Source organism: Folsomia candida, unplaced genomic scaffold (genome assembly GCF_002217175.1).
Source record: "Folsomia candida strain VU population unplaced genomic scaffold, ASM221717v1 Fcan01_Sc029, whole genome shotgun sequence".
Classification (NCBI taxonomy): domain Eukaryota; kingdom Metazoa; phylum Arthropoda; class Collembola; order Entomobryomorpha; family Isotomidae; genus Folsomia; species Folsomia candida.
The window spans coordinates 1576210-1647922 of record NW_019091221.1 but is presented as its reverse complement, the minus strand read 5'-3'; the positions used below and the strand labels follow the sequence as shown (position 1 = coordinate 1647922).

The following is a 71713-nucleotide window of genomic DNA, read 5'->3' as shown; positions in this document are numbered from 1 at the left end:
CATATCTATTTAAATACATGTCTGGTCAGGATTTAGCCTCCGTATCCATGCTGCAATTCGGTTATAAATTATAACCAAAGCGGTAGATTTGAAAAGTATATTCGTCGGTAATAATTAATAATAATATTCTACACGTTCGGATTTTAAATTTTAGCCAACCGACCCACCCCAATTTCAAGACCTACAGCCAACCCCCGCCATCCCCTGGATCCATTAACCTCTCCTGAAATACGGCTGGCCTCCCAGCTAATTCGATCCTACTTCTCCACCGTTCCAATTCTCGTCTTTTGCACCGTGACGCTAAAAGAACCCCCTAAATCTGACCTTCTCCCCTACTTCTTGTCCGACACGACACCCCCACTCACATCCAGGGTAGCGTTTGCCAGCGTGATTAACCCCTTGACACAAACAGGGTATGAAATCTTGGTGGACTTACTGCACAAAAAGGTGACAAGTGTGGTCGAATTGGAGCCCGGGACACCACTGATGTTCGCCATGGATGAAGGTGTGGATATTCGAGAGGTCGTTTTGGCAGATCCTAACGTCCAGGCGAGGATGGAAGCGATGGGGTTGACAAATATGTCGCTGGTATTTCCCCTACCTGGGTTAGTCGGATTTAACAATTTAATAGAATTATTAACCTCTTGTATGTCACGAATTTTATGTAAATTTTCCTACGTCTAAATTTATGAAACCTTGAATATCCAGAAAAAATTGTCTACTTTTCACAACAGGTTAACAGTGATTACCAATTTATTAGGTAACTAAAAATATGATTGTTTTTAAATTAGCGATTTCGGCTATGCCGGCGATCGTCCGGAATACTTGGGGAAAAGGATTTCCCAAGTCTTCATAACTTTTCAGATCGTCCCACACGACAATTACTATGGTATTTGGGCATATTAAATAATTTACGCTTATTACTCGGAAATTTAGAAAATTTTTAATTTTGAAACATCCAAATATTCCAAGTACAGCTCACCAAGTCGGATTTGTCGCCATTGTTGACATCCTCGCCAAGAAGATGCTTGCTATCGAAGAACTTCCAACCCATCTCGGTTTCGCCGTTAGTCAAGCCCCCCTCGGTGATACTACTGCCCCACTCACCATGCACAACTACGACCCCACCCTCCTTCCCCCCGACTTTTTCCGGAAAGACGTCCGCCCAATCCAATTCACTCAATTAGGTGGACCATCTTACAAAGTGTCCGGGAATAAAGTCGACTGGCAAAAATTCAGTTTTAGAGTTGGGTAAGTAAATAAAATTGCCAATTTTTTTCCAACTTCGCACCAAAATTTGGCAACTTTTGCAGATTTAACGCTCGCGAAGGCCTAGTTCTGCATCATGTCAATTACAACGACAACGGTGCAGTTAGACCGCTACTGTATCGTGCCGCACTTTCAGAACTTTTCGTCCCGTATGGTGACCCAAGACCGCCGTACCATAGAAAAATGGTAGTTATATAATTGCACAAATTTATAGTGGTCAAAATAGCACTAATTTTTTCCAGATTTATGACGCTGGTAAATACGGCATTGGCCAGACTGCCGTCTCACTTCGACCCAACGTCGACTGTAAGGCGGGATCCGTGTATTTTTTCGATGCCGTCGTTTCCAACAAGGCCGGCCTCCCGGTCACAATTCCTTCCGCGATTTGTATGTATGAAGACGATGTCGGCGTTTTGATGAAGAAATACAACGCTAAGGATAGAAGAGCTTACACTGTTAGAAAACAGCGCCTTGTTCTAACTTTTACTTCTTCCGTGGGAAATTATGACTACGAGTGGAGATGGATTCTACATCAGGATGCCTCAATTCGAATGGAGGTTAATTTGCAAGGAATTGATGCCCCGGTATTTCTAGCAAGTTTCAATAGTGATGATCCCCTGCCGAAGCATGGTACCGTGCTAACAGGTACTCCCGGAGTGCTGGCACCGAATCATCAGCATTTATTCGTAGTTCGGTTAGACACAGAGATTGATGGGAATGAAAATACTGTTGCGATGACAGATGTCGTGCCGGATGGTGAGTCGAAGATAAGGTCAAGTTATACATATATTTCGCCATAGGGCATAGGTCGAATAAGCCATGACCTAGGAGGTCAAGTGATTAGGGTCGATTAGGAACTACGGGGTTCGTCATTTTATTAACTTTTTATCCCCCAGGTCCAACCGGATCACCCCAAAACCCTTACGGAAATGGAATCACGGCAATTCCCACAATTTTGAAGACACCATCCCTCGCCAGAACAAATGCCAACGCTGTAACCTCCAGATCTTGGCACATTTACGGAAATCTTGATAAGAAACATCCTTACTCCCACACTCCTATGGGTTATCATCTCATCGCAGGTAACCCAATCCATCTTATGATGAATGTCGATAGTCCGCTCCATGCAGAGTGTGCCTTTGTCGATTACACCGTATGGGTCACGTCCTACGAGGAGGATCAACTATACGCGGGAGGTAGGTATCTTAACAATTCAGGATTGCCGGAATGGGTCGCGGCAGCGCCGGATTCAAACTTGGTGGGGACGGATATCGTTTTATGGCATGTTTTCGGAGTAACGCATATCCCCGTGGTGGAAGATTTTCCGGTCATGTCGAGCGAGTAAGTGATGACATGTTAAATATTTAATTATAAATTAAATTATAAATTATAATCATAAAATATGCATTTTCCAGAACTGTAGGCTTCTGGTTGAAACCGGTCAACTTTTTCTTGACCAATCCCGCCCGTGACGTGCCAGGATTTGTGCATGAGATCAGAAATTAATTCATATTATTTGTCATAACTCGGAAAAAATTGTTACTTATTTATTTATTTAAAATTCAATATTTATATTTGATTTTTACAACAATCATGGTAGTTACATTCGTGAATAACATAACTTTGATAAATTAAAAAAATATATCAGTTTTTTATAATAGTTATCTTGTTCATGACGGGGTGACGTGAATACTCCTATCTAAAATAAAGTTTGGAGTAGTGACTAACTTTAAAATAAAATATACTCAGAAATGAATTTATAACTTGTCATGCTTAATTAAAGACCTTCATTCATGTATATAATAAATCACAAAGTATAAAAAACAGATTCATATGACATTACATATGACGCCTTTTTCTATTTCCAATTAAAAAACGTGACGTATGTCTAAACTAAATAAAACACGGTTACTTATTCATTTTACCAAATTATTTTCCATTCAATTTTGCACTTATATGCCTACATTGCGCAAATTACTCCCACTCGCCCTCGTCAAATTCTTACACCACTTCACCTAAGCATTGTTCCTGAATCGTTGTGACGACACATCCTACAAGTGGGACAGACGTGTCACATATTTTTTACTACTTCCAGACCATTGTTCTTCCAAAAAAGACGTGGTTAACTTTTCACACATTTTCATTGTAAAATCCAAGCTTGAGCAAGTAGGTATAAATTTCCGAAAATCTCTATAACAATACAAATTTCCGGACATTTCTTAGGAAATTTCAAATATGAGACCATCTTCCATTTCCGGGGTTGTGATTCTGCTCACTTTTGCAGTAATTTTGTCCCCTTGCTTTGTACAGGGTGTTCCGGTAAATTAAACGAATTTATAGCTAAATTTTTGACATTGTGATTTACATAATTTGTTTATCTAGCAAATTCCGGGAGTTCCCCTTCCGATTCCAGCAGTGCCAGGAATGCCACCAATGCCAACAGATCCAAATGCTGCTATGAAAACGGGCGCGAATCTTGCAAATACTGGGAAGAATATGATTCCTGGAGGAGCGACTATTCCGAACATGTCATCATCAGCCCCAATCCCAATCCCGGGAGTTCCTAAGAACCCCTATCCCAATCCCGGGAGGCCGCTGATAAAGAGAGTAGGATAAAAAAAGCAGAAAGTGGAAGATTTAGTCGTTAGAATTTTATTGGCTTAATTAGACACCCAAATTGAACAATAAATATGACGTGTTTTTCTAAGAAATTTTTGCATCTTTATTTGTCATGAAGACTAAAAGACGATATTTTTCGACTTGGTGCAAGTTAAAAACCAAATTACTATTTTAAACCAAAACCCACCAAAAATTGTTTTGTGAAACAAGCGACCTCGCATGTAATTTTAAATTGAATATGGGATTGTTATATTGTGAAAAATTTGCTAACCCACGGGGAATCGAACCAACGACTTCTGAACACATATCAGACGTTTTTACTCATTAAGCTACCAGGGAACTGCTTTCACATTTCAATTTAATTTTTTTTAACTTGAGAGGAATTGTATCTTTCGCGGGGATTATTTTTATTGATAAATAGCACCACAATATCATATTTTCAATGTGTACTTATACAATTAAAAATTTTGGACATATGTATTAGTAAACCATGACCACAATTGATTTAACTCGATAAAATACTCAAATATTTCCAACATTGTGTTACTCAACATCACTGCATACTTCTTAATTTTAAGTTGACGAAAATATCCCAAATATTGTGAAAAAAATACTTAACAATTGTTCATAATTTTATTTAGTTTGCACGTTTTTGGAAAATTAAATACTGCAAAGAATCCATCATCTACATATGTATTACACTACAATTAATTAATGTACAATTAATTATTCAATGCTCTCTACAAACGTAGTTCAGTCTGTTTTTGGACAGGTAGTAGACAATTGCGTGTTAAGCGAAAATATTCACTTTAGTTTTACAAACTATTAAATTTATTAAAACAATTTGCATAATGTTAGCATATTTACATAAGCGTTTCTAGCAATAAATATTTCATCATGTCTGAAAGCAATACATCTATAAATTAGATCCAAATACATGTCTTTTTTTCCAAATTAGATTCCAAATTTCTAAATTTACCTACATTCCGCCGTATTCTTGCAATATCTTTCATTTAGTCAAAGTATTCTATAGATGTTGACGAACCTTACTTCTAGTTTAGTTAAAAACTTGTTAATCAATGGACACTTAGCGGTTAGAACTTAACAAACCAGTGTCTTAATTTAAGGGTGCCAAGAAAATTATACTATTAGAGATTTTGATAATTTGGAGTCGAATGTATCCTCATTTTCAAATATATTAGGTTTATAAACTATGAATTAGTTACAGTGATTGTGTATTAGAATAAAAACATCAATTTAATTACATGCATTGCTACTACAACTTGCATGTGAAACATTTAAGAAACGCTAATTTCAATAGAATCGTTGATACTCCAGGTTATCTTGCACATGCATTCAAAGTTTTAGAAATATTAATAAAATTCAAAATTAGTTTCCATTGCCACGATTTTGTCATGAATCTCCTTCTCTACTTATTTCATATACCGATCCTATCCTCAGGCGTTGTCACTTCGCAATCAGTAATGACACTGATAGGCGAATGGTTCAAATCCAGTACAGTGAGTCTCGTAACGACGCAAGAGTTTTTAAACTCGCTGGACTTTCACACTTTCAGAAACAACTTTCCTACATCTCCATTTTTACTAGAGGTAAACCTATTTGTTACTTTGAACTATACAGAGCGTCATCCCCTCGTCCAACGGAACAAACGATGGCTTTCCGCAATCGCTATGGACTCGACACAATATTACTTGCTTTATTATTTTTTAAGAACAAATTTAATTTTCTTACGTAATGAAAACCCTGAATATTTTCTTCTCTACTCTTTCCATCAGATAGAGATCAGGTACTTCGACCCCATTGAAATTGTTGGGATGCAAATAACGTTAAAAATTCTAATCGTCCAAAAACATGTCAACCTTAACAACAGTTTGCATTCCTTGTTCGTCGTTCCAAATTGTTGACTCCGAAACGCTTCAAGAGTTTGATGATATGTGGAACACTTACAATGGCAATCTTCAAAATCGGGTGGTTATGGTTAGAGATAAGTATGGTATAGGTATATCGTTTCCGAAAGGTAAAGGGAGGTGTGGTTACAATTCTGAAGAATGGTCTGAATGTGGTGTCTTATTTGTCGCAGAACGACGGAATTTTACAATATCCTCTACTCCTGGCGAGCAATCTTACATATTTTTTATAATTGAATACTACGAATCAGGTATAGATTTCTATTTCTTAAATCCACATTCTGTTAGGGGCGATTATCTTGTTAGCACTAAAATCCCTTTCAATTTTTACGTTATTGTTATTGACCCAGGACCCTGAAAGGGTTTGAATCCTTAACCGAGCCATTATCCCTGCCCACATGGATATCAATTTTGTTAATCTGTTTTATCGTACTAATTCTTATATATGCGGCTGACGCTATCAAAAATTGCCGATATCTAACACAAGGATCATTATTTGAAGGAGCTTGGTTTATTTACATTGTCCTAATGTCCCAAGTTAGTTCAAGAGTTGACCCACTAATGGGTATATGGGGTGTTAATGCAATCTGGATTGTTGGATCCTTCATGCTTGTAATGACCATTTGTGTGTCGTTATACAAAGGTGAACTAACCACGTCGATGACTGCGGTTGTGTTTCCACACGTTCCGCTAACCTTGCAAGAAGTTGCAGAATCTGGAATTCCAGTCATTTGTGCGGGTAAATATGAAAATGGTGGTAACCTAGAATACCATATTAATAACGCTATAGCCTTAGGAATTTACGGAAAGAAGGTTTCTTCTACGTTAGAAAAACTTGAGCGAAATATATTTCTGCCAAGGAACTATGCGTACCGCATTGGACGCAATATATCTCAGCAGGACAAACTGTACGAGTACAATACAACAAGGGAGTTGATCACCAAAGGAAAAATTTTAGCAATAATGGACTCCAAGTTACATACAGATGAAATAATTGACGGTATAAAGTCGTCCAACGCTTTCCTCGTATTTCAAGGGAAGGAAGACTTATCATTTAAGGAACACTTAATGTGGGTCTTGTATCGAAATTTCTTTACCAAATTTTACCAAAGATCATGGGCAGGAGTAGTAGAGGGTGGATTCACTGAACGATTTTTGCAGGTAATGAGACTAAGCCATGCTCGATTGCGTAGTAAACAGCTTGGGGTGTATAGCAGAGAATATTTTCTGCGAGCTTTATTTAAGGATCCCCCAAAAAAGACCAATGATGACTTTGCTAGTGTCAATCAGGAATCGGTGCTATATTGCTACTATATTCTCCTATTACTTCTTTCCATCGCTATTGTAACATTTGGTGCTGAAGTGTGTTTTAAATTTAGAAATCATTTCCATCCACTTGAACTTTTCCGTAAGATAAAATTGATGCTAGACAAGGCCATTCGTCAACGACGCACACAAGTCAGCAATAGAAAATTTAAGTCTACAATTGCTAAGTCAATATGTAAGCGACGACTTAAAACCCAAGCTCAAACAAGGATATGTGGCGTTCTTCAGATACATGTTGTCGCTACTACAACTCTGGATACGCATTTTAACAATTCAAGCAACTCTACCATCGTCGTTAGATACTCTCAAAGTGAGATGCTTGATAATTCAACTAATTAGTTAAGAAAGAAATGGGTGTTATGAGGAAGGTTTTTAAATTATTTTGTTACCAATAAATGCATTTTGTAAAAATGATTAATCCCTGTCTAATATTGCTATTTTTAGTGTCTGGAAACCATCTCTGACAAACTAAATTGTTTATTTAAGCAGAAAATCAGTACGTTGTGCACTTATCATATTCACCCTCACAACAATTGAGAAACGCACGGATCATTATTACATACTTTAAATGTTAACTTGAACTAGAAATGATTCGGTTATCAGGAAATTAGTATAATTGATAAACCCCAATTGCCTATATTCATTACTCATTACTAAAACTCATTACTGCGAACCAAAATAAACTCTGATAAAATTGCTCAATGTTACTAGAAATCAGATTTTTGTGAAATATTTGAATATTCGAAGAATCCTAGGATATCAGCAGCAAATATTTGATATTTATATTGTTTAATTTGACGACAAAGTACCTTGGTAGTCACTGAATATGCAATTTTGGGGCATAACTGTACACAGAAGGAATACTCTACTTGTATACATATTTGTAAGGACAACAATTCTGCATCAACTTAATTTCCCGGTAATAAATTCGAACAAAACTTTCGTAAGTTTGGCATGATTAATATTTATTTATTATTTGTTTTGCAGTCTCATCATAAAACCAGAGTTTAGCATAGTTTCCCTTCAGCGGAAGTGGCGCATGAATTATTTGTTAAGAGTAAACATATCGATTGAATTTGGCAGATAATTTTACCGTCATTTCTGATAATGCAATTTAACCATCATTTTTCACAGTTATAACTTGCGAATCTCATAATTAAAATGATTTCTGTCTCAATAAATTTGTTTATTTTTGATCTACAAATTCTATCCAAGATTGGAATTAAGACAATTTCATATGACAAATTGAAGCACAAATTTCGCATTTCTCCAGATCGTTTCCGACTAACGAAAATTATCATTTTTTCCCTAACAATTTTAGGAATAGCGCTAAATGGAGTCGTATCAATTATCGGGGGTGTGTTAGACCGATTTCTAATTATGTTTGCTGCAGTAATTGTCGGAGTGTTTGTACCATCTTGGGCTGCAGTGTATCCATTCCTCATAGATTCAAAGGCATTCGTAACACTTCTTAACATGCTGATCGAACAGTGGAATACCTATTGTTATGAATCAGGTAAGTATTATTTAATTTCATCCAAATCACTCAAATTTCCTAAAGTTTTCAAAGTGTAATAATCACAGTTAATCATGTGACTTTAGATGATTTTTGAGATTATCAAAATTTGTGATTTTAATGTGGGATTTTGTGATTAATTGTGATATTAATAATCGCCATCTAGCGGCACGTGTGTAAACTATGCAATATCGCTAGATGTGGACTATTAACAGCAAAATAAATCACATAAATAAGTATACTGTGATTTCATTAAACCGTTTCAAGCATTCGTATAAAATTTTAACTTTCAGAAATTTTTTCCATAAAATTACACTTCTGGAAATTACTCATAAAATGTTGCTACTTATTGTCTACCCTTACTGGGATAACTTCTTGGATCTTTATAAACGCCATTCCGTTATTTAATACCGGCATGCAACCTTTTCTTGGTTCCTTACTTCCAACTCGGACTGGGATTTGCGTCGCCGTGGGCCACACTTTCATATTTCTTATCCAAGCTTGGGCCATGCTCATCCTGGGAGTGACGTTTTGCATTCTCTTGTTCAAAATATTCTTGGGGGCTCTGATATGCATAGGGTGTGAGTTATCAGCAATAAAATGGTAATCGACTACAATAATCACAGTAAATGTGATTTTACGTGATTTATATGATTTTAGTAGACGCCATCTAGCGGAGTAGATTTTAGCTATGTAATATCGCTAGATGGTGTCTATTAAAATCACTTTAAATCACAATAAATCACAGTGTTATATGATTTGAGAACACTTGTATTGTGCATTACAACGAGATTAACATCTTTAACAAAGTATATGCATGGCTACCCTTTGCAGCTGTAATAACCAATTAATCGATCCAATCAATTAATTCACAACTTGAATCTTGAAATTCAATGGTTGTAACGTGCAATTTAAATATGTTATCTCGTTTTAGTGCACATGGATCTGTGGTGAAATTTTCTATAATTCTAAAATGGATTAATTAACCAGTATTATTTTCCAGGTGCAGTAAATCGACACATAAAGCCGAAGAAATAATCAATCATTACAGACATCTCTCTGTAATCGTGTCTCAAGTAAACTTCTGTTTCCGAGATGTCATTCTCCCAGCTGTGTTGGTAACGATATCGTTTGGAAATATTTTAGGAACGTATCTAACAGTTTCGCTAAAATCGGATATATTCCAAAGTCTCGGCCACGGTTTATTTCCAACATTCGCGACAGCCTCGTTCAATTCAATCATTGCAATAGGTACAATTTGCGGATATGCGAATCGTTGCTCGAGAAAGTGTGTGTTGGGATTTTCAACCAAATCCATGCCAATGAACAGAATGAGTAGGATAATCTTTAGAAAAATGGTTAGATCTTGTTCCCTAGTAAAGATAAGGTTTGGCAGCAACTTTATGGAAATTTCGACCCCGTTGGTAATGTCGAGTTGGTGTGCGAAGAGCAGTGTTAGGCTGCTTTTATTGTATAAATGTTAGTATTAAAATTAATTTGGGTTTTATTAATCTGTAAATAAAATTAGTGTCTGTATCATTATGGCTGAATAATGTAATGTAATGTAATGGACAAATATTACTGTGACGTAGTGCTCCTTAGATTTAGCACTTTTAGGAGGTAAAATATGTCTGGAAATCGAATAGATTTCAGGAAACTTATTGTGTAAATTTAGTAATTTGATATTAAATAATGTTTTTTATTAATAGAAGGAATTGTGGACCGTCACACTTATTTTCCAATAACCATTAAAAAGGCAGTGTATACATATTTTATTTCTTTTAATTCGAATATAGAACGATTGATAAAATGAAAGACTTTGAACATTGTTGCATTTAATATCATCAGCTTATTCGTATAATGAGGTTAAACATTTAATCAAATTCATCTTATTTTTATGTCTCACCCTACAAATATTGTATTTCATTCTCAGCAGACGCTGTTTATTTGTGTAGCTTCTGTCTCCACAATATTAACAATTGATTTCATGGATTTCGAAATGATAACAACAACGTCAGCGTATTGTCCAGAATTCCAGCATAAAACTTGGTCTTATACCGATTCCCAATATCCATCAATTTATTCCCTGGTAATCCGTACTGCATGGTAAAGATCGGTATCGAATTTACCACCCTCCACTCCAACGAACTTCTGACCTTGCCCCGCCTCAAGTTTGTCAACCCCTCCATCCATTTCGCACTCACTCTTTCAATTGCCCTTAGCAGGAAATACGACAAGAAAAATATGACCTGTAAAATATACGGGACACACAGGTATGCTCCAGTAGGCATTTTCAGAGCCATTTTGATTGCCACGTATACAAATCCTGGCGTAAGAATGGATACAGTAGAAACAAATATAAAAAGCATGCTCAAAACGAAATCCCTCCCAATACCGCCAACTATTTGAAGTTGTCTATAATTCGCGATAATTTTAGCAAATTGTTCATCCACAGCTAATTGGCTGGTCAGATCCGTAATTTTTTCCCATGTAAGTACAATCGTAGGTAAAAATGTTATCATCATTCCTATCATTTGTATAGTTTCGACAGTGGCAATCGTCATAGTGACGTAGCTGAGGAACCAGGCTGTCCAGCGTGTCCATCTATAATTGGCGAGGTATGATCCATACCATTCTTCGAGGAGGTAGCCGTGTGGACAAAGTTTGAAATATACGGAACAGCCAGACATGATGAAGGCGGCGATTACCAAGAAAGGATATTGTAGTTTCAAGATTTGAATCGATTTTCGATTAGTTGGCAAGTTGTACCGAGCGTGTGAGAGTGATTCTAAAATTTCATAATTATTTTCAAAATATCCTCAAATCTCAATATTTTATCTCAGCCTACGTAGACGAATTTTATATACAGTAAATATCTTACCCTTTACCAAGCGCGTTCCAATTTCACCAGATTTTCAATTAATTCCACCACATCAAAGGCGTAGTGTGCAGCAAGCAACAAAAATTCAAACATGCTCCCAATCAAGGTGCCGATTAACGGGAAAAAAATCCCAACCCAGGTGGGGCTATTGCCATTAAGGAATCTTGTTACAATAACCATGGTAAAACTTCCGTTCATTAAGATGAGAACGATGAAAATATTGTACCAGTACAATTTGCACGACCATACCCCGCGAATAGTGAATCGTTCCTGGGAAACATTCCAAGATATGGGATGTCGTTCAAAGAAAGCAGTGTCAAACGTGGCGGAATAAGTTTCTAGTAATTGGGTGGAAAGAAGGGTTGCTTTTGGTATCGGAAATGCCCAAAGGTGTTGAAAATATGGAGGAAATTTTGATAACAGCCAGGACGCCATGGTCAAATCGTTGCTAAAATACTTAGAATGCGAATTGAGTGGAAGACATATAGCCATCGGTTATGTATGTAGCAGTTAAATTTGAAATCGATACAGTTTCGTGATGTTGGTAATGTAATAAATTTTGTGAAACCTTGCATAAATCGAATAAGATATAAATTTAAGCGCTATATATAACTTATTTATGGTTTATTTTAATATTAAAATGGTTTAAAATTGTCAGAATTATTGACTTATCCATTGAAAGAAAGTTATGGAATGGGTAATTGTGTTTAAATTTAGTGAAACGTTCAGCATTGCTAAATTACAAACATTTATATGCAGAAGACCTAAAAGTGAAGCAATATTTAACCGTTGATGCTTAATATTTATGGAATTTAACCCGTTTATATATAAATTTGCTTGTAAAATTCCGTTAATTCTGGACAAGTTAATAAGTTTCCTGTAGCGGAAGTGGAAGCTCATTCGGTATCGGCCCCCACAATTTTATTGAAGATCCTCATTAAAGACACACGACTACTGCTTGATTTAAATAATCAACTCATCCATCACTTGGTTCAAGTGACTTGGATTGACGATGTAGAAATTCGTCAATTATGTAAACAATTACATACATCTTTTAATCACTGTCATAACCGCGTGACAACCAGTTATGTATACAAATATATAATTCATTCCATAAATATCTCACCTTTTTGCAACATCAACCATTTACGTGTGACAGCTAAGTTGAAAGAGTTTAAGTTGAAATAATTCAAAACAAATTGCATAAGTTTAGATTAATTGTCAATTTTACTTAATTCGTACAAAACATTCTTCCAAACATTACGCACGAGCTTGTATAATGCCCAGTTGTACGAATTTATTTATCTCTCCACATGACAAGATTACACTTAATTAATTAATATTAAGTTATCGAGGAATGTTATCATTTTGACATTTCACAGTAACGTAACCATCACCCCATCACCGTGTTGCATAAATGGTGCTCGAAACCAGATTCAACCAGCCCATTCAGAACTACTCCGCGTTTCACTTTAGACGAATCCTTAGTCGCATCCGAGGAGTTTCGATCACTTGTCGGTTCACTGGACACCCAGATTTTGACGAAAATTAGCAATGCATTCGTCCATCTATATTCTCGTCTTGTTCGCCGTAACTTTGAGTATAATAAAGACAAAATATATACCTTAATTAAAACTGCCGTTTTGTCGGACAGTTTCTTAATTGTTCTATTTTATATAAATTAATTTTTCTTTAAATATTTTAGCAACCGCGCAGTCCACAATGTGCCCGGAAACGGTGCTAGATGGAGTTTACTCCTTCGTCATCAACTCGACCTCCCCACTGGGTCCGATTAATTTGATGTACGTCCAACACGACGCCTTCCGCGGGCTTCCCTTCGCCACGACAACGTTGCACAATGAGCTAAACCAGTTGACGACGTATAACCGTTTAGACGACTTCCGGCGGTACGATTGCCCCGATATTTGGGGGTACCAAACCGTTTGTGAGAATACGTACAACATGACGGTTGAACAGAGGGTAGGTACCGCAAACTTAATAATTGACAGTTCGTCTTTCTGCGAGAAACAGGGGGAAATTCACACTGTTTTGGATAATTCCCTTGACAGTGGGCATAATTGAGAAAAATAGAAAAACTGCGAATAACCGTGACAAAACTATTATATTTGTTTCATATTACCCTAAATCGATTTTGACAGTTATTCACAGAAATGTCAAGTGGTAATTAACGGTAAATATTAGGCGGTAATTAACGGTAATTACCATCTAGATCCCTTGTGCGAAATGTAACATATTTTTTTATTTTTAGGAAAAAAGTAACCGTACCGCTTTCGATCGTGGTCATATCACTCCCGCAAACCCGTACCGATTTTCTGTAGATGCACTAAGCAGTACGTTCTATTGCATCAATATTGCGCCACAAGATCCCTGGACGAATCAAAATCCTTGGGTTACGGTGGAAAGTAGGGCTCAAAGACATTTTGGTGAGTAGACAAGTTTTTTTTTTGCAGTAGGGGTATTCAGTAACGTAACTAGGATAAATTTAATGTTCCTGAAATAACATCAAGGTGATATAAACCACATAACTGTGTGATTTAATGTTACTTAATGTGATTTTTTATAATTTTAATAGTCCCCATTTAGCGATATCATATAGGTAAAATGTACCCCGGTAGATGGCGTAGTAAAATACAATAAATCACAAAAATAACAGTGTTTCAATTAAATCACATTAAATTACCAAGCGTGATCATCACACTCTGAACCTTGACTAATTTACATGATTTTAGCAGGATTTGTTTTATTCGAGTTTGATTTGATTGTTATTTTTCACAAGTTTATTATACCACAGTTACCCTGTTTATAATGGTGACGTGAATACCTCCAATAAATAATTCTTTGTATTAATTACGCCATAGCCGCCGACGCTGGCTACGTCATGACCGGAATCTGCGATCGAGACGACGTCTGGAGTCCGACCTATATCGGCTACAAAGTTCCGGCCTGTTACTGGAAATTAATTTGCTACGTGGACCCCAGAGGAGACACCCAAGTCGTCGGGTTCATCGGAAATAATACCCTTCTCAAGTATTGTAGTGGATGTGACGTGGAGGAGAAAGCGCAACGAGTCATCGATACCACAACTGTTCGAGATCAGCGCGAAATCCTGAACGAAATTGACTCGAATCGGGTCTCCTTCGTTTTGGAGGCTTGGGTCGGGGCGGAAAGTTACTTATTGGTTAACAGAAATGAAAACAGGGTGCCAAGAGCGACCGACTGCTGGAGTAGGATGACCGCTCCACAAGAGGTTAAGGATGAGTGGAATACCGTGATGAGAGCAGATGTCTTGGCGCATGAGTACACGGAGGAGATGGATTTGGACTTGATTCAAAAGATGTGGCAGGAGCGGTAAATTATTGTGGGGGATTGTGAGACAAGATTTTATTTAATGGCGGCAAAATTTGAATATTTTAAGATCAAAGTTTGATTTGAGAATAAAATCATGTGAATATTGCATCAATTAATTGTTTTGTGAAGGCATCAAGATACGAATCAAGTATTTGCAATTTCCATGAGCCTACTGCAAATATCTCAAATTGTTACATACATAGTTATGAAACTCATTAAAAATGGCTTAGGCTCTGGATTGACGATTATTTTGAGAATTAATTTCATACCTTGTATATTAAATCGACATTACTAATTGAGAATTTAATTACCCATATGAGAGATTATGTAGCTTATAATAATCACAAGATTTCGAACGTTTTGTGCCATGTGGAAATCTTAATTACTTGGGAAATAAGATTTAATACAGAGACGAAGATGAAGAAGCTCAATAAACGAGAATAGAATCTCAGAAGGGAGAAGCTCATGTAGCAACGAGAGATTAAACTTTAGGTACCTTAGCAAATACATTCTCAATCTCGTTCATGCAAGGGAAAATAATTAAATAATACGATATACATATGGAGATTAATATCATGACGGAATAAATCATACGTTTACAAGCACAAAATATTTCTTAGAAAAACAATTTCAATTAATTTATTGGCACAGATGTGACAACATTATTTTCTTTCGGACTACAGCATTTATTGATATTGTAAGTAGAAGAAGATTAGCTGGATTACATTACCTAGTTTGATGGTATGATGCGCATCTTTAATTCTCATTTACTTGGTAATTATCAAATGTCATCATTATGTGTCTTCCCAACAACAGCATGGACTATTTATCAACCTAGACAGTGCTGTCAATATCGAATGTAAACATGCATGTTTTCCCACTTTAGCATTATGCAGCGAACCTAGACAGAAACCACTTCAGCGCAAAAAGGGTGAATTTTATAATTTGAAAATATAACAAGGATCAATAATTCGCAATATGTGGAGACACTAAGCATCAAAAAACCATATGTATAGCAAAGTTTGAATTGGTAAGAGATTACAAAAAATACAGCAGGGGTATTCACTACACCTTGTCTATGTCAAAATAAGTAGACTGGTTCTGAGTTTCTTCGGTGCCATGCTTACCATCGAGACGTTGAAAACAATGGAACTCATTTCATAGATTGCAGTAACTGCGCTGAATATTTATTTCGTATCGGTTGTCCATGCATACGATAGAGAATTGGGGAGGGCAAAAAAAGAAAGCATTGAACAAGTAACGTCAAACCCGTCCCTCGGTAAGGTAGACGAACACATGGTTTAGTTTAACGTAATAATATCTTTATTATACTTAAATCAAATAATATGCAGTGTTAGAGACATGACTAAATTACTTGTGAGGTATATTATTAATTTAATTATGATTTTAAACAAGGTTAGAGATTGGTTGACGAATAAAAATACGTACTGAATCAGGTAATTGATTTTTGAAGGGATAATTAAAAAATCAGGGGAAAAATCAAATTAATTCAGTATCTGCATTTCCAACATAAAAATTAACGTTACCCCCAACTCTCTGACAGGATAGGATATGTAAACAAACCGTTCTTCCAAAGCAAATAAACACATTTTGTCCCATTTTCCGTCTCACTCGAGTATTCATTTATATTCCTACCGACCACCAAGCTAAAAATCTGTTCGGTAAAATTGCTACTTTTTGAAATTGCAAAATTACAAAAACAGGGATATATTTATAAGTTTATTTTCACCCTGAATAAATAATTCGCAATGTGTGGTGACACGAGGCAAAAGCAAACCAAATGTATCGCACTGTTTCAATCGGTAAGTTAAAAAATACTTCCTGGCAGTAGGGGTATTCACGCCATGGTCATAAACGCTGTAAAACTGACATTAAAAAATAATTTTTGAAATTTCCCGCTGTCATGTACGGCGTCATTGACTGTGATGTTAAATACCCATCATTAATTTAATCACGGATTTAGATAATTGATTCAATTTCTGTGCCCCAGATTTGTGGAACAGCACTGATTTTCTTCTTACTCGTAATACCTTCAGCAAGTGATGAGTGGAACCAATACGACCGAGGAAGTAAATAATTTATTTAAAAGAAATCCGGTTACTTTCGTAATTGTGTTTTTTTTAGTGTCATAAAACTGTTTATTAATTTAGATATCCTCTATTACGTGTTGATCGGGGCCATTCTGATTTCTATTTCGTCAGCAATTTCATTATACCGTGGAGCAAAAAATGTAGGTATACACATTTCTTGTATTTGGATAATTCACTTGTACATATTGCACAGGTTCGCATAATATAAACTTTTTACAAACTTTTTGGCCTACTAATAAGTAACAATCAGCCGTAGAGTTTACAAATAACCGATATCAAGTAATAATTTGCAACGTTTATTTTTTTGCTTACGTTCCCAACATTTAGTGCTTCTAACCACTTTACCCGTTTTCACCTGCAAGAAATGCAAAGGTGCAAGAAAATCTTCCCTCCAATAAGGTGCCAGTCAAATTTTTATACGACTAGTATTTTAATAGCCAAAAAATGGGTGTGGTGTTGGTGGGTGTTACACGTTCACTTAAGGGGTGACTTATATATAGGCCCGTTATTGTAAGCCCACAGCATGCATTTGGGAATTAAGATGGAGTGGGAAAGAGCATAGACTTTAGACTGCGGGGAGTCCAAATCGCAGACAGATTTTTACACTGAACTCATGGATTGTATTATTTCGAAAATGGCAGTTATCTATTGTTAAAGAAATATTATCTATAAATCAAATAAGATAGAATAAAGGAAGTAATTTGTAGAACTATAAAAGTTTAGTGATTGAAGACAAAGTACCCTATTTTCATCACATAGCCGATACTTAACCCCTCCAAATTTTTATACGATTATTAGATTTAGAGTTACATACATAAACATATATAATTCCACAGATATGAAATTTCTATATTTTAGGGAAAACGGACAAATTGCATGGTGTGGATCTGTGTCACAACCATTGGGCTGGTTCTGAGTTTCGTCGGTGTCGTATTTACTCTCATGACGATGAACATGACTACCAGGCAAGTTATTTCACAGGCTGGAGGAATTGTGCTGAATATGTATTTCCTATATGTTGTATATGCATATGTTGAAGAATTGGAGAGGGCCAAGCAAGAAAGAATTGAACGAGCAAACTCGCACCAATCTCCCAGTCAAGTGGTCTAACGTAATAATATGTTTATTATACCTAGGTCAAATAATATACAGTGTTAGAGGCATGCAAAATAATTATTAATTTTATTATAATTTTATTTGAAATCGGGTCAAATTCTGATTTACGAATAAAAAGACGTATTTAATCAAGCAGTTGATAATTAAAAAACCAAGGGACAAATAAAATATTTTCAAAATCCAGCAGCATAATAAAATGTATGTACCTGTATGACATATATTTCATTTTGTATGGATAATAATTTTCTAAAAGTGACGATGGCAAATTACGACGATTTCTCCGTAGTTTGTCACCAATCTTAAAAAAATTTATTTTCAGGACATATTTTATTATCGATAATGTACAAATATTTATATCTATTTTTGTAAGAGGATTAAAATAAGTTAGTAAATATTTACATAACTTTAAAATTAAAAATAAATAATGAATTAATATTTTAATTTGATTTAGTTATAATCTTCTACTATATAGCGGTTATTTTTATGGATATTTACATCTCGGCTATAATTTGTCTGTATCTTGGAGCATAAAATGTACTCATTTTGAAATATTTATTGTGCACAGGGTGACTACTTATACCTCCATCGGTATGTACTAATTTTGTTTTCAATTTATGCAGGAATATCGTAACTTGTGTCAATTTTTATTCTAAAGGTTGTCGGCACAGGTATGCTCTTCTCTTTACTTGCGATTATAGCTGCGACAAAGGAACTACGGTGGGACGTGTACAGAAACGATTACAAATTTAGGTTATGTACGTTCAAAATATTTTCATTTCAGTTATAAATATTTATTAGATTCATCAACAATTATTAATTATTCATGTTTAGCGATTGCACCCTATTTCGGGATGATCGTTGCCGTGGTGATTTCCATCCTGGCAGCGATTTCGTTATACTTTGGAGCAAAGAAGGTACAAGTCACATTATTACCGTGGGTGTCAAACTATACATATACCATTCTGGTATTGACTATACATTAAAATACGCTCAAACTTTTCACTGATTTCTTGTAAGGGACTAAAAACTGCCCTTATGTATACCTAAAACTAATCCCAATTTATTTCTTTAGGGAAGCATCCCTCTCTGCGTTGCGTGGGCGTGGGTTTCAACAATTAGTGTTATCCTGGCCATCATCGGCTTCGTGTATACCCTCACTACGTTTAAAGTGGGGCAAATTATTGGGCAAGGGGTTACAATTGCGGTAGATATTTATTTCATATCGATTGTCACGGAATACATGGAAGAGTTGGAGGTAGCAATGGAAGAAGAGTTTGCACGATCTAGTCCAGAACCGAGCCCTGATAATTTGGATGAAGATATAGTGTAGGGTAGATAATATTTACATATATGTAGAGGGTAGCCATCTAATCTGTGAACACCTTTGCCCAATGACTGTTGAGATTGGGCGGGTGATCGAGTTTGAAATTTCTATGATAACTTGCACATATCCTTAGCTCCAACGTGTATACATAAACGCAAAGAATTTCTGAATAGTTATATAAATCCCTCGAGATCAAATTTTAAAATGTTCTAGTTATTTAAAATTTTTACGTAACTGGGATTACTTTTCTTAATAAACACACATTCCAGGAAATTAGCATTTTTAAATACTCACATACTTACAACTTATTTCCGCTAGTTCGTATATATACTTGTAATATTAGTTATTCATAACCTAACCAAATTTACCGTTCGGAGTGTGAATGTAATTATCCTTCCCTAAGTACATACATATTTACATCTACATAATTATCAGAAGACACGAACCAGGGATAAGTTTATCATTATATGATTAATTTATTCGCAGATCTTATATAACTTATATGTAAGTAGTAATCCAGAAGAATATTGTGAAACACTTGAATTTTTTCAAGTTACATAGTAAGCCACGTCATTCATCCTAGCTACATTCCTCAAGTATTCCTAAAAGTCCTATCAAATTCAAACAATGTCGCGGAACCAATCCTTCATATTTCTTCAAATTCTGTTATGCACTTACATATTAGCAAATTCATCAGCAATTGATCACTGTACAGTGCCACCGTTAGACCACATGATCACCGCCACATCGTCTAATTCACCTTGCTACAATCACATCACATTTCATCACCTGTACTCCGAAGATTTCCCGCACAAATTAACAAGAAACACCCCAATGAAACTCACCTCAAGAAAACGAATTTACACAAATCCCGCTTTCAATCGTCCCCTCCATCAAAACCAATTACGGCTAAACATTTTCAAAAACCGGGCCTGGAAATGTGAAACTGTCTTTTTGTATTTCAACACTCGGTTGAAATACGGTACGAATTACAGCTCCACGCTAGCATCTTGGATCGAATCACAGACAAACTCGTACTGGGTGGAACCCTTTGGACGAAAGATTATCGAGCAAAGATTTTTCTTCGTTTTAATTCCATTCCTTGAACGACACGATTTTGCAGCGAATCTCACAATGCCCATATACTTCGCAATAATCAAACATGAACTTCTAGCATCTTACGTTGTATATGTTCCGAACTTTTTAATCATTTTCGAAAACAGTACCTGTGTCCATCATTTCTTCAACTTTCCTGCCCTCTTTACCAATTTTATTTGTCAAGATACCCCACAGTTTGAGAAACCCGCTCAAACCATATTCTTCCATAACCCGGTTGCATATTCCAAATGGGAGGTTTATGAACATGACGATTACACTCCTTCATTCGTTACGATAGGTGATCAATTAAGTGTTAAAACAAAAAATCCATTTCGCGACGTTGTCAACGTCAACAAGTACTTTTTAGAGTTGTTTATCACCGAAAAAATAAACGTTTCTGACAATTTTCGACAACCTATCAGCTGGCAGCAAGCAGGTTTGCTTAATTCTGTAACAAACGAGTTACTTTCAACAATGCACTCTGGCCTGTCGCAATACACTCCGAATGGAATAATGATCGATTCTGTTTCGTACAATTTCATAACCTGTTACAAAACTATCGCCCTCGAATTCGACATTTATTACATGCCGTTCGATCTTTTGTCCTGGATCGCGATAGGTTTTAGCATCATCGCCATTACAACCATTCTACACGTGTACATTGTGTATTACATCCGCACTAAGACAAATAGTATCTTACTACTCGTATTAGGCTCACTATTAGACGAAGCGCCTGTCTTCAGTTCAAAAGTTTCAGACCAATGCTTCATTAGATGTATCATAATACCCTGGTTGGTAATGTGCACCGTCCTCTGCAGCGCGTACACCGGGTTACTAATCGAACACTTGAATTCCCCGCTGGCCGAGAAAATGTACAGCGTAGCGTCCGACCTATACTGTGAACCGATTTCTAACATCACGTGGCAAATGGGATTTGAGCGGGCCAAGCTGCGGGGCAAGATAAGCGTTGGCATAATGAATTATTACGTCGAAAATACATCCCTGCCGCAAGATTTGGTAGAAATTGGACAAAGTAAGGACCACTGTTTCACTTCCTTGTCCACCTTTACCGATCCTTATTCATCGTTAGTGTTGTACGATAAAAGCTATAAATTCTCACGGGCTATACGCGATGCTTTTGGAATTGAATGGACCGAAATTGAAAAGTTGCCTTATCTACACCCAATTTATTGGTTTCTGAACCCGAAACATGTCTGGTTTCCTAAATCTTTGCTCAACTGGGGAATCGAGAGAGATATCACGCATGAAAAATTATTCTTCGAAACGGAGCGGGAACTTACAAATTGTGCAAAATCAGTATTTTGGGACACACAATTAGAACTTGATTCATATTTAGCACACTTGAAAGGAAATTATCCACTGTTGTCGTTCTACAAGGGGAAAGAAGCCTTGCTTCCGGTTCCGGTATTTTTACAATTTCAAGCCGACTGGGGTTCCCAGGTGCCAATTCGGTTTGAAAGGATTGTGGAGGCGGGAATTTATTCGAAAGTGTTGGAATACTCGAAGCTCAACGAGAAGAATAAGTTTAAGAATAGTACAAGAAATATATTAGAAATGGATAAATTTAAATCAGAGTCGTACCAAAGTGCGGTGCCGCTCAGGATTGGGAGTAATTTACAAACATTGTTTATAATAATTTTGATATTGTTGGGGAGTGCGGGATTAGAATTTTTTCTTGAAAGGGGATGGAATAAGAGGAAGTTTTATTGTTTTAGGGTACGTAAATTGCTAAAAATTACTAAGAAAAAATAAGCTATAATTGAGCAAGGAGTTAATCCCGTAAGCAATACTGGGGGCATAAGATACCTCCAAAAACTCCAGCAACCTGACCAATCTACCCAAGGCGAGGATAAGTATAAAGACGTGCAAAAACCTTAATTGTGCAAATCCAAATATTTGGCAGAGAAGAAGTACCACAAAAAATCACGTTGGATAGGAATACCATGAACATTAATATATTCCAGTGAAGCAAATCTTTGGAATTTTTATACCAATGTAATTTCTGTTGTGAAACGTTCCACTCCAGCTGGAATTTTGGCATGTAGGCAAAATATTTAGAAAATGTATCGAGGGATCGCCACATTAGGGGTGTGACGACGGTCATGATAAAGAAATGTTGAAGGTAGGAATTTTTCTTGCTGATATAGCTATCAACGAATGTGAGGCAGGTTGATTTAGAAAAAAATTGTTTACGTGACTTATCTAGGTCGAGTTTTAACTTTATGACGGTCCCAAATGCGAAATTCTGATAAATTCATGCATAATTCAATATCCTTTTATTGGTTATGTATATCCCTATCTAGTCAACTGTAAAATATTTTGTAGACATTTACTTAATTTGACAGAAATTTCTTCTCCTAAAAAACATTATTCGTTTATTTTCTAAAATTTGGCCAATTCTACGTTTTATGCTTTTACCTACTACTTATTTATTGATGACATGATAATATTTGGTAGCAATTGGTTATGAGCAGCAAAATGGTTACATAAAGCTATATAAAGGAGAAAAATAAAGTATTTGGTTGCAAAAAACTTAAAATTGTGTTTATGCTTGTGCTTGTCGTTTGAATCTGCGAAAGTTTTACCGTTTTGTTTTTACATTGATAATTTCCAACTTATGTAATGCATATGTAGAATTATGACCTTTGTTCACATATGTAGCACATTATAAGAATCCATGATGATGATTAATGATTACAGATGAATACCCCCAAATTTAATGAAACTTTACAATATATGAAATAATTTGTATTAATAAGACAAGTACAATAGAAATATTATAGTACGCAATTTATTTATTTATATTTTATGTCACATCCTTATTTCAAGAACAATAGCAGGATTTCCATCACTGGTACATTAAGTATTTCCTTTCTCAAATTTATACAAATCAGCCACACTTCTTTTTGATTTTCTGAAACAATAAGCACATCAAATTTTTTGATTCAACAATGAACTTCAAATTTCCGGGAACTTTCCACCTCTTCGTTTCCCTTGTCCTTCTCACCATTGCAGAAGGATATTGGCCACCAAGACAGAACACGGGGCGCAGCGAGGCTTACGTTGACAAGGAACTTGAAGCCGCCAAAGCTCGCGCGGTACAATGCGATTGTCCAAGAAATGCGGTAATTCTTCCCTCAAAGAAAAACAAATTTGTAAAAAATTGCGGATTTCATAATTAAAAATTTTTTCAACAGGAATATGACAAGGAGCTTTACTTTTGTTCTGATGATATGCGAGGGGGCGGTTGTAGCGGATCCATGTTTAAATGTACTGCTCGTGACGCACCATCCGAGAAAGTTGAAGAGTGTACGGAATGCAAAATGAATTTTGGCTCGGACCCAGGCGCCGGCGCTACAGTGCAATGTGGGGAAAAAAGCTTCCCAACATTTCTCGGACGGCCAGATTTCAAGTAGAGGATCAAAATATTTATAACGTTTGCTTATGGAGAACATAATAAAGTTATATTATACGTACAGATATTTCATATTTATGTGGTGCGTTCGACATTTTGCGAGGTAATCAAGTTGCTAAGATCGCAAAAATACGAAATTGTTGCTATTTACAACAATTTCATATTTTTTGCTTGATTAGATTATATGATAAGAGTTGTGCTTGTCATTGCGCAATTCACTACCCGTTTTCCGTGTACATACGTAGAAATGATTAGTGTAAGTTATCATTATTATAATTATTTTGCAGACTAATTAATGAGAATGATAAAATATTATATTTCTTTACAATTACGTACTTATTTAAAATGTGTTTCAAAGTCATCTAGAAATTTATACAGACTAATTACGACTTTCATGCCAATAGCAAAAATTCGTTTCTAACTTGTAAATTTTAGAACACCGACTGATTTTAATTACAGCAAACCTAGCAGGAATTTATGAACTTCGAACTCGAGCTAGCATATCATTTGACAGGTTTTGCAATGGGGGTTGATTTAGTACAGGTGTGGAATCGAGGATTACAGTTGGATCATTTTTTAATTGAACGCATTTCTGCAAATGAAGCTGAGGTTTAGGTGATCGATAGCATAGTGACTTCAAAATTGAGCCCTTATTTTGTTCACCGATTGTTTTGCGTTTATAACAAAAGCAAAAAATCCTTTTGCACTGCACTATTTTGTTCTTACGAACCGGTGCTATAGAAATGACATTGTTTCTTAATTTTACCCGCAATTCTACCCCAAACGTCACAATTGCGAAGGATAAAATTAATAAGAATATATAATAGCAGTATCGAACGGACTCCTGATTGACACTGGCGAACTCGTCATTCAGCTTCTTTTTTTGAGGATCTTTAAATAAAATGCGAAGAAAATATTCTTTTGTAAACCTTCCAAAATTTATGCCACGCAACTTCACTGTTTTAAGTTTCCCCATATGATAAAACCGTTCCGGAAACCCACCCTCTATTATTCCTGCCCATGATTTTTGGTACAATTTGGTAAAGAAATTTCGTCGCAAGACCCACATCAAATCCTCCTTAAAGGATAAGACTTCTCTCCCTTGGAAAACGATGATAGACGGGGACGACGCTATACCGTCAAGCATGCCATCTGTGTGCCACATGGCGTCCATTATTGCTAAAGTTTTACCCTTCGTGTTTAACTCCTTTGTAGTATTATACTCGTATAGTTCGTCCTGTTGAGATATTTTGCGCCCAATAGGATATGCAGATTCCCCAGGTAGAAATATATTTCGTTTAAGTTTTCCTAAAATGGATGAAACGTTCTTTCCGTAAATTCCTAGAGTTATGGCGTTATTAATTTGGTATTCTAGGTTACCACCGTAATAAGATTTACCAGCAGAAATAATCGGAATTCCAGATTCTGCAACATCTTCTAAAGTTAGTGGGATAAACGGGTATATCACCGTTGTCATCGACGTGGTTAGCTCGCTTTCATACAGCGATACCAATATGGTTGTACCGAGCATGAAACATCCCACTATCCAGATCGCATTAACACCCCATTTGCCCATTAGTGGGTCAACTCTAGAGTTATTTTGAGATATTAGGACAATATAGATAAACCAAAATCCCTCAATTAGTGACCTTTCTAGTAAGAAATGACGCTTTTCGACAGAGTCTGCAGCATAGATAAGAATGACTACGATAAAACACGTAATCAATATTGATAACCATGTGGCCTATGAAAACGGTTCGATTAGCGACTCAAACCCTTTCAGTGACCTAGGTCTAGCAACAATTACATAAAAGTTGAACGGGGCTTTTGTGCTAACAAGATAATCCGCCTTGGAAGCTGACGGATTGAAGAAGTAGTAATCCATGTGAGATTCGTAACGTTCAAATATATCAAATAGATGGTTAAGTTTGTTATATTGATTACGGGTAGTTGTAAAATTTCTCAGTTCTGCAATATATGAAACACCACAATAAGACCAGTCCACAGATTCACAATCTCCATCCACCTTTTCTAACTTTACGATATTATTGTGAATATCGATAAAGGTAACCAATTGATTTTGAAGATTTCCATTGTAAGTGTTCCATACATCATCGAACTCGTATAAAGTTGCAGATTCAATAATCGGGATTGATGAGCAAGGAATGCAAACGGTATTAATTGTTGGCGAAGAGTGTGGGACAATGAGAAGCTTTAGTGCACCTGGGATCAGAGAAATGTGATTAGTGCTGAGTAGAAACGATTTTAAGTGATAGAGTAGAACATATTCAGGATTGGAGTTTTTATAATTTATGAGTAGAAATTTTTTTATCAAGAAATCATGAAGGATGTAACTTCGTGTCGAATCTAAGGCAACTATAGTGAGCCATTCTTTGTTCCGCGGGACTAGTGGATGTAGATTTGATGAAAAATCAGGATAGAATGAGATAGCTTCCAATAAGAAAGGAGAGGTGGGGAAATGGTTCTTTAACTTGAGAAAGTCGGATGACTTTAAAAACTCGTGCGATGTTACGAGCTGGATTGTACTGGATTCGAACCACTTGCCAATCCGCGTCATAGCCGTTATCGTATCTGACGTGCTTAGGGAGGGGAAAGATATCAACACGAAATATAACATAGGAAGCATAATCAAACCGTCTTTATAGTTATATATGGCAGCGTTTTGAAATGTGTACGTGTTGAATATTTTCACGTAATACATAAGGTAACAAAATAGATGTATAAACACTTAACAGGAATGTTCAACCTTTTCCTTCTCCTTATTTTAAATAAAACACGTCACGTCGTAAATTTTAAGTTAAAACTTACGCATAACTCTTAATGCAAATAATTGATGCCGATTTTGATATTGTTTGAAAGGTAGAAACAACTGTGTCTATTGTTTATGAACGTTTTAAAGATGAGTTTTAGAGATTCGATCCAGATGGATGCCTTCAACACACTGAGCTTTATTTGTAAGCAAAATGTTTTATCTAATCTCAAATTTTAACTCTTTACACAACTTAACAGTTTTCTACTGAAGTACTGAAAATATTCATAAATTCGAAAACACGAACATACCTAAACTCCAGTTGTTATGAACAAGGGAGAAAATATGATGGTCGTAATAAGTTTCGTGCTTGGATATTTCTAACCAAATTCGACGTAGAATCGCATATTCTGGGTTACGTAAATTATTTTTCTTCGACTATATAAGTCCTTCAAGTAAATGAATATTTTTACATGGCATGTGTGACGCGAAAATCATGCAACCTTTATATATATATGTACAGAATCAAGACTACAGAATACTTATTTAGAAACGTTTGAATAATTTACTTCACACCGCAAAACACGCAAATATTCTAGGAATAATTGCAAACTAAGAGAGATTCTGTTAATTACAACGAGATATAAGTTTCCGCTACAAACCCTTGCAATGCTTTCTATGTACATATGTTCTTTTGTTGAAACCTCGGGGCTGAATATGTTAAAATATACCTCGGTGGCGTCCACCCCTAAGAATGAAGTAGAATAATGACAAGATTCCACTATACATATAAGGATGAAGAAATGTTGAATCACAATGTAACAGCAAATTTGGCACGTTAAAAAAATCGTATTCGAATATTCCATTTCACAATTTATTGCCATTATGAGATCTCGCTACATAATAAACATTCCGTACGACTGGACATACTTCCGGTCAAACGGGGAGGATAGGGAAATTAAAAGAATAATTGATAAACTTAAGATTGAACTGGGTCGTGCAGCGGTAAATGGAGAATTCGTCGTGAGGACAACATTTGTTATGAAATTGATCATCAAATCTAGACAAGAGCCAGCCACGCTGGCCCAAATAAATACAAGCTTCCTCTCATTTATCAATTCTCGTCACGCTTTTCTCAATATGTTGAGCGATAATGGTTTTAAGGGTTTAATGGAAAAATATTTACCCAAACAAATGTGTTTATTCGTCGATTGCGCGAACAATGTGCCGTATTTCGATAGATTTTTAATACACGAGGAAACATTGCAAAAGTGAGAAAATTCCTGGGAGAGTTTAGAGCGGTTTGTTTCGTTTGCTTGTGCATGGGGAGAGAGCAGGCATAAATAAAGCAATTCAAGCTATGAGAAGGGGGGATTATGGATGAAAATATGATCGCGGTGAAACATTTGGTGAGACTGGTTGGAACTAGAGAGATATTACAAGTTATAGCTGGATTGATTTTTTTAGTGTGGGAGAAAAAATTATAATTATGTACTTTGTGACGAAATGTTTGCAAAATACCGCGATGAAATTTTTTTTCATTTTTCCAAGAAATACAAAAGTTGTAGAAATGTGAGGAAATAATTGGTATCGTTACTCTAGGTGACATGTAAATTACTTAAATATATATGTAAGTGTAACATAATATAATAAATATGTGCATAACTCGCCTCCTCTCCAAAGCATGTGTCGGTTGAGGAACAAATCAAAGTTTATTCCTCGTTACGAAATAAGATTTGTGTGCTGTACTGCTAACATAACTTTTTTGCAAATCAAAGCCATACTGCAACCATTTCACGAGCACGGTTAAGTAAGGTGTTAATAGGATGGAAACTTGGATAAACTTGTGTCCAGATCATATTTGGTAACAACATCTTGGATTTATCAAAATCTTGTGAAACAGGGGCAAATGTCAACCTGTGAACTTTATCATCTTCATGTGTACATGTCCAATTGTGCCTCTTGAGTTTCACGCTCTCCGTTACTCTCCCGATAATAGTGACACGAGGCAGATTAAAATGGTCATTCGAGGAGGAAGTTCAGAGCGAAAATTATGCATAAATAGTCGAATTTTAGCAATGTCTTAATCATTCTTGTATTGTCGGTTGATATCAGAGATTTCCGAAATTATTTACAAAAATCATCTCATCCCTCTACAATTTCTATAAAAATTTAAAAATGAAGTTAATTTTGACTCTTTCCATCGTGGCCAGCGTAATCCTGGCGTCCACCGCTCGTCCGAATGATGGTAAGAAAATTAATTTCAAAATTATGCAAAAGGCCGTGCATAAATTGTGTGGTTGAATTTTTTATTTTTTTCCTCGGCCCCTTTCTTTTTTTTAGTAAATTTACAATTAAATTAAAATTAAATTAAAAACATGTAAATCGAAATCTGACACAATTTATGAACACTTATTTTAATAGCAAAATAAAATTCGCGAACTTTTAATTTCCAAACTTGTCTATTTTCATTTGCAAATATTTCCAAAAAAATATATTACGATGCCTACAATATCCCCGCCTATTTATTTCTTTAATTGACCTGTAAATTTATCTACCTATTGTAGCTGCACCAAACACTGTGGAATGTGGGACCATTATTGGAAACAATGGAGTCTGCGTTGCCAGTGAGCTGGACTGTCTTCCTACCGGAATTGCGTTACCATCATCCGATTGCACCTCTCAAGACTTACCTTTATGTTGTGTGCAAATTATTGGTTGATCAATTTCTACGTTTGTTTCAAAATTTAAATTGGCTAAATTTGGTAATGTTTCAATAATAAATGAATTAAACGATTCGTAACTTTCTGTGTAAAAATTTAACTATACAATTTATCGGGTCAACATTATAGAGCATGATGCCACCCTGTCCTAAATTATTCCACACTGTATAGAAAATACCTGCATACGTATTTATTTCCGCACAAAATAGAAATTTTCGAAATTCGTTACAAATTCGTATGAAGATATTTTTTAACCTAGAATCATAAGCTTTAAGTTTAAAATTACTAACATGGAGATGCACAAGTTGGACGGCATGTGCGAAATATATTTTATTTTTAACATAATTTGATAACGACATCTGATCATGTGCTTACTATAGAAATAGTGCAATTTGTTAAATAAAGTGTTCGACAAGAACTCGTACTTTGAGATGAGTATCCCCATTGTCGTGTCAAGCGTGCTGCATACGCTACAAAAAACAAGTTTCTCACCCTAACAAAAAAAAAGATGCGTATAATGCCCAATCAAACATATAAAAGGCTGAGCATAGCGAAATATTTTACTCGGGATGGTGTAATCCCAGCACAAAAAATCAGCTGAGGAATTGCAAACTTGTTGCAATCCCGCAAAATTAATTCGGTCTGCCTTTATTTAATTATAAATAAATAAATACATAAAAAATGGCACATTGTTCCTCCCCTAATTTCGATGGAATATGTTCCATCCAGTTTTCAAAGACGCATATTATTCGTCTCAACGGAGTCCCATCGCTTCCCCCGGAGTTAATTAGTTGTGTTCGCAAAGCAATCGGGACGGGATAGGGGAAAGGGTTATCATCCGAAGCTGTCGCGTATGGTGCGCACGAATTTAATTTGAATGGCAATCCCTGGTTTGGAAAGCAAAGTGATGGCGTTGCTTCGAGAACGTGAGTTAATGATTGAGTATTTAATAATTGGTAATTAATGATAATTGCGAATTTAAATATTTCGCTATTTAAAAAATATGCATTAATTAAGGTATATGCATTAAAGCGAGAGTGAAGAAGTAAAGCTGATTTTTATGCACAAATTAGAACCTTAATTTTGGTCAATTGATATGCAGGAAATTTTTTTTACTAATTTAAAAACGTGGTCCCCTGTTTTTCAGACTTCTTACAGAAATCCTATTCCACTTAGCGACACAGGGTTGGCAGCTTTTACAAAGTTTTGACCCTACACGCAAAACGAACGATAAGGATACCATGTTCTTCGAAACTGCAAAGCCTGATCCAGACGTGGAAACATTTGCCGTCAGTTTCAATCGGAGGGATAGAATTAGGTTAGCGGAATATTTAAAAAAAATTAAAAACAATTATAGATTTACCACTTCTACGGTTACTATACCGAATCTAGTAATCGGTATTGTTACCATAGCAGTGGTACATAGATCCACGCCTATTAAATTCATAACGTGACTATAATATTATCAATTTCTGTAGACTTATCAATCCCTCGAATCCCCAACTTGTCGACATTTTCAAGACCACGGTGAAAAACGCGTGGCCGGCAGGGATACGTGCCGACAGAGTCTACTATGGCGCTGCCGGGCTGGAATTACACGGAAGTCCGTGGTGTACCAGTGCACAGGGGGAAAGCATCGCGGCCAAACAGCTCGTATGCCATTTAATCTACGCCATGAAACGGATCGGGTTTAAGCTCTATGCCTCCGTAGACATTACCGGGAGGAAGGGGTCAAGTAATGGGAGCAGTAGTCACATTAATGGCCAGTTAGATGTCTTGGTGTTTAGAAAGGTTACAGCAACATGGGGAAATTAAAATACAAATATTTACGACATTGGAATATATCTAATTTAAAGATTATTATTTTAAGACGAAAAATGACTAATGTTCAAATAAGAAACGAACGACGTGGAAATTCTATAAGGTTAGTTGCATTTTTTAGTAAAATTATAAAATTTCACAAACTAATTGATTGTTTTGAATAAGATTTAATTAATTTTATACATTGGTAAGAAATCTATGAAATTAAACTACATGTTTTTTGTACTTAATGAAATTTATTGTTGGTCAATAAATGAAATATTTAATCCACATTGTAACTTTACAATTACTAGTAACAATAATAATAATTAGTAATAATATTGTTCCAACTTTAAATTCAACATCCCATGAAAGAGTTAAACTTATCGTTAAAATCATAATTATTGCTGAAATCGAGGTTTCCAGCCCCATCAAACCTGACACAGCTTAGTTGACCCTGACAATTCCGATTCGGACAGGCCATCACGCAGTCCGAGTGACCCATCGAGGTGACCGTATTTGTCCAGCTGTCCGGCAAAACGTAACATATGCCGGGAAGGATGTCAAAGTTGAGGCGATTTCCTACATAGAATTTAACAAATTTAACCAGTGCAAAACTTAATTTTCAAGACTTTAAGATTTTTCTTGAATATATGAATTTGCATACCTCCAAAATTTCCATCCTGCGTTAGTGTCATGCTTAGCGCACTCGTCGTTGAAATGGTTACCCATAGTAGGAGAAGTGATGCAGTAATTGCGAAAATATTTGGATTGGACTTGCCCCCCATTGTTAGGGTAAATTAATTCTCCGAGTAATTGTGACCGAAAAGTTTTCTCTAAATACTTAAAGTCCAAGTGGTACGAGGGAAGTGGCGTGAAAATTGCTGTACTATCATGAGTTTATGTGTAAGAAGATTTCATGTGGACGGGTTGGATACATAGGAACACTTTATTTTTTACAAATTAGACCATTTTAAACGAAATTAGAATCCAACAAAGCAAAAGGTAAAAATGTAGAATGTATGTATGATTAATGTGTTTTTTTATAACCCGAGCTGAACCACTAGGACGCGACAACTTGTCGCCGATAAGTATACATAAATAAACACGTCACAGTTGGGGGTCATCAGGGACGAATTCTTACAAGAGCATTGACATTCAACTCGCAGCATAAAAATATTAAGTTTACGCTAAAGGAAATACGCTAGCTTATGTACGTGAATGAAAAATCCACACCAAACCTATATACACATTTACGACTACACCAACCTACACTGAAAATAATGTGGTAATACATTTATTGCCAGCGGTGACGATTTATGACTCTATTGGAACTGTAGCAAATTGACACTACGACTGTGGCGGTGGCTCTATTTGTTACCGCTGTAGTAGAAAGTATAACCACAGCCGTAACAACGGCGAAAATCTATCACCGCCGCAGTTGCAGATTGCTACTATTCTGTTAGTCATGTATCGTCACCAACGGTAATAAATGTATTACCACATTATTTTTAGTGTAATGGTCAAATACTTCATCTGTAATTTTAAAGAATTCCATACGTCCTACATTTTAATATGCTAACAATTAAATGCAAATTTTTAACATTCCACATTCTCATTTATTACCCACCAAACTAAAATAAATCATTACAAAATAAAATATGCATAAATTTCTCAACATCCCCGGAACGAGTTGAACTTATCGTTGTTGTCACTATTGGAAAAGTCTGCGTTCGCCTGACCCGTAAATTCGACACAGACCCCTTGACAATTCCTACTGAAGCAGGCTATCACACAATCCGAGTGACCCATCGAGGTCACGGTGTTGGTCCAATCGTCCGGTAGGGCAGAACAGGTTCCTGCCGGGATTTCAAAAGACATCCGATTTCCTTCAATTAAAAAAAATATTTAAGTTAAATATTTATAATGTTACTTAAAAATAAATAAATCTAAATATTTTTTAACTCACCATTAAAATTTGAGTCCTGTGTTAACGTAACGATTAAAGCGTTCGTGGATGAAATGGTGGTCATGCAAATGAAGAGAATGGATGTCGTAATGACGCAAAAATTATTAAGAGAGCGCATTGTTTGAAATTTTTTGGAAAAAAAAAAATATATCCAAAATTACAGAATTTTAAATACTTGAAATATGTTGACAAAATATTTATCCCTACTTGGATAAATGTCTTTGTGGAGAATTGTGACGCCGATGGGATGGGATAAGTGACAAGTACCCGAGCCCCTAAATTATGTTTGGTTTTATTAACTAGTCTTTTACCCAACCTATTTTTAAATACACTTTAAAAAGGTTTTCTTAAAAAAGGATCCCTTCCTAAAAAGGATTATGAATGTCACATTTACATATTTACCCTCATAAGATACGTTTTCCTGCGGTATGATTTCAACTTGATAGTGATACTTGGAAAATATTTAGCATTGTATAATTTACTATAAATTTAATTCATTAAGGTGAATAGAGCAACAAGTTTTCGTATTAAAAATTGCGAATGAAAATACCATTAATTATAATTAATAGACTTTAGTAATAATAGATAATAGTATACCATTATTATTTTCTAAACTTAAGAAATGATAAAAAAATTATAACATATTTAGTTCAATCCATTGAGTAAGTGATAAGCACTTTAACCATGAACTGATAACATGCCCAGAATATTTCTCATTGCAACCTAACCCAGTCACAGATATCAATATTGCGGTAGCATTAATAATTCGTGGTGAATTAATTTTTTATTGTCCACATTCTTCATACATTACAGTTTCAAATTTATCTCAGTACTTGCATATTCGCTAGAGATATACTTAAAGATACCTTTACTTTAGTTTTAAGTTTACATTAGTTTTTTATATCTGGTGATCTTACTCTAATATGTGTAGATATAAACATAACCACTTATTGGGAAATGAATCACCACTTGTGCTTATTTTCGCAACATTTTTGTCCGTTCATAAGAGATATTACCCAAGTCGACCGGATACAGGGAAAAAGTTTTTACTGAAATATTTAATTGATAAGAATGGAGAAACAAGTAAGTAGGCAAAGTTTTACTGAAAAATATAATTCTTATTATATCTCTGAACATCCGCTTGAGAAATATATGTACAAGTTCCTTGAGTAAACGTCGTAGCGATGTCGAATTTGTATTTAGTACATTACAGCAGCTACTATTTCGTCGGAAGAGATTTAAAAAAAAATATAGTCCGTCTTCGTGCCTTCTTTTCTTAGGAAATATTCACTTTAAAATGTTTGTCTGGAATATCGCGAGATATTCACTCTGTATCTTCATAAACGCCCTCCTAGTATTTAGTATGACTGATATACCATCCTTAATTCCTGATTGTTCTCCCCATCATTGCATTATTAAAACGAGTGCATTATTAAATTGGGAAGCAACTAAAAGTGCAACGATGCCGACTACATTGTCGACTTTCGAGCTTGAAAACAGTGACGAATTTATGACAAATTTTGGCCATCAAGAAACTTATAACTCATTCCGGGATTGGTCACGCTTCCGTGAAAAGCTCTGTTGGCTTCTAATCTTACATATCGACTTGCACAATTCGGCTTCATTGATTAATTTAACCAACTTGATCAAGACTGTAGTGTCGACATACTTTTCCATTTCGGAAACAAACCCATCTGCTAAGTTGGCAGAGTTACGAAATCCTGAAAATCTTTATACAGTTGTAATTCCAAATATAGTACCGAATTATGAGAGTAAAATGCTTCATAATCTTAGAAGCAAATTACCTCAACTAGCCGTGATACTTAAGATCCGAAAACAACTTTTCACTCAAGAAGTTATTTGTTGGCTTGTGAAAATTCAAAATTATAAGTGCATGTCTCCTCCTAATGTTTTGAATTTGGCCGCCATTCTCAGAAACATTCGCCCGCCGAAAGACTGGTATTATGATCGTAAAGACTTGAAACAGTACACTGAGAAACAAATGTTGACAAAGTTCGGAACAGAAAACAGCAATCCGTTCGAAACTTTGGAAATATTTGACTACATCGTGTACACCATAACTCGGAAAATAAATGCGACGCTGCACAATCGAAGCTCGAAGAAGTCGAAAGTGCAACCAGCAAGGGACGCAGAGTGCAATGCGAGACGGAGCGATATGGTTTGTTCAATCCCGAGAATTAGGTAAATCCCGCCAAATACAGAAATTTGATGTGTTTTTTTATTACAAAATCGTGAATTATATTAATCATGAATTATACTAATGATATATCAGGTTTCAAAAACGCTATTGGTTCGGCAATGATTTGGACAAACCTTCAATTGTCATTACGGGAGTTTCAATGTATAATTTTCTCACTTGTTTCTCCAAGGATCGGGTTACCTTCTCATTTTACTCGGCGCCGTTTCAAACTTGGGTCTGGATCGGGGTTCTCGTCGGATTCGGGATGATTGCTTTGCTAACTGATTTCTATGTCCGGGAATTACTAGGAATTAAAAGGTATTGAGCGCCGTGTTCAAGGTGTCCGTAATTTCACCCAAATGATCAGCTGATATATTTTTTCTAAACTTGCGCCATAACCTTAGATTCGACCCATACTTCTTCTACTTTGGGACCATCCTCGGCCAATACACTCCCGTCCCTCCAGCCCTCGAAGAATCCAACCCATTCCGCATAAATGGCAGAGTGTGGGCAATCTGTTCAACAATTTTGGTCCAGTGCTATATCGGATTAGCCATAACAAGTTTAAATTCCCCCCTTTTAAAGGAGGTTCCGAACAATTTTGAAACGATTACATGCTCTGGCAAGATTCCAATTCCGACTGGAAGCCAACTAACGGATGGACAAATGCTAGAATCTCGATACTCTTCTCTCTACTATGCTCACATTATACAGGCGCAAAATTCAAATTTTTCTCAACTTACCCCGAACTGTTACAACTTGCTTTCAAAACCAACTGTAAATAATGTAGTTGTTCCGAAGTGTCTACACTTTTATGAGTTGCAAAATATATTTACGAGTTTTATGACGGCACGGGATCAAACGCCGGGTTGGGTTAAGGAAGTCTTGTACTATATGATGGACACGGAGAAGAGATTTTATCCGAGAGGGTATGAAAATTATGCGCGTAAGAGGAAACACTTAATTTAATCCTAATTTTTAGTCAGTGATTCTAATTTGAAATTTATCTATTCAGCCAGAGGCCGATACTCGCTTTTGCCAGATACCGAGGTCAACTCCGCCATAGAAGAAGAGATTGTGGCCTGTAGTAAATCCGCCCTCATCTCAGAAAGAGGAGATCTACTCCGACATCTCTCATACCTTCAAAGAAACTACCCATGGATAAAATTTAACCATATTTCCAAGCAAACTCCCATTCTGGGAAAACCGTTCGGTTGGGAGTTTGAAACTACGCGAGGTTCCTCCGTAGTAAAAAGTTTCGTTGCTTTAATCGAGGTTGGGATTTATGAAAAACTTAACCAGTTTCTTGCACTAAACGAATTTAAGAAACGGTTCGGGAAAACGATAATAATCAGGGGGAAGATGTTACAAGAGGGCAGAATTAGGTTTGGAATTAGTGGCGTAAAACTGGGCGAAAGTATTCAAACAGTGTTTATAATTTGGGCAGGTTTCATAGTCCTAGCAGCGGTTTGTTTTTCTGTCGAAATTTGTACTATGAGTGTTAAAATGATTAAGATAAAGAAGCCAAGGAGTGATTGAACTATAAATTCAATACATACATGTTACATTATGCAATAAAATGAGTTCAAATTCAGGTTTGAAAATGAGGGTATTGTTGAAAATACTTAATGCTGATTTACTACTTAATCTGATACATTGTTCTATATTTACTTAAACCGGCGTTTTTGACAAATAAGGGATACATTGGTGGGAAAGAGTTCTCCTTAAGGAGGCCTGAAGACTCTAAGGATGTAAGTATTCGACCAACTACATTTCCAAGTGATGAGATTTGGACGGTAAATCCCAATTTTTCCCACTTCTTCCCACCTGCCCAGGGAAAATGTCTTGTGGGTGGGAAATATGCAACACTGCCCATAATCATGCTATTAATCAATACCAACTGATAATATCAAAGTCGCACAAATTTATGTATGACTGGCAAACCGATTAACTATTCTGACATTATTAGATAACGACAAATTTCGTAGAATTATTTTGTGATTGATTGAACAGGTTGTACATGCTTACATAAATAGATTAAGTAATACTGTTAATCAGTATCTGTTCAAGATCGATTGATCAAAATTCCAGACTTTAAAACATTCCACTGAATTCGGAGAATTTCTCTTCGTTGGAAAATCCAGGTATCTACTCATGTCTAAATGGATTAAGCAAAACTTTATCCAATTCTTTTATTATAGTTATTTATATCGCCATTTGACATTTTATCATGTCATGACTCAAACTTGAACATTAAACCTCACTGATGAGGTGACCAAGATACACACATTTACTTAATTTACGTGTTAGTTATATAATAAAAATTATCACGGGAGGGAAATGATGGATGGAACGTTATCATGGAAGGGAAATGACGAAGGGGTGGGAAGTGAGTGGTACGTGTCCAGCTTCCATACCAATTTATAAAAGTTATTTATAAGTGTTTACTAACTTGCCCCGCAATGCGTCGAAAATAACGTCAAGTTTGACGAATTAATTTGCGTCCATGTACAAATTTCTACTTCATATCTGTGATGGATTGATACTTGACACAATAAAAACAATTTAAGCCAGTGTATATAAACATAAGAGCAATTATACACAATTTTATTTGCGATCCTAGCTTAAATTGAGAAACACTAAAAATTAAATAGATGGAGAATTTCTATATTTCAAGTTTAATTTTTTGTTTAGCATTAACCAACACTGGAGGAGTGGAACTGAGTGATTTCTTTTCTCATGGAATGGCAAATGGGGATTCTTGCGTGGTTAACCACTACGATTCTGAAAATACGCCCTTGTGGACAGTAGGAAGAGCTGTATCATTTCTTAACCAAAATTACACCTCAATCTTTTTGAATAACAATGGAATGTTTTCATTTGGAAGTGGTACGTAAATATTTGTATCTTTATCCATTTACTTTTAAATATATTCCATATAAAAATACATATTCGATGTCTTTCATAAAGCCTTAATATTGTATTTCCGATCATAAATATAGCATTACAAATTAATTGTTGTGTAAATACAGTCAGTGTAAGTGAAGAAGGCACCTTTTTCTATTCCATTTATCTCGATAAAGGAAAAAGGTAGATACTTGAAATTTTGAACATGCATACCTGAATACATTTGTGGGGAGGTCACTATATGATTTTTAAGAAAACTTAAAAAGGTCAAAGATCACGATTTTTTTTACCTCCGACCCCAAAAATTACCTACCCCTAGAAAATTTTTTTCTTGACGTTTATATTTTTATAAAGTTTGGGCAACTCATCCTGAGCATTTTGATGTATAGTTCGCCTCTGTGCGATTTTTTTGCGCCTACAGTGATTTTTTTTAAAGTACAGTTTTGGAACTTTTCCCCATAAGCACAATGTTATAACTTTTCAAAACTGTACTTTTTAAAAAATTATTACGGGCGCAAAAAAAATCGCACAAAGGCGCACGAAACATCAAAATGCTCAGGATGAGTTGCCCAAACTTTATAAAAATATAAGTTTCAATAGTTTTGCAATTTTTCGAAAATCAAACCCTACACAAAAAGTCAAATTTTCAAAAATTCCGAAAACTAGTATTTTTTCAAGTTCAAGGAAGTAATTCTGAACATACATATTTTTGGATTTTTTAATTCGCGCCAAAACTAAAAAGTTCTGAGGATTTTAAAATCCGGGATTTCGGCTGAAAAAAGTTTGAAATTCCCGCCACATGTTCAAATTTGAGTATTATCGAAAACGCAAAATTATGCGTCGGCTTATTTTTTGAGGTGATCAAAAAAAAATTAGTCCCATCAAGATCGGAGATAAACACTTCGCGGCCTCGCATGGTTAGAGTTTGGTCCGTCCTTTTACCAATTTACCACGGCCGGTATTGTTAGATGGACAGACGGTCTTGACGGCTACATAAACGCTGACTCGGGCTAAAAATTCTAGTTTTCGAAATTATACTAATAAATTATACTTATTCAGCCTATACTAATTTGATCCCCATAAACGTTATAACGCAAATTTGTCTGAAACTATTTTATATACAGGAACCAGTAATCCTAGTACTAGTGCTACATGCGGAACATGGACTATACCTCTCATCTCAATCTACAGTGCACACAACCACCATGGTATGGAACCTGGAAGTGGGTTAGCCGGCGATGTATGTTTCAGACGGACACAAGACCCACAACTACTACTTAAAGCGCAAAGCGAAATTCGCAAAGGTTTCTCAGACTTTGGACAAGCTTTGACACATCTAGTTATCGCGACATGGCTTCGTGTCCCTCCGTATAGGAGGTGTAATACAATGCTCAATACATTTCAACTAGTACTTGCCATTGGAGCAGGTGGTGAGACGTATGCGATCATGTACTATGAACGGCTGGAATACCACTTATGGCAAACTTGCTCTAATACAGATCCCGGTTTGTACTGTTTTGCGGGAATAAGTGGAGGGTCGGGTGGGCTGTTTTACCCTTTGCCAACTTCGTGTTCCATCAACTCTACAAGTTTAGTTGCGAGGTCTAATATAAATGAAGCAGGAAAATTTGTATTTCGCGTGAACCGTGAAATTGAACATCCAACATTTACTCCGACGACGACGACAAGACCAACTACAACTACCTCCACGACTACAAGACCAACTACAACTACCTCCACGACTACAAGACCAACTACAACTACCTCCACGACTACAAGACCAACTACAACTACCTCCACGACTACAACACCCACAACAACTACCCCCACAACCACAACACCCACCACAACCACCCTCACAACAACTAATCCGACCACAACCACGCCGACAACTACCACTGTACCATCTTCGGACTTTGTTTGCACAGCAGAAGGAACATTTCGAGATCCCTGTATGTGCAACATGTTCCACAGTTGTGTTTTCCTTGGTGTCGGTTATCAGCATAATGTATTCGTCTGTCCGTCCAATCTCGTATTTTGCGAAAATTTGGGATACTGTGACCATGAACCCGTCTGCCCTTGCCCAGTTCCTGCTTGCCCGTGACCTTCATAAAATTCTGGAGATATATTTTACTTGAAACTTTTATCTAAAATATAAAATAAATATTATAATATTGAAAATATAAATGCAATCGCTTATGAATAAATTTGATTAATTCGAAAAACAAATAATCCTACAAATTTATTCTCCTTTATTTAAATTAATTAAAGATTCTTGCGAAATTGTATATTTTAAATGCTTAGCATTACTTTACGGTAAATTGTTGCTCGCCTACTTGAAACTTTAAGCTAAAATACAAAATATGATACAATCATCATGTTCACAATTTAAACCCAATCGATTATGTATAAATTTTATTAATTTGAAAAACAAATGATCCTACAAATTTATTCTACTTTATTTAAATTAATTCCAGATTCTTGCGAAATTCACTAGCAGATTAAAAATAATATGCAAAATTGTAACTTAAATCACTTTCTCAATATAAGTAAATAACTCTTGTGAATAATAATTAGTACTTGCGTAACACGAATAATATTTAAATATCTAAAAACTTGCAAAATCTCTCCGCTCTCTCACCCTGTGTCCGACCAGTTCATTCCCCATTTTTAATCTCCCACATTTCATTCCCCCTCATTTACACCACGGGTCAAATAAATGGCTTTCAAAAAATTTTAAGTTTAGAAAATCGGACTAGAAATGGGGGAGATTTGGACCTTCAAAATTTACAAACTAATCAAAAATTGTCTTTTTAATGTCCATACCATAGGTAGCAGAAATTTTTCCCGGCGGGAAAAAGTTTTTCAGATTAGAAATATACAACACTGCTCTCACCATCGTCTAAAACTGCACCATGGGAAAACTTTTTCTCACCCTGTCAAAAAACTTTGCCACATCTTCTCCCTCCTCACAGTCACATATTCCTTCAAAATCATCCCCACAATCGCACTCCTCGCTCAAATTCCTTTTAACCTTCTGCCCTTCTATCGGACCCGGAATCTCGAGCCATCTCAGCGTCTTACACGGTGAAATACTTTTTCTCACAAAAATACCTTCATTCATCATTTGTGCGACTGCGTCAAAGAAAATGCCATCGTTCAACATAATTTCATCTTTACCCTCTTCACACTCAAGATCTCGCACAATCGCTAATTTTTCTATGACAGGTAACTGATTCTTGTAATCAATTCCTACAACGGTGCTACTTTTCCCGCCAGATGGAGATGATATGAACCCGATACCTGGTGTTACTCCGTGCGCATTTTTGCAGTACGGGTTTATCGAAATCTTTAATAGTTTTAATTTCGCCAAATTTGGCAAACAGATTCTCCTAATGCTCCCCACTCGGGCAACTTTGATCCCGTGGAGGTGCAAATGTTCCAAATTTTGTGCCAATCTTTTCACCAATTCTACCCCGTGGCTTGAAATTTCGTAATAATTCAACCCCAACCGTGTAATACTTGGTCGAATCTTAATCTCCGTTGGGGGAACAGATTTCGCAAATTGCTCGAGTGAATAGCCATCCGCGAAATGCAGGGTGTTAAAAAAATTTGCTGTTTCGCAAATCCACTCCGAATCGCGGGCCCGTAGTCTCACATTTTTTAGCGAGATGCTGCCCACGTTGGGGAAATGGGGGAGGATTTTCGGAATAAATTTCTTTAACAGGGTTTCATCACTCGTGCCAAACTTGGCGCCTATAATGACTAATTTTTTGATTTTTGAAAAGTAAAAATTGGACGGGATGGCGCCATCAATTTCGCCACCGGAAAATTCCAACTGTTTCCCATTGAGCTGAATGAACGGTCGGAGTTCGAGGGATGTGAGTTTCTTGAGGTTTTTGAGAATTGCGAAAAATTTGCGGGACACGGATTGTCCCCCGTTTAGCCACCAGTCGATCGAGAGGTGCCTGACATGAGACGAGTTTTGGGTTGCGAATTCTTCAAATTGAGAGAGATGTTTGACACCTCGTAATATTTTGGTGGGATCTTTGGCAAGTGTGATTTTCACCCGGGAGTGGGACTGGGATCGGGTATGCATCGTGGCAAGGTAGGATTTTAAGGTGTCGATGTCCAGTGAGACGGTTGTACGAGCGAGGAGATGTTTTCGAGCGGTATTCTCCCACTGGGAGTTTACTCTGGTGCACGAGATGAGGTCAGGAGTTGGAAGGTTGGAAGAAAGGCCAGAATCGAGTGGATGATCTGGTGGGGAAAAAATTGGGAAATGTTTAATTAAGGGGTAAAATTGTATTTTAATTGAATTGATAATTGATTCGGTGTTAAACAAATTTCTACGTATTCATAATGCTTGCAAAATGTTTGTTTAAAATTTCGCACATACTCGTATAGTTTCTAGTTTTAGAAAAAAAGTTGGGAAATTTTCATAAAGACATGCGAATTTTTAAAGTACTAACTAGTGAATACCCTTTTTGCGATATTGCAAAAATTCTAATTAACGTAACGTTTTAGTTAAATTTCAATTATAATTTGACTCACCGATTGATCGGAAATAACTTTTGTTTGTGATGCCCCAATTCCCTCCTGTTGCTTGTGGTTTGTACCAGATTTGCATCGTATTGGCAGAGTTTGATCTAGATAATTATTATTAATTAATTAGCTAATAATATTCTAATATTATTCCTAATATTCCAGCCTACCTGAGTCATAATTATGGTGATCTACATCATCATTTTCTTGCTGAACAGGTGTAACCTCATCCTCGTTGTCTTGGAGGCAGAAAGGAACGGCCGTTTCGCAACAAAATTTTTTCGCACTCCGTACAACTTTTTGCATCACGAGGGCACCATCTTGTTCCACGGTGGAGTCGAGGGTTGACAAAATTTCGTCCGTAACTATGCAAATTATCATGCTTTTTTAGACTTAAATAATGGCCAAAAATTTGTTTTAAAATTTAGAAAAACTTTATAAATACTCCATAGGGGTGTGAGTGTTTACGATGTGACGTGAATACCCCCATTATAACTTTTGCCTGGTAAGTTTTGTACAATTTTTACAATTTTTTAAATGTAAAAATCATGACAAACTTGAGTAGTGCAAGTGCAGGACAGCAACGTTAGTCTGCCAGAGTTGTACATATTCCCAGTCCTAGGAAATTTGAGGATTTCTAAATCTCCTGGAATATATTTTTATTCTCCGCTCCAAGGAAATTCGAAGCGGCCGATAGGGTTGCATTTCATTAAATATATGGTGTAAATCTGATTGGGGGTATTCACGTTGTCGCGACGAGGGTTTCATGAATGCCACTTTTCAAAATTCCAGTGGTTAAAACCACTGGAATTCACCAATTTATGCCTTGTTAAGTTTATCCCATGGTTTAAACGAGTTTTGACAAGTTTATTCTACCTTGGCAGTAATAAACAGCACATGTCATAAACTTCAACTGAAGTCTGTTCCCCCACCCCCACAGAATTTATTACGTTTCCCACAGGTTACGATGGTGACATGAATACCCCCAATATTTTTTATACCCGTTAAACTCACCACGATTGATAGCCTCGTTGTTATCACGTAGTCTGACAATGAAATTGGAAATAGTATCTTTAAAAATATTTTGCACATTTTGCCTAAGAATGACTTTATTAAGTTTTTTAATACTTTTCTCCTGCTCTGCTATTATTTTGTATGGATTCATTGTTCAATGATTTAATCGAATTTTAAGGTTCAATTAAATCTATAAAATTTCACTGGTCAGAAAATAAATTAATTTATCGCAATTTTAATTCCGTAACATGCACTTGTGCAAATTAACTAGCACAGAAATAATTTCACCACAAGACGTAGGTAGAGCAAATTGTGAACATTAAGGGTCCAAATCTGTCTGAATAATGATTCATGGAAAATTTTGTGGTATGTAAGGGGTTAAGACGTGGTAGGTTATACATTTTTACAGGATTTATTCCAAAAAATAGAATCGTATTAAGTGGCAAGCATTTACAAGACGGTATGCCAATAACCCTAAAAAGGTTGGAATTTTGATTCTAAGATTTAACTTGGTTCTGCATAGCCATACCATATTTAACTGTGATGAAAAGGTCATCCAACCTTCAGTAGGCTTAGGAAAGAATAAATGGTCACATTTCTGATAGATTAAAAATACTTGTTAGTAAAAAAGGGTCCAATATATCTACACGCAGGGAAATTGTCAGCAATGGTGTGTCTTAAAATTGTAACAAGCATTCACCTTAAAAAGTTGCACGTCTAGGACAAAACGAAAATGTATGTGGGCGAGTTTGGGTATCGTGCTATATTTATTTCACCAAACACCAAAAGACGACCAAAAGTTATAAATATTTCAACCTTTTCACGAATTTAGTCGAAAATTTATTTTATTTTTAAATCTACTTATATTCACTAGACTATGATCAGGTTATAATTTGACGCATCGATTTTTCCAAAAACATATTTTTTTCCAATAAAAACATAATTTCGCTTATCAACTAGAAAATTATTTGTGCAGATCACTTTTTCATAAATAATTACGTGGCTATAAAAAATTGAAAATGTTTATTTATTTGTATATTCTTTCATTGCTAAATTAATGAAACTAATTTGCACAAGGAAGGTATCAAATAGTAACTATTTAGTTGTAGCAAATACTTATTGAGCATGGTTTACTTTTCATATTGATTCAATTTTTATATTTAAATGCTAAGTAATAGTACATATTCATAATATCCAAGAAATATATATTATACGTTTTTCTAATCAGAATTAATTAGCAGAATAGTCTAGTACCTAGATTTCTTATGCCAAGCATACTAAAGTAAATCTCTTTTCATATTTTCCAAGAAATATGTCATCCTTGGAAATGGTTATTATATACTACATATGTATCACTTACGAAATATTTACAATCTGTATTCTACTGAGGATTTTTCATCGATCTCCCATAAGCGTAATGTTAAACTTTTCAAAATTCAACTTTTTCAAAAATTTCTAGCTTTGTTCAAAAAAATCGTAGAGAAGTGATCAAGATATCAAACTGTTCAGGATGAGTTGGGCTATGAACACAAAAATAAAACCACCAAGGAAAAAAATCACTGAAGAAGTTGGAAAATGAGCTTTTAGGTAAAAAATTTTGACCTTTGACCTTTTTAAAATTTTTCAAAATCGGGAACGGCATTCTTAATTAATCTTTCTGGGCTAACACCCTGCAAATTTGCAAATTATTATCTCGACATATGTGCAAATAAAGACGTTTTTTGGGGGTACAGAGACTTATGACCAGCACTGTAAATCGGCTTGCATGGATTCTGCACTTATGTAAATACAATTCAATTGAATGGTTACATGGATTAGCATGACTCCCCAACTGCGGGTATATAACTGCTCCATGGAATACATAGGAAAAGAGTGTATTTAGTTATGATATATTTATGAAATTAGCATTAATTAACACAGATCCTAATTATCAAGTAATCCGTTCCGGCATAAAATTAACCAGCACATATTATTCTCGAGGAGTATACACATCAATTTAGCACTATCAACTCCCCATAATTGGTACACGGCTGAATGATATGAAACATGTCTTCAAAATTTTCCAATCCCATTCTCATCTTCGATCCCTTTACGAGGCACAAACTAAATACACAACTTTAATCTATATATCATGTAATATTAAAGATGTAAGTATACTTGCTCAATCCAGTGTTACAAGTGGTATAAGCAACTTTTTACCGGACAGTGGGAAAAAGTTGGAAAAACGTTAGTTGTTATTCGACATACGCTAGGTGGCGGTAATTTTTCCTACTTTTTCCCGCTTTTTCCAATTTCCCATCAGGAAAAAGTCTTTTGGGTGGGAAATATGTAATACTTGCCTAATTAACTACTTAACCAAATAATTTTTTTCTATGGCTACTTACACCGGCATTTTGTATATATGGGGGAGACATTGGCTCTCGTTAAACTTCCTTAAAATCTTTTGAATTTATTGAGTAAATAATTATTGAAGAAAAACTTAAATAGAAAGTATTCTTCATAAGTACCACAATAATTTGAATTGACTAAGAGTGATTTGCAGTGAGTATTGGAATGATTATGCAAAACTTTGCAAAATACGCATTATCTGGTGCCGATTTCCTGCCTAGATGATGTCATGCATTCGGTTGAACAAACCTGCTTCAAACGAACTTGATTGCTGACATGGGTGTTGATTTTAGATATGGCCGAGTGCTTCGTATGGAAATCTCTGGATCTGAAATATATTCTATTCACATTAACACAAGGAATGATAAATTAGTAGTGAGTAAAACAGTTTCAGATCAGGTTATTATCTCATCTCTTAGTCACACCTATTAGCAACATGTTGGAGGATGCTGGCACCATTTCGGAGGTAGATTATATATTATTATTTGCTATATTTTAAAAATTAATCTAAATATATATATTGCCAAATTTTTAAGCAGGTTGCTTCCACCGCAACCCAAGATGAACCTCTCATCACCAACACTGAACCATTCCTTATTTCTGATGTAATAATATTTCACTAGTGTTTTGAATTTTTCTAATTTTATCCTTAATTTCTAGGTGATCGGTCACATTTGCAACTTCCTTGTAACAAAATACATCAAAAAGTGTCGATTAGTCTCACGATCTTGGAATTATGGGGCAACCCCGGTTCTCAAAAGCAGGTCAAAGATCGACATATTGCTATATCCCGAGGAGGACGACGGTGACGATGTTAAGGCTTGGTTTAGATCAAAAATTGTTCCAAAATTAAACTTCAACCCGGTCAAGATGAATCTCAAGATTCCAAATCGTAGCGAATATTATCCGCTTAAATTCGATTTCTCCATACTTCCGCCAACCACAACGCTTAAATCGATTAATGTCCTGTGCCCTTGCGATGAAGTATTTTCATCACAACGGAAATTTTGTAAAATGCTTGTCCTAGCTTCGTCCACGACTTTGGAGAAACTGAGCTTTGAATTTGCACATGTTAGGGATTTTGTTGCTTTGAAAGGAACCATTTTCCCTAAATTGACAAGCTTAAAGACAGAGGATTTAGAAAATTGGGATTCTGGGGATAAATCTGTTGAACAATTTGTTCAAACTATTACAACATCGTTCCAATTCAATTCAATTCAATTCAATTTGCTTTTATTCAAGTGTCATTCACATTCAGTTGATTAAACTGGTTTACAAGCTGTGACACCACATTAGTAAATAATCTGATAGGAAAGATTAAGAATAAGTGGAGGAAAAGTTAAATATATACATAATAATTATCTCTTTTAGCAACTAACATATCCTTGCACATCTCGACAAATTTACTGTAGGACAGACCATCCTTTGACCAGCTTCTCGGAAGTGTATTCCATATTTTTATAGCTCTATAGTTTATACTATTCTGCGCGAACTTGGTATTACAGACGCTAACTGGCAGTAAGGGCCAGCTGCGACCTTGCCGAGATTCTTTTTTAGGATCGAATATATAACAGTACGCATGTTTTAGCAGAAATAGATCCCTTCTCTCTTCGAGTGTTAGTAAATTACATTCAATCATAATATCATGCAGGCACAACTTGACATGACCACGTTTAAACTTTGTCCGCTTGGACTTCTTACATATTAAGGGCATCCATATTAATTATTAATACATATTAAGGTTCCCAAATTTAAAACACCTCCAAACACGTTGCGAGTATTTGCACCAAATTTCAAAGATGGGGATTGCCGCGGTAAGGCTTAAAATAATAAAATTTTAATATTTTTATGTAGATGAATGTTGCAATTCAGTTATGAAGTAGATGAATTTATGTAGATATATCTAAATAATGTATCTAATAATTTAATTTACCAAAAAATTGTATACAATTTTTAATTTATGAATTCGCCGCTTCAAAAATCAAATTATATGTAACGATCATAGCGATAATTTGAATTTTGAAGGCCACATTGTGAATTTATTTATCTTGATTAATTATCACAAGTGGTCATGGCAGCTATATATGTAGATATCTAAATACACGTTGGGTTGTATAACAACACAATTTGTTATTTTGGCCAGAGCCTAAATGCTGCCTGTATCTCTTTTATCATTTGTTCCTACATATCTGTCTGAGAAGCCAGAATTTAAATACACAAAGAATACTCACTGTTTTCCTAATAATTTCAGATCCCTCATGTCCCTGTTATTGATCGGCGAATGCAACTCTGTCCGGATGGAATGTCTCCTTGAAATTCCCGCTAGTCTAAATAAACTTTTCTTTAGGCCTTACCTTAAAATTGACGATAGGGTGGACGAACTTCCAACAATTTTCTACAAATTGTTGAAGAAACATTCCTCAACGTTACAAGACCTTATTATTATTACGTCTTGGAAGGGTGAGGAAAAAGAGATGGAATGGAAATTTCCAATATTTCCCGTCATGAAAAGATTCATTCTCCTCAGTAACCATGTGTTTGAAAAGAGTGTATTTGAAATAAATTTCGGAAATTTTGGACCGATCGATTACAACGTATGTTTCCCAGTACTGGTGATCTTCCACATTTCCAATCGTATGCACGAGTTGTCGTCTGTGGCGGCATTTCTTCCGGGAGAAGATAAATGTGCAACAATGCCATCATTGAGAGATGTGGACTTCAACATTTTAACCGATGTACCTACCGCTGGTGAACAATTACTTCAGGCTCGGCTATACGTGGAAATGTTGGATTTATTTCCGCATGCAAAAGATTCAATAATGAAGAAATTGAAGGCATTGCTTTTGAAGGATTTGAGCATTAAGTTTGGAATTGCTTCATGATAGTTATCATAATTTTAAGTTTGGTCATTTTGAAATAAAGACAAAGATTGAAGTCATTAATATTTCAAAATTCTTTAAGGTGTCGTGGAAGAAATATAATTAATTACGTAATTACGTTGACATGTTTCCCCACACTGAAAATAAGTACATATCTACCTGAATAATTCCTTTATATCACTTCAAGAATATTATTTATTTATGTTAAACAAATATTGTTCGTTATGTTGATAAATTAATTAATCATGCCATATCCTGCTGATGCCGATTTGACTGTATATATATAAATTTACTCATTATATATGACTTCAGATAACCATTATCCAGTCAGAATTGAATCTGAATCGAACTGTCCAATAAAATTTGTTCCAACTTAAATTTCAAAACTTTTACAAGAGCACAATTAAGCCAAAAAATTGGAAGTCTTTGATATAACCGATATCCTTACCCAAAAATGTATTCCACCGAGTTTCTTCCCTTGTTAATTCGAGTCAGGAAAACTCGCGTTGATAAAGTCACGTCGGCGAGTGAAGCTATCCCAATTACAGTCGATCTTGGCACCGGTATACCTTCTCATTATGTGCTACCACTACTTCTTCGGTGGTCTCACAGTTTTGAAAAGGTTACAGGGATTCCCTTTCCTTATCTGTTACATAGTTTTGATTACTACCGGATGGAATCTGGATTTGGATATTGCACCAATACAACTGATCAACTCTATTCTAAACTACGAAAAGGAACTGCTCAAAGGTATACCAATCCGCATTTCTAGGATCATAATTTTATGGGCAATTTCTATAATCATTCTTAGGTGGGGAATACATCAAACCATCTTTTGAAGCTAAATTGATGTCACTATTTCTACAACTGGCGGAACTTACGGTTCTCCTTACTCCTATTGCGGTGTTCGTCCTCTTGACCGTGGACCCTTGCACACCACCTTTCCTCCTACCCATGTCAGATCGTTGTGCAGAACTCGGGTGGATGAAATTAGGACCAGAAATTTTAGTTGTTCTGGTTGACGTTTGGAGCTCTTTGCAAATGTTCACCACTGGGACGCCGTGGGTGTGTTACATCTTGTTTGCAGGAGTTGTGACAATCCTCGACTACTTCCAACTTCTGAAAAGGTGCAACATTCATTTTTATTTGGAACCAAGGTATTTTAATTTGTTGCTAAGGAACACTTTTGTAACTCTACTTTCTAGGCGGATTCAAAATTCGAAAACAATTTCGGAACATCTGGCCTGCATCAAACTCTACAGAAGTATTCAAATATTGGAAAAATACATGAATGGCGTCCTCATGGTGCGGATTGTTCCCATGCTCGTGGTTTGTATCCCATGAAACATGTCTTCAAAATTTTCCAATCCCATTCTCATCCTCGATCCCCCTACGAAGCACAAACTATTTAAATACACAACTCTAATCTATATATCATGTAATATTAAAGATGCAAGTATACTTGCTCAATCCAGTGTTACAAGTGGTATAAATAACTTTTTACCAGACAGTGGGAAAAAGTTGGAAAAACGTTAGTTGTTATTCGACATACGCTAGGTGGCGGTAATTTTTCCCACTTTTTTTCACTTTTTCCTATTTCTCATCATGAAAAAGTTTTCTGGGTTGTAAATAGTAATACTTGCCTAATTAGCTAATTAACCAAATAATTTTTTTCTATGTCTACTTGCACCGGCATTTTGTATATATAGGGGAGACATTGGCTCTCCTTAAACGTCTTTAAAATCTTTTGAATTTATTGACTAAATAATTATTGAATAAAAACCTAAATAGAAAGTATTCTTTATAAGTACCACAATAATTTGAGTTGACTAACCCTAGTTGCCAGGGTCCTTGGACCACTATCTATCCGAGGTAGGCAGTAGTGGGCTTTGGTTGGCAAAATTTGCCAACCAAAGCCAACCAAATCCCACTCCCTAAACGAAGGGTGGCAATGAGATGGCCATTTCGGCCAAGAAAGTGAAAATCTCCGCTCTCATACCGTGCTCGGCACGACGACGGCAAAGAGTTGGCATCTCCCACCACTTGCCACTATCGGACCAACCTTGTTTTTATACAGAAAAATGTGTCTCAATTCGAACCGTTTGGGAGGGAAACTCAGTTACTTGTCAGTGGACATATTTATCTGAAGTAGGAAGCATGGCAAGTGCAGCACAATTTCAACAATGTAAATTCGCAGTCGTTGAATTTACTGTCGACATCTTTACATCGACCACGATGATGCAGGCTTATCGAAAATTGAACTATAACGTGTTCACCGAGCGTCGCGGTGCTGGCGAGTTTCGTCGCCCTGCCGTCGGACCACTACTCACACGGTATTCACTAATTTATTTGTCATTGAGAATTAATTAACTAATTATTTTTTGGCTTCAGTCCTGCCGACCGTGCCCGCTAATTGGACATCTTTTGTCGCCAGAAAGCTGACTTGATAGCTTCTCGGGTGGAGAATTTCTTGAAAAAAACGGTTCCTCAACTGAAACCCTCAACCGATCGATGACCTCTTCATAATGCTCGGTGAGCCGAATGTGTTGTCAGAGACGAAAACTATATGATTTTAAACCTACAAATTTACTCAATTTCACAACTTTTTCTCATTTTTTAGATCCTGTTGAAGGAAAGTCTTCCCGGAAGCATCCCCACGTCAAGGTGATGCCACAAGGGGACTTGTATTTTATTCCACCGCTTAAAATTACTGCACTTACCGATAAGGACAAGGACAAATCGAGCCGGGGCGAGGGTAAGTTGGGGGGTCATAATTTTATTTTTGGGGTGGAAATTATACCATAAAATTTCAGATTTTATTTCTTCCAGGCCTTTTCGAGGACAATATTAACGACTCGAAGCTTCTAAGCAGTACAATTGTTCGGGTGAGTTAGGAGGACACAAATTTTTGACAGAAAAATGACCAAAGTTTTCAATAATTCAAATTTTTGCAGCAAATTTGAGATTTTAATGACAAAATTTTAATTAATCCCCCCAAAATTTCAGGAACTGAAAGAATCTCCGTGAAACGTTGTGACGGTAAAGTGACGTTTTTCTACTCAAATCCCGACAATCTACCCTCCTTCGTGGTGGAAGATGAGTTGAAAAAGATCTTTCACTCGATCGACACCACCCGATTGGATCCTCTCCTTCACATTGAAAAGTATTTGGAACACGTCGGACTCAAACCGATCAAGTGATCAATGTACTAAAAGTATGTATTAGTAAGTACATTTGTCAACTTGTAATAATCACGGCGATTCTGACATTACTTTAATTATTCATTAATGTTAATGCATACGTATTAAACCATATTTTAATGATTTTACAAATTAATGTTAATTAAGAATTAGGATAATTTTGCTTGTTTTATATTGTTGAGTACTGTGAAATAAAAAATATATAAGTCGAAATGTTTTATTTGTGCATTGGTGATTATTGGAAATAAGGTTGGGGAAGGTCGGGCCGATCTACGTAAAAGTATGGCTGGAGGTTGGCAAAGTATTTAAACGAGGTTGGCCCAACAACATTTGCCAACCGTGAATCGCTAGAAGTCGAGCGGCCACACACGTACCTTTTGCCAACCTCATTGACCACTCTCGAGCCTACCATGGCCCAACAATATTTGGCAGTCAGGGAAGAGTGATTTGCAGTCAGTATTGGAATGATTGTGCACAATTTTGCAAAAATACGCATTATCTGCAACTGGTGCCGATTCCCTGCCTAGATGATGTCATGCATTTGGTTGAACAAATCTGCTTCAAACGAGCTAAATTGCTGACGTGGGTGTTGATTTTAGATATGGCCGAATGTTTCGTATGGAAATCTTAGGATCTGAAATATATTCTATTCACATTAGCACAAGGAATGATAAATTAGTGAGTAAAACAGTCTCAGATCAGGTTATTATCACTTTCGTCTCCTAGTCACACCTATTGCCAACATGTTGGAGGATGCTGGCACCTGCAAATCGTGTGTCTATACGTCTGCACCAAAATGCATGGAATCATAGCGATGCCAGGGTTTCTTATCTTTCCCCTGATGCTATTCGAATCTATTGTAACAAATGGATTTGTATTCACACTCGCTTCCTGGGTTAATAGTACTTCGACTAAAGTATTGGAAAATCATTCAAGAAAGATCGACCACTTTGGAGGGAAGCGAAGCCTGCTGGTAAGAAAGATAAAGGCCCGCAGCGTTCTCAAGATCAAATTCGGCTCGAACTTCATCGACAATGGGACACCGTTGGTAATTCAGAATTTTTGCATGCATCAAACCATGAATCTACTTCTCATTATGGTATGGGATGGGCATCGCTAAGAAGCATACTAGGGTAATGATTCGATTGTGAATTTCGCGTTGAATCTAAAATCTATTCACAATTAAATGACACGTTTGCGTAATTGTATTATACAATTAATACACCATAACAACATGTACAAGTTTTAACACACATACGTTAATTTTGCCAATGTCGATTTTCCGATTATGTCGGAATGCATATCTATCTTTGCACTAATTCTAAAAAGAGCTGAGTGCATTTGATTTTAATGTTAAATATGGTTAATTGATTTCATTTGTAAGACTAAAACAAGCTAAATAAGTACATTTACTTCATTTAAGTACATAAAAAGAGGTAATTACAGTAATAAGTTTTACAGTAATAAAAGAGGTCTCATAATTAATAACAGTTGAATAAGTGATAAATGAGACAATGCATTTAAAAAGCATTTATGCCTAAACTAAGGAAATAAAAAAATTGACGTACTTTCAACCCTTTGCAGTAGATTTGCGTTAGAATTATTAAGCTGATTAAATATAGCAATGTTCGTAGGCAAAGCAAAGGATAGCGTATGTACATAGTCGTCAAGGACTAACTTCATACAAATGTTTGCAGAAATGAGTACATCCCATTTCCTGTTTTTGACATCTATTATATATGTAAACAAGGCCATCTAAATAATCGCTCAGACTCGATGGTCACCACTAAATTTAAACAATTCGGGGCAACACAAGTAAGCCAATGCAAAGTTTATATTGTAAATTGTGAGATAATTCTAAATAAATATAAATACATTAATAAATTAAACCTGGTTTGGGCGAATTTTACGCAAATTATAATTCCCTCATCACCTTAAGTTACTCCTAATTCAATTTTAAAACGTATTGGTCTCCTAAATTATAGAACTATATATGCATAAATATATATACATTAACTTATATATTTGTCCAGTCTCTGTATGTCTGTCTGTCTGTCGGTGGGAACGGTAGCCCTGACCCTGATCGATACACGGCAGCATATAGGGCAGCCTATGCTTGCCAGGAAGATACTCACACTTTCAAAGAGCCTATTCATTCAAGGGAAGGGGCATATTGCCTTACAAAACCCCATTTAATCAACAGCAAGGTTGCCCTGTGAGGCTGCCGGGACGAGATAGAGGCAGGGGTCACCTCCTGCCGCACAGGGCCCTGTCTATGCGCTAGGCTTGCAAAAGGCTGCCCTGTGAGGCTGCCGGGACGAGGCAGGGGAAGGGGCAACCTCCTGCCTTACAGAGCCCCTTTTATGCGACAGCTGCCCCGACCCTGCCCGGCGGCTTAGAGGGCTGCCCCATTCTCACTTTCGGCGGCCTCAATGCTGAGAGTTACTAATTTCGTTACTAATTTCTCATTGAACGGGGTGCCACGGGCACTGTCGTCGAGATAATAATAATGCATATTTGTGATATGTCGATGAATATGTTGTGCATGACTTGACATTGAGAACTTTGTGAGATTTGAGCAGTAGCAGCAAATAGGTAAATAAGGTGGTGCCATTAATTATATATGTCTACCATAAATTCTTTTTCTCTCCAAAACTAGTCGACCTTCCCATTTGAACTTTATTTTAACCTTTTTTGTGTATCTATTCTGATTGGCGTTCTTAGTGTGAGAGGAGGTGACATTGTCATTTTTGGGCATTTTGTGTTTAAAGATTTGTGAATTTGTGATTTATTCTCTCTCTAGCATTCGGACCGTCACATTCAAAATTGAGAGTCATTGTGTGAATTATTATTTTCGTGACAATAAATTGAATCTATATGTGACTCTAAATTGAAACCACCCCCCTCCTCCTAAGTATCTGCGCCCACATTATTATTGCCACCCCACACCAACCTCAGACCTCTCATTGCCGCCGACATCAATTGTTTTTACGTAGTTCAGCTACAGGCACCACAGAATCTCCTAGTATATATATATACCTGAATATATTCATCAGTGTTTCTTTGTAGGCGCATAATATTATTTTTATGGATGTATAATGCAAATAACCCATAAAAATGCCTAAAACTGCATAAAAATGCAAAAAGTGACAAATTATGTTCAATATGACTTTTAAAACTCTAAAAGTCATAAGAATCTCATTACATTCCTGATCTACCTAAGCCACTGAGTCAAAGTGAAAATTAAAATCCAAAGTTGAAGAAATGAAATACTTTTTTTATGGAAAAGTGATATTGACGAGCGAAGTTCGTGAAATATCACAAAATATTTGTAGTGAATCAAATATGTCGACGAAATGTAACATTACTGCTTTATAAATATTTAAATATTTTTATGAATTTTAATGCATTTTATGCACTTTTCCGGATTTCTGTTGGGTGTTTTTAACACTTTTATGCACTAATTTTATGCAGTTGCTTTTTAACAACAGAATCACTGATATTCATCGACTTAAGTGTCACGGCGGAGAAGAACGGAATATCAGTAAACTATTGATCATATCTAATGGTCACACTCTAAATAAAAATGAGTAAAATTTACTCAAGGTTGGGTAAAAAAGAGGATGACACAACTAAAAGGTAAAATTTACCCAACATTGGGTAAATTTTACCCTCTAGTTGTGTCATCCTCTTTTTTACCCAACCTTGGGTAAATTTTACTCATTTTTATTTAGAGTGCACGCACAGATTCATGTATATTATTTTTTTTATATCAAGAAAGCAGCACGGAAATTAAAATGACATCACGATATCACTAACATTTCATGTCATTACCACGATTACTAAATTTTAGCAACGTAGTTTATCCTCAGTGTAGAATTAGCGTAAAGAATCGCCACTTTGACAAAGATTGTAAACTTCTCGGTAATAAGGATAAAAAGTGAAGAAACATATCGGTATGGCTACATCGAGTTGACAACGTTCAGAACGCAATATAGAGGATATTTGGTGAACATGTTGGAATACCAGGATGGGAGAGGGTTATGAAAAAAATAAATATAAAATATATTAAATTACAGAAACAATTATAGGCTTGCTTTTTGATTTTGTATGCTGTTTAAATATCGCCGCTTATTCCTTTATTATCTCTGGACTTCATTACGATTCTAAGTTGTAGGTATTAAATTAAAAAAAACATAATTTTATGAATTTTTAGATACGACGTCCTCTACTGTAACTACGATTTTGTTCGCTCTACCCGATTCTCCTTTTCCATTTGGATCACCCCAATTACTGCAGCAGTTTGGATCACATTAGTGATATGTTTGATGTTCGTCACAGTGATCATGGTACTTAAGGAGATAACCTCGGAGAAACCAGCCCGTTTTCAAAAGGGCAATATCAAATCCTCCATTGGTAGCTGTCTATTTGCCATTTACTCTATCTTCTTGAAGGAAGAAGTTAATGATAACATGCCCCCAATAATATTCACTGTGCTTTCCTTTACTTCACTAATTGCTCTTGCGGAATACGAATTTTTCGTCACGGCCGAACTAGTCGTACCTAATTTGCCGTTGCCAATCAACACTTTGCCCCAGTGCTTCGATCGAAACGAAAAATTTCGTTTCGTTTCGTCGAAATTCGAAACGAAACGAATCGAAATGGCGTCCTATTTCGTTTCGAAAACTTCAAAACGAAACGTTCTCGAAACGAAATCAAATCCCGTTTCGTTTCGACGAAACGAAATTGGAAGTCGTTTCGTTTCGAATTTCGCGAAACGAAACGAAATATTTCGAATCATAAAAGAGAGATATGTATATGTATATACGTAATCAGTTTCCCCAGAATAATTCATACCAACAGGATACACATTTAAGTAAAATTCTGTTGCACGCCTTGTAGCTCACATTATTTCCAGTCTCCCAATTTTCTAAGCAGAACCAACTGATGAAAATATATCGTGAATCAGTTGTTCAGAAAATTGTAGATGTATACACAGATGTATAAGTGATTTTTTTAAATTTTATTTATTAGTTGGATTAAAGTTTCTGTTTATACCGGTACAGAGCTGGCCAAAGTACTAATTGACAATTATCAATTACTAATTGCAAATTATTAATTGTAATTTGTAATTTTAATTACTTTTTACTTGTAATTGTAATTTGTAATTGAAATAAATTAATCAAATGTAATTTGTAATTGAGCATTTCAGTATCTTGTAATTCAATTACTTTTAAAATTACAATTTACAAATTACAAATACTATCCTGAATAGAAATTTTTGCATGTTGGATTGGATTTTCATATTTGAAAACGAATTTAGAAAATTAACTAAGTTATTTCATGTCATGTGTCAATTCTTACTATGTATAATTGTGGTAAAATTTGGTAATTGACGTGCAGGTCAAAAATTATTGAGTCTCAAAGTCAGTTATATTGTTAGTCAGGCATAGTTATATTTTTTAATGACAATGGAGCCATATTGGGTATTAATTATTATATTTGGAATATACAATGCCTGCAACGGTGACGAAGCGACCTTGCAATAACCACATGACCTTGCCTACATATTATTTCAGCCTTTCCTAACGTCTCTACAACAGTTTATTATTCCAGTGATCTTTTTTCCATGATTTTATAATACCATTTTTTTCTTTTTTAAAGAACATCAGCTAATATTATTAAAAATATAACTAAATAGGTAATTGTAATTTCAATTGTAATTCAATTACATAATTTGCAATTGATAATTGTAATTGAAGAATTTTTTTCTGAAATCTAATTGTAATTTGTATTTAGCAATTGTCTCATCGTGAGTAATTGTAATTTATAATGGTAATTGAGGCAAGGTGGAGCTTGGAATTGTAATTGATAATTTGTAATTGGACTATTAAGTAATTTGGCCAGCTCTGGTACCGGCCATGAATCTTGTCATAAACAGTTTATTTTACCATTATGCGTATATTCAAAAATTTCGAAATATTTCGTTTCGTTTCGACGAAATTCGAAACGAAACGAATCGAAACGAAATGGTACATCGTTTCGTTTCGTCGAAACGAAATTCTAGTTCGTTTCGTTTAGAAAGTTCGAAACGAAATCTTTTTTTTTCGAAACGAAATTGGCCAAATTTCGTTTCGTTTCGATCGAAGCACTGCCTTGCCCCAGATATTGGGCGCGGGTTACAAACTGCACAGTACTTTGACACCTAACGGTTTCAATTACGCTACTGCACATGAATTGCTTCAGAAAGAGTTTGGATCTATGAAAATTTCCCTCTACTTGAATTCCTCACTGATTGAAGTAAACATTACCTGGGCGGAGGACATTGTGAAACAATTTTCCAAACAAAGATCAACTTTTGCTTGGTTAATTAAAGTAGATTCGAATCAATTTGCCCCAATGTTGCACAAAGTTGTGGATGGAGCGCATTTACGGAAACGATACTATTGCCACCTAGCGAGCAATGTGGTGGGCAAGGTGGTAATCCTTGACATTATCAAAGTCGCAATAGCGCCAAGGATCATAAATGTGGCGGGAAGGTTGAGAGAAGCGGGGTTTTACGAATTGTGGGAAAAGTGGGAAAGTTTTGCGAAGGATATGCACTATTCGCTAAAGTATGAGCATTCTGAAAGCCAGAGGAATGATAAGCAAGGCCATTTCATTAGTTTTACTAACTTACTTTCCTTCGTAATAGTTGTGACGGGATTGTTCGGTTTGTTTGTCGTGCCTGGTCTTATTTTTTTGGAAAGAAACGAATAGATGCAAGTAAAGCAAGGACCAACGGTTGTCATAGTTGCTGAATATGTTAAAATATTTGTAAATAGTCTTATTTCTAAGGTGGAATTGGTTAATTCAATTACTTAAATTATTGAAGTAATATTTAACTTGAATATTTCCACTGGCTTTAAGTTTATTAAATTCATATGTAACAATATTGATATCACTATATTTATATCACCTTTTAGTTATATGCATATATATAAATAAATATAATTAACTCTTTATTTTCTTACTCGTCGACGCGTAGTTGGCACGGGTTAACCCTAGTGGGGGAACCGTAAAAAATACAACAGATTTCTTTTCCATAAATGACTTAGACTAACATATAAAATCAAAATAATTGCGAAAACAGTTAGTTGGGACGCAAAGAAAGAAATTAAGTTACGCATACACAAAAAATTCATGCAAAGCAATATTTTTATTTTAATAACGTTGAATAAATTGAATCATCACAGAATTCACAATTACAAGCTTCATACATATTTATATTTGTACCTACATTTCATGCCAAGAAGAAACTAATATCAAACTCAAAATTACTTACGCGACGATTTTCCTAAACACAATTAATGTTACAAGATTTAATATTCTTGATGTGAATAATTTATACATCCGAGTGTGGTAAATAATTTGAGCTATATATTATTATAATTTGAATCATTGAAGGTAACCTGCAAATATGTCGTAATTACCAATTATTATACCACTCTCATCAAAGTTCTTCAGAAATTTATAAGAATTCTTATACACAAAACATAGGATGTGGGTTGTTTGGGATGTTTTACGCAATATTTAAACAATGTCTTAAATCCCAAACTCAGATTTTGTGGAATAATACCCAAATTATAAGTTATAATGATGCAAGATAAATATTACTAAATGCGAATAAATAGAGGTCATTATACAATCGAGCATTACATATTGTCCTGTAGAATTGGATACGTGTTTTTAATTAATATAAATTATGTAATTAATGTGTTGGACTATGAATAATACACGAATCGTTCATAACAGCAACAAATATGCCCTTCAAATAAGTTTCAAACGCATTTGTATCAATACATCGTATCACAATAGGATTTTTATTTGGGATTATCAATTCAAGCAAAATATATTTTAATAGTACAAAACTGAAATGCCGTAACACATACTTACACCAATTCTACCTATTCCGTGGATTAGATTTATTCATTCTTGAAAATATTTTCTTTAGATTTCACCAAAAAAGCTTCTACAAACTAAAACTATACGAATATCATTTCTGAAATAAATTATTTTTTCTCTTCATAATGTACACCACAGAGTTTCTTCCTTTGCTAATTCGTCATTTAAAACTACCCATCCACCTACGCTATGTGCCATTCGAATTTGACGTGAACTCTGGAAAACTCGCGCTGATAAATTCACGTCGGCGGATACAGTTATCCCAATTACAGTCGATACTAGCACTTATCTACTATATCAGTATGTCCTACCACTTTTGCTTCGGCGGGCTTACACGTTTAAAAAAGCTGCAAGGATTCCCATTCCTTATGTGTTACACAGTTTTGATCCCCACCGTATGGAACTTAGATTTGGATATTGACCCAGTACAGCTGATCAATTCGATTCTAAAATTTGAAAAGAATTTGTTTAAAGGTAACTGACTTATGTAAATCCACCGTCGACAGGACATTGTCCAAAAATGGTTTTGGACATCAAAACTGAGGTGTCCAAAATAGAAATGGGTCAAAAGTGACTCCATGGTGGCGCTGCTTGCCACATTGGACACTTTTGCACATGGCCATTTTGGACGCTTTTGGACACTAGCCATGTCCAACATAGTTTTGGACGTTCAAAACGAAACACAGACTGACTTCGTGTAACCTTGACCAACATTTTATTGAAACTCATTACAATCATTTATAGATGGGGAACACATCAAACCATCTTTTGAAGCCAAGTTGATGTCACTATTTCTAGAACTGGCAGAACTTTCGGTGCTCCTGATTCCTTTTGCTGTGTTCGTCCTCTTGACCGTAGACCCTTGCACACCACCCTTCCTTCTGTCCATGAAAAATAGTTGCGGGGAAATCAGCTGGAAAAAATTTGGACCAGAAATTTTAGTTGTTCTGTTTGACGTGTGGATCTGTTTGCAAATGTTCACCGCAGGGACGCCATGGCTGTGTTACATCTTATTTGCAGGCACTGTTACAATTCTCGACTTCTTCAAACTTTTGAAAAGGTGCAGCTGTCAGGTTTATTTTATTACCGACATAGTTTAGTACTACTGAATAAGCAACTCCGTTTTGATAGGCGGATTCAAAATTCGAGAACAATTTCGGAACATCTGAGTTGTGTCAAACTCTACAGAAGTATCCAAATCTTGGAAAAATATATGAACGGAGTCCTCATGGTGAGAATTGTTCCCATTCTCGTCGCTTGTGTTCCATTGCTGCAAATCGTGTGCCAATACGTCTGCATCAAACTGCATGTCAACATAGCGATGCCAGGGTTTCTTATCTTTCCCTTAATGCTGTTCGACTCTTTTGGAACAAATGTGTTTGTCTTCACACTCGCTTCCTGGGTTAATAGTACTTCTACCAAAGTATTGGAAGCAAATGCAAGAAGCGCGATCCAATTTGAAGGAAAACGAAGGCTACTGCTAAGACAGATCAAAGCCTGCAGCGTTCTCAAAATCAAATTCGGCTCAAACTTTATCGATAATGGGACACCGTTAGTGATTCAGGATTTTTGCATACACCAATCACTGAATCTGCTTCTTATTAGTGCGCAGGAATGAAATGGATGGAGAAAAGATGAGTAAAAAATATGCTAAGAACTTATAAATTTTGTAACTGATGCGATACATATTCAAATCAAGTTACAGGTAGTGGATGTTTACACCTCCAAGTCAATTTTAACAATTAGTGATTGTAATTAAATATATAACAATTTATGTAAATCATAAATTATAAAAATATTGTACAGGATATGAACTGTATTGCAAAACATGATATGAACGGATATGAACTGTATTAAAAAAACATTTATATTAATTTGTAAAATATTTGTTTAGTTGAATAAATATTGTAATCGATGCTTTAATTAGGTTGCCTTTCTCCGTCAATCAATGTCCTTCTAGACACATTATGATCATGTTAACAAAAATATAATTTGTAAGTTTCAGTATGACGTAAAACGAAATCTAAGTGAGCATGTAATGAAAATCATGGTCTATGTACACTCTATAATTAACTTACAAGTATGGGGTGAAAAGTCCATGTGACAATATTCAAAACAGAGTAGATAGGGTCGACCGGGGTCAGTGTGATCGGATGGGGCGGGTGTGATCGGTAAATTTTTATTAGATAAATGCATATTTTTTATAAACTCTTTTATAAAATTTTATAAGCGTTTGTAGTATAATATCCATTTTTTAATTTATCAAAAATATGCATTTATCTAATAAAAATTTGTCGATCACACTCGCCCCACCCGATCACACTGACCCCGCTCGACCCTAGAGTTTTAATCGCTTATTATTATCCGATGATCGCTCGGATAAGGAAAAATGAAGGGGAGGATAAAGAATAATGAGATTGACATCATTTTTATTTGATTCATACATATTTGTATTTGTACCTCTATTTCATTCCAAGGAGAATCTATCTTCAAACTCAAAATTATTTACGCAGTCGTGACGAGTTTCCTAAATAACATGCAAAAATTGTTGATGTGCATAATTTATGCATCCACGCGTGGTGAGTTAAGCTACATATAATTTAAATTAGAATTATTGAAGATATCGTAATTAGCAATGACTATACCGCGCTCATCAAGGTTAGAAATTTATAAGAACAACCCATATCCTATGTTTTGCGCAACATTTAAACAGTACCTTAAATCTTCACTTAAATTTTGTGCAATAACCTAAATTCTAAATTGCAATGGTTCAAACTTAAATATTAAATACTTAATGTGAATAAATAAGGGTAATGAGGAAATCGAGCAATATTAAACTTGTATTTGTCATTTCACAAGTCAGCCCACAATGTCCGTCTCAATTCTATTGAATATACAGAAACTGCTAAATATTTGCATTTGCTTTAATATGCTTCCTCCAGATGAAAATATACATAATCTGTACACATAATTCGCTTATGCCCGTGTAAGTATTTATATCATTTATTCATATTAAACAAATATTGTTCGCTATGTTGGTAAATTAAATAATCATGCCATATCCTGTTGAAGCCGATTTGACTATCTATATATGAATTTGCTCATTATGTCTGATGGATGACTATTATCCAACTATTATCCAATCGGACATTGTATATGAATCGAAGGCTCAAATAGAAGTCTTTTCCAACTTCAACATAAATCTCAAAACTTTTACAAGACAGTTAAGTCAAAGAAATTGGAAGTCTTTGAAATAACCGCTTCCCTTACCCAAAAATGTATTCTACCGAGTTTCTTCCCTTGCTCGTTCGTCATTTAAAATTTTCTGGCAAGCTACGCTTCATGGCATTCGAATTTGACGTTGACTCTGGAAAACTAGCCTTGATAAAGTCACGTCGGCGGATACAGTTATCCCAATTACAGTCGATACGGGTGCTACCACTTTTGCTTCGGCGGGCTTACACGTTTGAAAAAGTTGCAAGGACTCCCATTCCTTATTTGTTACACAATTTTGATCCCAACCGTATTTAACTTAGATTTGGATATTGCCCCAGTGCAGCTAATCAATTCAATTCTAAATTTTGAAAAGAATTTGCTTAAAGGTAACTGACTCCGTGCTACTTTAACCAACATTTTATTGACAATCCTTATAATCATTTGTAGGTGTGGAATACATCAAGCCATCTTTTGAAGCCAAGTTGATGTCACTTTTTCTAGGACTGGCAGAACTATCTGTGCTCCTGATTCCTTTTGCTGTGTTCGTCCTCTTGACCGTGGACCCTTGCACACCACCCTTCCTTCTGTCCATGACAAATAGTTGCGGGGAAATCAGCTGGAAAAAATTTGGACCAGAAATTTTAGTTGTTCTGTTTGAAGCATGGATCTCTTTACAAATGTTCTCTGCAGGGACGCCATGGCTGTTGTACATCTTATTTGCAGGAATTGTGACAATTCTCGACTTCTTCCATATACTGAAAAGGTGCAACTCTCAGTTTTATTTTTTTCCCAAGATGGTTTAGTATTACTGAATAAGCAACCCCATTTTGATAGGCGGATTCAAAATTCGACAACAATTTCGGAACATCTGGGTTGCATCAAACTCTACAGAAGTATCCAAATCTTGGAAAAATATATGAATGGAGTCCTCATGGTGAGAATTGTTCCCGTCCTCGTCGCTAGTGTTCCATTGCTGCAAATCGTGTGCCAATACGTCTGTATTAAATTGCATGGTAACATAGCGATGCCAGGGTTTCTTATCTTTCCCCTGATGCTGGTCGACACTTTTGGAACAAGTGGGTTTGTCTTCACACTCGCTTCCTGGGTTAATAGTACTTCTACCAAAGTATTGGAAGCACATTCGACAAGCGCTATCCAATTTGAAGGAAAACGAAGGTTGATGATGAGACAGATCAAAGCCTGCAACGTTCTCAAGATCAAATTCGGCTCAAACTTTATTGATAATGGGACACCGTTAGTGATTCAGGATTTTTGCATGAAACAAACCATGAATCTGCTCCTCATCACGGTATAGGAAGGAAATCGCAAAGAAATAAATTAGGGTAAAGATCCCTTTGTGGTGCACAGTTTGCTTCTTAATTCATTCACATTTTATAACAAGTATACTTATTCGCATTGCCGTACCCATTGAGTAGCCTATTGGCGTTTTTAGACCAAATATTACTTACTCAATCTAATTATATTTTTGCCCATTTTTAATTTGTTGTGAAATACTTGTAGAATTAAAGAAATCCTGGCATATATGTGTCATTTAGATTACTTATTCTATTGAAGTTAAGCTTATGGTGTTTATGGTGTTACAGTATTGGAACCAGTTCTGGTAAGCTTAACTAACATTTGCAGCCTTTTCGTCTCGAATATTTCTTTTGTGTTGTATTTGAAGAAAGATAATAATTAAATACAATATATTTACCTGACTAGTTTTTAGCAATTGGTTTTTAATTATTTATGTATGTACGAAATGAAAATATGACACATATTTCATTTATAAGGCTTTTATTCTTGACAGCTTGTACATATTTGGTTATTCTTAAAAGATATATTACGTATTCTACAAAACGTAAATATGTTAAGTAATTCGCATTAAGATACTCCTAATTCAAGTTTAAAATTCGTTCATCATCTTATTTCTCGAACTAAATTTATCCTATATTAATATTTTGATCTGTTTTAGTTTTCCCACAGAACAATAAGCAATATTATGTAGTAGACCATTAATTATTTATCATATGGGAACTAATTTTCTCGTCAATTTCTTTACATCATGAAAGCATCACGAACATTGAAACGACTATGAAGATTTCCCGTTACTTGAATTCCACCTTGTTTGAAGAAAACATCACCCAAGAGGACATTGTGAAACAATTTTCCGAACAAAGGCTAACCTTTGCTTTGTTAATGAAAGTGGAGTCAAATCAGTTTGCTGTGGATGGCGCGCATTTACGGAAACTATACTATTGTCACCTAGCGAACAATGTGGTGGACAATTTGGGAATCTTTGACACAATCTAGATCGCAATGGTGCCAAGGATCAGACACGTGATGGAAAGATTGAGAGAGAACAACTTATTACTATTGTCTTTGCTCAATATGTGATCCTTTAAACTCGTACAACATCAGTTTCTTTGGCCAACTTTAGAATGCATTACATAGTAAGTACTTCACAGCCAAGGGGGAGATCGTAGTAAGTAGGATGTGAGCCTAATAGGGTAATAAAATAGTTCGCCTTGCTTTACACTTTTTGAACCACTATGTTTGTATTTATGTATGATATAAGGCAACATGTTCCTTCGCACAAAAATACTTAACGTGCATTCTCCTTAATATTCACCATTTCCTTATTTAAGGGACACGAGGCGACCTTTCTATTTTTAAACTGGGGAAGAATACTTGATTTCTTCTTCTTTTACCTACACAACAGCGGTGATTCTCCTACCAAGTGGTTTGAAAAACACAAACTTGTCAAAATAATTTACAAACTCACAAAATGGCGAGTAGTTCCATAAATTCCGGGCAAAATATAATCAAAGCACGTAAGATTACATTCATTGTAATACTTTGCAATTATTATGGAACAACAATGACCTACTTGTATACGTAAAAGGAGGTTAATTATTTCTAAATTTATTATCTCGTCATATAGGACTGCTGGATCGGCTAAAAACTATACGTGAAGAGAAATTAGCAAAATTGGGACACGCAATGGGGGAATTGACACTGTCACAGATTGCATACGATGAGGCTAAAGCTGTGTACGCCGCCGCCCAGATCACCTTAAGTGCTTGTGAGCAAGATTTAAAATTGTGTCACGACAACATCACGACGTCTCAGGTGGATGTGGAGAATATTAATGAAGAAATTGAGTTGGTATCTAGAGGAGCGGTGACATATCCAGGTTAGCGATTTAGTAACATTTACCTGAATTTAAGAAAAACGTGCAGTGGTTATCCTGCGACCATTGTAGTGGCAAATTTCCCAGTCAAATTAAAAAGTAAAATGCAGTTTTTCCTTTTACAGCAAGGAAAAAGCGAAAAGTGGTATCCGCCACCAATGCTAGCAGTAATCTTCCCAAAGATTCTGAGACAACTGGGGCGAGCTTTAGTAATAAGTTACATATATCTCATAGATATTGTTCCAATGTGTAACTGGTCTTTAATTAAGGTGTAAATCAATCAGTGATATCCGGAGTGAGTTAGTCCGGAGTGATGTCCGGAGTTAATCTTGGTGGGATACAGACCGTTTCCAATTCTGTTGAAGAAACGCAAGCTTGGTAAGTGGGGTAGAAAATAAAACCGGCGTTTCGACACCCCCAGACTTGGGGCTACTTGGGGCTACTGGATTAAATTCTGTGATGACAACGGTATTGGGAATTTTTGGGCATGGAAAAAATATGTGTGGGGCGGTCGGTTCGCCGGTTTTTATTTTCTACTTTGATTGTAAATTGGATGAGATTTTGGAACATTTATTTTTTTCAAAGAAAATGATATACCTTTCCTGTCCTTTCATCAATTCGCAGCGATGATTCTTTACGACTTAACTTGTCCTCCAATTCTGATCTACACATTGCGTGCATGACATTTGTGCACTAGATGGATTGCTATGTTTTGAAAATTACAATAGTTAATGCTTCGTGTACATTCCGTATTTCAAATATTTCCTTTCTAGCGTTATCCGAGTTTTATGATAATTTTAGGAATTTTAACAATTGAAAACTCATAGTAATTAACGATTTAATATTTTCAAAGGATCGAGAACATGTACGTGATATTTATTGGGAAGTGATGCTGGAATAAAACTCATTACATTTTTCAAAAAATAATTTTACGAATTATGCCAACCTTAATTTTATGCGAATGTTAACAAGTACACGTGAATACACTCATTGTCCAAGATATGCATGTGAGACTACTTCTTCTTAAAAGTTAAAATAATCCTAAACGTGCCGCGAATAACACCCTGTACAAATTTCAACACTGTTCTATGCGTAATCATAATATACCCCGAATACCCGATGCATATGGGTTTGCAGCTTTTCCTAAACTTCCCCATGTACCTTCTATCCTGTCCACTATCCCAATAAAGGTGTGCCTCGGTCTTCCACGCGATCAAAGCTTTACCCGATGCCTTCGGTAATCTTGCCCCTGCGTCTATAACGCATATCCAAAACCCAGCTGTACCCAAAAGCCCGACGAACAACATGGTTGTCATACCGTCCACAGAGTCTCCACCCACGATGAGTGTATACCCGACAGAAATCGCGAGTTGGCCAAACATTGAGTGTAGCAGGGGTATGAAAGGCCCCACAATTTCTGAAACGTCTTTCCCAATTAGTTGAAACGATCGGAAAACGAAAGACAAATTTCCCACATTTTTCCCAAGATCGTCACTACACCGAAATGGACGCTCCAATTTTTGGCGCCGACTTGGACCTAGCTCATCCCTAAAGATGGGTAATGTGAGAATCATGAAGGCCGAAAATACTTGAAATAATGCCTTCAAAAATGTCGTACAATGCAGTAAAGAGTACATAGCGGTCGGTACGTAGACTAAATATAGTACCTTGTACAAAACCGTATCTCTTGTAGCGTAGTTGTGCAAGTGCATATCGTGCTGGGGGAAGATGAGAATGTGTCCTAGGACGATAAGTGGGAAAGAGTTGAGCGCCACATCGGACAAGTTCGAAATTAGGAGCCATCTCCGGTTAAAATTGGCGGCAGCTTTCGACTTGCTGTCGGACCAATAGCTTCCTGTAAACAATTGTGTTTGTAAAGGATGCAAAATAATTTTTGCACAGTTTTTTTAATTTACCAGCGAATTTTTGCATAAACGAGAATAAGGAATTCCAAAAACGTGCTGTTTCCCGCGATTTGAACGTTAATATTGATACCGTCACTCCAGCAGCGCACGAGGAGAGGAACGCTGTCAGGAATAGTGTGCTATTCACCGCATCTTTGAGCAGTTTGTATTTTACGATGTGCACGAAATGTGACAAGGTGAAAATCCAGAGGTACAAATGGGCAAATATTGCATTGGTGTGTAAAGAAGGGGAGAAATGTAACCGTTTTTCATTCTCGTTCCAAATTAGTGGAAAACTGAATATATTCGCTGTTTTAATTGTTGATCCAAATTTTTTGTAGAACGATTCGGTAAACATTTTTACGCAAAGGTTGCAACATGAAGGGATTAGAACCTTCTGAATGGGAGGAGTGTAAGAGAATGTGCTAAATTTTTACACAATTGGGGCAACATTGAGTTATTTAGATACATAATTTTGTAGCATTAAATCTTGTATAAAGCATACCTGGCAATTTAGAACCTATTTATTTGTACAGGTTTTAAGTACATAATTATAGATACTTCACTTGTTTTGCTAATTTTCTCATCCATGTTTATTTTGCTTGACGATTACTGTTAATTATTACTGTTAATGTTAATTGTCAAATTGCTTAAAAGCCATTTATAGAGGAAGCCTTACAATTTATTTTTGGAGTAGCCAATGCTTTCATACCTACATATTTAAATGTCAAGGTTAATTTGATGGGAATAAAAAAAATACACAATCTCTCTATTTAAAAAATTATTGGGTTTGCAAAGAGAACTGAATTAGGGCATGCGCCATAAAATTTATGACTTTTAATTTGCTCCTGACACAATTGTGTAAGCAATCCAATCAAATATTTATGAACAGTGTTGCAAGTGGTATAAACCACTTTTTACCGGAGAGTGGGGAAAATATACTTCCCCCCCCCAACAAAATCAGTGGGAAATACGAAATAGTGGGAAACACGTTAGTTGTTATACACATATGTTAGGCGGCGGCAATTTTTCCCACTGTTTCCCAGCAGGAAAAAGAGTTTTATGTGGGAAATATGCAACACTGTTTATGAATTCTAATCAGGTCAGGTCGTCGTATTTATGTTTGCAAAAATAAGAAACGTATTGCCCATGGCACAATTACTCTCGAAATCTTGCAAGTGCGAACACTAATTTTCGAAACATTCTTAGTATTTCACAATTTCAAAAACTTCCTACAATGTATAGCAAAGAATTCTATAAACTATTTGGAAAAAGCGTGAAATCTGCAAACATTTTTAGTTTTCCACTCATTTATAACCCCAAGACAAAATTACTTCAATTTTCTCCTTCCTTACATGCCAACGCCGTCGTGGCGCACGTTTTCCTCTACATCTTTACGACTTCAAGCTTATGGCAATTTATAAAACATCTTATTAACCACGACTCGTCGCTAAAAATTACGTACTTGATCATATTTCTATCCGCGAGTTGTGGATCGATTACGATATTTAATATTACATATAGATCAAAAGAAGTTGGACATTTGTATAATTCGCTGTTCACTTATGCAAGAAATTTCAGCGGTAAGTATAAAATCTGTTCAAATAGCGATTTTTTAAGGCAATGGTCCATACATTTAAATGGGATCAAATTTTGCTATGATTTTCCTAAAAAGCCGTTTGAATACATTGACTGTAATAACTTGGCACTAAAAATGCGTACTAATTTTACATACTTAAATTTTTTGACAGCTATTTTAATCACAAACTTCTAGATACCTGGTGGTCTCACAGACGTGATTTAGCAGCCGCCAATTTTAACAAGACTTGCATTCCCCTCGCAAATGCTGCAAATCTTCTCATGGATCTTTGTTCCTTGATCTTTATAGCAAACGTCTTATACGTTCCGCAATATCCTGCCCATTTACCAAACTATTTTCCATCTGGGAACATTTTACGAATTGTTTTATTAAGTTTATACTCCTTGGTCAATCTACTCGATACTTCATTGCTTATCTTATTGCAAAACTTTGTTCCAATATTTAGCAGCTTGGATGATTTTTGTATTCACTGTGGTAACAAATGACCTAACACTATCGTCACGTGACACCACAGGTGCTAAGCATAGTGCTGAACAAGTTTGTCATGCCTATCGGTGTTTACAGCTGATCATGCAAGAGACGGCGGTAGTTCTGGGTACATCGCTCCCCTTGCTTCACGCGATATGGGGCCAGCTCGCTGTGTCTACGGGACAAGGGATAATTATAGGGTGGCAAAAAATGGATGGCGCCACCATCACGGTGTTCCTTGGGGTTCAGGTCGCGGTCTTGTATTGGGTGGGATTCCTCGCGATAGCGGCAACTTTGCCTAAAGCGTCAGAAAAGTGTTTGCTGTCATGGAAGACAGAATCGCACCGGTACTGGGGGAATGGAAAGGATAAGAAGTACATGATGAAATTTAGGAAAACTTGTAAACCACTGGTGGCAGAATGCCAAGGACATTTAAAAATTAGGCACGAAACTGTACTCAGGTTTGTGCAGGGTGTGACACGAGGCGTGTTTAGAATCTTGTTAGCGGTCAGGGATTCTTGCAATGTTAGGCAGTGAAGTGTTCATATTCGATCTTGATGAGACTAATTTTAATTTGTTAACCCCAAAATATAAGCCGACCCGTATTTTTACGTTTTCGATAATGCTAGAATTTGAGCTCGTGGCGGGAATTGCAAACTATTTTTCAGCCAAAATCCGGGATCTTAGAATCTTCTGAACTTTTCAATTTTAGCGCGAATTAAAAGTATGTTCAGAATTAATTCTTTAAACTTTGTAATTTTGGAACGAATTAGAAATTCCAAAAACATATACGTTCAGAATTACTTACTAGCTTTCAAAATTTCGAAAATTCGACCTTTTGTGTAGATTTTGATTTTCTAAAAATTAGAAAATTTCGAAACCTAACCAAACCTGTTTTAATTTATTATGCATATATATTTAGAATTCTCTCACAATTTACAAAGTAAACTTTGCATCAGCTTACTTGGCTTGTCGCGAATTGTGTAAATGTAAACGAGTG

General features: G+C 35.9%; 8 protein-coding genes and 2 long non-coding RNA genes across 11 annotated transcripts in view; 8 read left to right on the top strand and 2 right to left on the bottom strand.

Annotated features, from left to right (window-relative positions):
• LOC110860099 (copper amine oxidase 1) overlaps positions 1-2775 on the top strand; it is a 3159-nt gene extending 384 nt beyond the window's left edge. Inside the window, exons 2-8 of the mRNA XM_035859958.1 lie at positions 155-605; positions 792-889; positions 978-1251; positions 1314-1455; positions 1512-2025; positions 2166-2610; positions 2685-2775. Coding sequence (XP_035715851.1) covers positions 155-605; positions 792-889; positions 978-1251; positions 1314-1455; positions 1512-2025; positions 2166-2610; positions 2685-2775 — 2015 coding nt within the window. The remainder of the gene's footprint in view (positions 1-154; positions 606-791; positions 890-977; positions 1252-1313; positions 1456-1511; positions 2026-2165; positions 2611-2684) is intronic.
• A 577-nt stretch (positions 2776-3352) lies between these two features.
• On the top strand, positions 3353-3938 carry LOC110860186 (U1 small nuclear ribonucleoprotein C). Its single transcript, XM_035860055.1, has 2 exons — positions 3353-3588; positions 3652-3938. Exons 1-2 carry the CDS (start codon positions 3505-3507, stop codon positions 3883-3885), a joined length of 318 nt encoding a protein of 105 aa, XP_035715948.1. The 5' UTR covers positions 3353-3504; the 3' UTR covers positions 3886-3938.
• Positions 3939-12969: 9031 nt separating this feature from the next.
• Positions 12970-15024, top strand: LOC110860144. Its single transcript, XM_022109205.2, has 4 exons — positions 12970-13139; positions 13245-13519; positions 13809-13983; positions 14419-15024. Exons 1-4 carry the CDS (start codon positions 13094-13096, stop codon positions 14910-14912), a joined length of 990 nt encoding a protein of 329 aa, XP_021964897.1. The 5' UTR covers positions 12970-13093; the 3' UTR covers positions 14913-15024.
• Positions 15025-16490: 1466 nt separating this feature from the next.
• LOC118438964 lies at positions 16491-17422 on the top strand. Its single transcript, XR_004837166.1, has 4 exons — positions 16491-16731; positions 16920-16998; positions 17080-17212; positions 17347-17422. It is a non-coding gene; the product is annotated as an uncharacterized LOC118438964 (long non-coding RNA).
• Positions 17423-30058: 12636 nt separating this feature from the next.
• On the top strand, positions 30059-31496 carry LOC118439000. Of its 2 annotated transcripts, XM_035859999.1 has the most exons (4): positions 30059-30412; positions 30634-30804; positions 30965-31277; positions 31357-31496. In XM_035859999.1, the coding sequence occupies exons 2-4, from the start codon at positions 30728-30730 to the stop codon at positions 31369-31371; spliced, it is 405 nt and encodes a 134-aa protein (XP_035715892.1). In that variant the 5' UTR covers positions 30059-30412; positions 30634-30727; the 3' UTR covers positions 31372-31496. The 2 variants fall into 2 exon arrangements, with proteins under 2 accessions (XP_035715892.1, XP_035715891.1); XM_035859998.1 differs by having other exon boundaries at positions 30965-31496.
• Positions 31497-32899: 1403 nt separating this feature from the next.
• On the bottom strand, positions 32900-33506 carry LOC118439012. The gene is made up of 2 exons (XM_035860018.1): positions 33256-33506; positions 32900-33175 (listed from the first exon to the last, which is right to left on the bottom strand). The coding sequence occupies exons 1-2, from the start codon at positions 33371-33373 to the stop codon at positions 32961-32963; spliced, it is 333 nt and encodes a 110-aa protein (XP_035715911.1). The 5' UTR covers positions 33374-33506; the 3' UTR covers positions 32900-32960.
• A 1643-nt stretch (positions 33507-35149) lies between these two features.
• On the top strand, positions 35150-36994 carry LOC118438975. The gene is made up of 4 exons (XM_035859957.1): positions 35150-35457; positions 35549-35773; positions 35860-36401; positions 36471-36994. The coding sequence occupies exons 1-4, from the start codon at positions 35150-35152 to the stop codon at positions 36992-36994; spliced, it is 1599 nt and encodes a 532-aa protein (XP_035715850.1).
• An 804-nt stretch (positions 36995-37798) lies between these two features.
• Positions 37799-40466, top strand: LOC118438974. Its single transcript, XM_035859956.1, has 3 exons — positions 37799-37844; positions 38150-38344; positions 39487-40466. The coding sequence occupies exons 1-3, from the start codon at positions 37799-37801 to the stop codon at positions 40464-40466; spliced, it is 1221 nt and encodes a 406-aa protein (XP_035715849.1).
• Positions 40467-40684: 218 nt separating this feature from the next.
• LOC118438987 lies at positions 40685-44337 on the bottom strand. Its single transcript, XM_035859975.1, has 4 exons — positions 43922-44337; positions 43078-43272; positions 42917-43011; positions 40685-42622 (listed from the first exon to the last, which is right to left on the bottom strand). The coding sequence occupies exons 1-4, from the start codon at positions 44070-44072 to the stop codon at positions 42554-42556; spliced, it is 510 nt and encodes a 169-aa protein (XP_035715868.1). The 5' UTR covers positions 44073-44337; the 3' UTR covers positions 40685-42553.
• Positions 44338-66877: 22540 nt separating this feature from the next.
• Positions 66878-67668, top strand: LOC118438969. The gene is made up of 3 exons (XR_004837167.1): positions 66878-66950; positions 67011-67119; positions 67595-67668. It is a non-coding gene; the product is annotated as an uncharacterized LOC118438969 (long non-coding RNA).
• The last annotated feature ends 4045 nt before the right edge of the window (positions 67669-71713 follow it).

Coding starts and splice junctions, on each gene's coding strand:
- LOC118438974 (XM_035859956.1), top strand. CDS start 37,799: ATGGATGGAACGTTATCATGGAAGGGAAATGACGAAGGGGTGGGAA. Junction 37,845..38,149: donor AAATGACGAAGGGGTGGGAA/GTGAGTGGTACG, acceptor TTTTTTGTTTAG/CATTAACCAACACTGGAGGA. Junction 38,345..39,486: donor AATGTTTTCATTTGGAAGTG/GTACGTAAATAT, acceptor TTTTATATACAG/GAACCAGTAATCCTAGTACT.
- LOC118438987 (XM_035859975.1), bottom strand. CDS start 44,072: ATGAATCCATACAAAATAATAGCAGAGCAGGAGAAAAGTATTAAAAAA. Junction 43,273..43,921: donor CAACGAGGCTATCAATCGTG/GTGAGTTTAACG, acceptor TAATTTGCATAG/TTACGGACGAAATTTTGTCA. Junction 43,012..43,077: donor TCACCATAATTATGACTCAG/GTAGGCTGGAAT, acceptor ATAATTATCTAG/ATCAAACTCTGCCAATACGA.
- LOC110860144 (XM_022109205.2), top strand. CDS start 13,094: ATGCATTCGTCCATCTATATTCTCGTCTTGTTCGCCGTAACTTTGA. Junction 13,140..13,244: donor CTTGTTCGCCGTAACTTTGA/GTATAATAAAGA, acceptor TAAATATTTTAG/CAACCGCGCAGTCCACAATG. Junction 13,984..14,418: donor TAGGGCTCAAAGACATTTTG/GTGAGTAGACAA, acceptor ATTACGCCATAG/CCGCCGACGCTGGCTACGTC.
- LOC118439012 (XM_035860018.1), bottom strand. CDS start 33,373: ATGCGCTCTCTTAATAATTTTTGCGTCATTACGACATCCATTCTCTTC. Junction 33,176..33,255: donor ACAGGACTCAAATTTTAATG/GTGAGTTAAAAA, acceptor TTTTAATTGAAG/GAAATCGGATGTCTTTTGAA.
- LOC110860186 (XM_035860055.1), top strand. CDS start 3,505: ATGAGACCATCTTCCATTTCCGGGGTTGTGATTCTGCTCACTTTTGCA. Junction 3,589..3,651: donor GCTTTGTACAGGGTGTTCCG/GTAAATTAAACG, acceptor TTGTTTATCTAG/CAAATTCCGGGAGTTCCCCT.
- LOC118439000 (XM_035859998.1), top strand. CDS start 30,728: ATGTTCTTCGAAACTGCAAAGCCTGATCCAGACGTGGAAACATTTGCC. Junction 30,805..30,964: donor AATCGGAGGGATAGAATTAG/GTTAGCGGAATA, acceptor CAATTTCTGTAG/ACTTATCAATCCCTCGAATC.
- LOC118438975 (XM_035859957.1), top strand. CDS start 35,150: ATGTCTCCTCCTAATGTTTTGAATTTGGCCGCCATTCTCAGAAACATT. Junction 35,774..35,859: donor GAATTACTAGGAATTAAAAG/GTATTGAGCGCC, acceptor CCATAACCTTAG/ATTCGACCCATACTTCTTCT. Junction 36,402..36,470: donor AGGGTATGAAAATTATGCGC/GTAAGAGGAAAC, acceptor TTATCTATTCAG/CCAGAGGCCGATACTCGCTT.